Genomic DNA, 72,089 nt, shown 5'->3' on the forward strand with positions numbered 1-72,089 from the left:
GGAGAGGAAACCCTCTGACTTTGGTGAGGGTAAAAACTTATTACCTATTGCTTGCTTCATGGCAATTTGTAAGAAGCCCACAAGTAAGAGACAAATTCTGTTGCTTTCCTGGTGATTAGGATTAGGCCATTGCCAGATACATGAAAACAGTCTGGGAAACAACCCTACCTATACTATAACTAAGCATGGGAGTACTGGTAAGACTTCCCAGTACAAGAAGCCTGGATCCTGTGGATTCTGAAAGTCATCCCATCCAGTGGCAGTTGTATGTTTTTCTGAGCTAAACTTCCCTTTGATTACCTCCAAACTTACCACAAAATCTAGTTTAAAGGTTGCAGCCTGATGGATGACTTCCAGAATGGTAGAGTAAGAACCTCTGAAAATCTGCTAGTTTCTAAAAGCAAAGAGAACACTGGGGAAAATTGTCAAAATCAAACCTGTTCAGAACCCTAGATATTAACTAAAGACTTGCAACAATGCAAAGAGTTTTATTCAAGAAAAAATAGGTGAATGTCAGTACGAACAGCGAGTGTGTGGCATTTTAACTTGTCCTAATCATGTTCTCCTCTCCCCAGCTCCATGGTATCCTTGAAAAACAACAGCCTTGTAGCTATGGTAGCTGTAAATACCAGCAGCCTAGCAGCCACCAGAGGGAACAAAATGGGTGTGGAATGCCTCAAAAGCCCCACTCCCAGAGAACTATCACTATTTGACGTGTCTGTCAGCTTCCTGAAAAGCTCCAATCTCAGGGCTGGTCTTTATGTGACCTGACTCAGAGCTCACTCTGGAGAACAACTCTATCCCCAAGGTATTTGATGAAAGCCATCAGCAGCAATTATATAATATCACAGCTCCTGCTGAGGATAACAAGAGGCTGACCACAGAACATGAAAGGAAAAACTGGGGAAGGAGAAGTCCACAGAGCTTTGAAAAACTTTTATATGTTCCTGGGAATATAGGCCATACCCATATTCAGGAGCTGATGTGTATGCCCAGGAAAGACTTGAGACAACTCTAATTTCTCACATCTGACAGACCTTGAGGCTATGCACAAGCAGGAAGAAAAGGCTAATGCAGAGTTGTAAACTGACTACTGAAGTATTGAAGTCATGCCCCAACACACAGGCAGAGCTCCTCAGCAAAGGCTGAGACTTACTGGTTCAAGGCAATAAAGGAAATCTCTGTCCAGTCCTTAGCTTACCACAAAGAAAACCAACCAGAGACTTCAGTGGCTACAGTGACAAGGAAGAGAGACTGTACAAAATTAGCCCAAGAAAGTCACTGAGCAAGCAAACAGCAAGAACAAACATTGGGGAAGGTGAGAATCTGATTTCCAGAGTTGTGACATTACATTATTTAAAATGCCCCATTTTGGACAAAAAATTATAATGCACACACACAAAACAAATCAACAAATAAAACCCAGAAAATTACACCCCATACACAGGGGAAATAAAGAAGTCAACAGAAAGTTTTCCTGATAAGACCTAGACATCAGACTTACCTTTTAAACATTTGGACAAACACTTTAAATCAACTATTATAGATATGTTCAAAGAACTAAAGGAAACCATGTCAAAAGTACTAAAGAAATTATAAGACCAACATTTCACCAAATTGAGAATAAAGGGAAAAGAAATCAAATATAAACTGTGGATTTGAAAGGTACAATAGCTGAAATGAAAAAATCACTAGCATGGATCAACAGCACATTTAAACTGGCAAGAGAAAGAATCAGCAAACTTCAAGACAGGTTAATTAAGATTATCCAATCTGAGTAACAAAAAAGAAAAAGGAGAAAGGAGAATGAATAGAGCTTCAAATATCTATGGAACACCAAGAACATATCAATGTATGCATAATAGGATGCCCAGAATGAGAAGAGAGAAAGAGGCAGATATAATATTTGGAGAAACAATAATAATAATAGTCAAAAACTTCCCAAATTTGATGAAAACATCCAAGACGCTCAACAACACCCAAGTAGAATAAAGTGAAAGAGATCCACACCTAGACACATCATACTCAAACTGTCAAAAGACAAAATCTTGAAAGTGAAAAGTGACATTATATACAAGGGATTCTCAGTAAGATTAACAGCTAAGTTCTGATCAAAAACCTCTGAGACAAGAAGATGGTAGAATGATATATTCAGACTGCTGAGAGGAAAAAAAACATGTCCACCAAGAATTTATACTGTACAAAACTATTCTTCAAAAACGAAGGAAAAAGTATGGCATTCTCAGATAAACAAAAACTGAGAGAAAAATTGACAGTTAACTCACGGCCAACACCAACCCATCTTAGATTATACATACCTCATGCTGAGTCCCTCCCATCAGGAAACTTGCACAGTCCTCTTAGATAGCCTCATCCACCAGAGGGCAGAGAGCAGAAGCAAGAAGTACTACAATCCTGCAGCCTGTGGAACAAAAACCACATTCACAGAAAGACAGACAAGATGAAAAGGCAAAGGTCTATGTACCAGATGAAGGAACAAGATAAAAACTCAGAAGAACAGCTAAATGAAGTGGAGATAGGCAACCTTCCAGAAAAAGAATTCAGAATAATGATAGTGAAGATGATCCAGGACCTCGGAAAAAGTATAGAGGCAAAGATCAAAAAAAATGCAAGAAATGTTTAACAAAGACCTAGAAGAATTAAAGAACAAACAGAGATGAATAATACAATAACTGAAATGAAAAATACACTAGCAGGAATCAACAGCAGAATAACTGAGGCAGAAGAACAGATAAGTGACCTGGAAGACAGAATGGTGGAATTCACTGCTGCAGAACAGAATAAAGAAAAAAGAATGAAAAGAAATGAAGACAGCCTAAGAAACCTCTGGGACAACATTAAACGCAACAACATTCATATTATAGGGGTCCCAGAAGGAGAAGAGAGAGAGAAAGGACCAGAGAAAATATGTGAAGAGATTATAGATGAAAACTTCCCTAACATGGGAAAGGAAATAGCCACCAAAGTCCAGGAAGCGCAGAAAGTTCCATACAGGACAAACCCAAGGAGAAACACACCAAGACACATAGTAATCAAATTGGCAAAAATCAAAGACAAAGAAAACTTACTGAAAGCAGCAAGGGAAAAACAACAAATAACATACAAGGGAACTCCCATAAGGTTAACAGCTGATTTCTCAGCAGAAACTCTACAAGCCAGATGGGAGTGGCATGATATATGTAAAGTGATGAAAGGGAAGAACCTAAAACCAAGATTACTCTACCCAGCAAGGATCTCATTCAGATTTGATGGAGAAATCAAAAGTTTGACAGACAAGCAAAAGCTAAGAGAATTCAGCACCACCAAACCATCTCTACAGCAAATGCTAAAGGAACTTCTCTGAGTGGGAAACACAAGAGAAGAAAAGGACCTATAAAAACAAACCCAAAACAATTAAGAAAATGGTCATAGGAACATACATATCGATAATTACCTTAAATGTGAATGGATTAAATGCTCCAACCAAAAGACACAGGCTCACTGAATGGATACAAAAACAAGACCCATATATATGCTGTCTACAAGAGACCCACTTCAGACCCAGAGACACATACAGACTGAAAGTTAGGGGATGGAAAAAGATATTACATGCAAATGAAAACCAAAAGAAAGCTGGAGTAGCAATACCCATATCAGACAAAATAGACTTTGAAATAAAGAATGTTACAAGACACAAGGAAGGACACTACATAATGATCAAGGGATCAATCCAAGAAGAAGATATAACAATTATAAATATATATGCACCCAACATAGGAGCAACTCAATACATAAGGCAAATGCTAACAGCTATAAAAGAGGAAATCGACAGTAACACAGTACTAGTGTGGGACTTTAATACCTCACTTAGACCAATGGACAGATCATCCAGACAGAAAATTAATAAGGAAACACAAGCTTTAAATGACACAACAGACCAGATAGATTTAATTGATATTTATAGGACATTCCATCCAAAAACAGCAGATTACACTTTCTTCTCAAGTGCACATGGAACATTCTCCAGGATAGATCATATCTTGGGTCACAAATCAAGCCTCAGTAAATTTAAGAAAATTGAAATCATGTCAAGCAGCTTTTCTGACCACAATGCCATGACATTAGAAATCGATTACAGGGAAAGAAACGTAAAAAACAGAAACATATGGAGGCTAAACAATACGTTACTAAATAACCAAGAGATCACTGAAGAAATCAAAGAGGAAATCAAAAAATACCTAGAGACAAATGACAATGAAAACACGACGACCCAAAACCTATGGGATGCAGCAAAAGCAGTTCTAAGAGGGAAGTTTATAGCAATACAAACATACCTCAAGAAACAAGAAACATCTCAAATAAACAATCTAAACTTACACCTAAAGGAACTAGAGAAAGAAGAACAAACAAAACTCAAAGTTAGCAGAAGGAAAGAAATCATAAAGACCAGAGCAGAAATAAATAAAATAGAAACAAAGAAAACAAGAGCAAAGATCAATAAAACTAAAAGCTGGTTCTTTGAGAAGATAAACAAAATTGATAAACCATTATCCAGACTCATCAAGAAAAAGGAGAGGACTCAAATCAATAAAATTATAAACAAAAAAGGAGAAGTTACAACAGACACCTCAGAAATACAAAGCATCCTGAGAGATTACTACAAGCAACTCTATGCCAATAAAATGGACAACCTGGAAGAAATGGACAAATTCCTAGAAACGTATAACCTTCCAAGACTGAACCAGGAAGAAATAGAAAATATGAACAGACCAATCACAAGTAATGAAATTGAAACTGTGCTTAAAAATGTTCCAACAAAGAAAAGTCCAGCACCAGACAGCTTCACAAGTGAATTCTATCAAACATTTAGAGAGGAGCTAACAGGAATCCTTCTGAAACTCTTGCAAAAAACTGCAGAAGAAGGAACACTCCCAAACTCATTCTATGAGGCCATCATCACCCTGATACCAAAGCCAGACGAAGATACTGCAGAAAAAGAAAATTACAGACCAATATCACTGATGAATATAGTTGCAAAAATCCTCAACAAGATACTAGCAAACAGAATCCAACAACACAATAAAAGCATCATACACCATGATCAAGTGGGATTTATCCCAGGGATGCAGGGATTCTTCAATATACACAAATCAATCAATGTGATACACCATATTAACAAACTGAAGAATAAAAACCATATGATCATCTCAATAGATGCAGAAAAAGCTTTCGACAAAATTCAACACACATTTATGATAAACACTCTCCAGAAAGTGGGCATAGAGGGAACCTACCTCAACATAATAAAGGCCATATAAGACAAACCCACAGCAAACATCATTCTCAATGGTGAAAAACAAAGCATTTCCACTAAGATCAGGAACAAGACAAGGATGTCCACTCTCACCACTATTATTCAACATAGTTTTGGAAGTCTTAACCATGGCAATCAGAGAAGAAAACGAAATAAAAGGAATACAAATTAGAAAAGAAGTAAAACTGTCACTGTTTGCAGATGACATGGTACTATACATAGAGAATCCTAACGATGGCACCAGAAAACTACTAGAGCTAATCAATGAATTTGGTAAAGTTGCAGGATACAAAATTAATGCACAAAAATCTCTTGCATTCCTATACACTAATGATGAATATCCTGAAAGAGAAATTAAGGAAACACTCCCATTTACCATTGCAACAAAAAGAATAAAATACCTAGGAATAAACCTACCTAGGGAGACAAAAGACCTGTATGCAGAAAACTATAAGACACTGATGAAAGAAATTAAAGATGATACAAACACATGGAGAGTATACCATGTTCTTAGATTGGAAGAATCAATGTTGTGAAAATGACTATACTACCCAAAACAATTTACAGATTCAATGCAATCCCTATCAAATTACCAATGGCATTTTTCACAGAACTAGAACAAAAAATCTTAAAATTTGTATGGAGACACAAAAGACCCTGAATAGCCAAAGCGGTCATGAGGGAAAAAAACGGAGCTGGAGGAATCAGACTCCCTGACTTCAGACTACACTACAAAACTACAGTAATCAAGACAATATGGTACTGGCACAAAAACAAAAATACAGATCAGTGGAACAGGATAGAAAGCCCAGAGATAAACCCATGCACGTATGGTCAACTAATCTATGACAAAGGGGCAAGGATATACAATGGAGGAAAGACAGTCTCTTCATTAAGTGATGCTGGGAAAACTGGACCGCTACATGTAAAAGAAAGAAATTAGAACACTCCCTGACACCATACACAAAAATAAACTCAAAATGGATTAGAGACCTAAATGTAAGACCAGACACTATAAAACTCTTAGAGGAAAACATAGGAAGAACAGTGTTTGACATAAATCATAGAAAGATCTCTTTTGATCCACCTCCTAGAGTAATGGAAATAAAAACAAAAATAAACAAATAGGACCTAATGAAACTTAAAAGTTTTGCAAAGCAAAGGAAACTACAAACAAGACTGAAAGCAACGTTCAGAATGGGAGAAAATATTTGCAAATGAATCAACGGACAAAGGATTAACCTCCAAAATTTATAAACAGCTCATGCAGCTCAATATTAAAAAAACAACCCAATCCAGAAGTGGGCAGAAGACTAAATAGACATTTCTCCAAAGAAGACACACAGATGGCCAAGAAGCACATGAAAAGCTGCTCGACATCACTAATCATTAGAGAAATGCAAATCAAAACTACAATGAGGTATCACCTCACACCAGTCAGAATGGCCATCATCAGAAAATCTACAAACAACAAATGCTGGAGAGGGTGTGGAGAAAAGGGAATCCTCTTGCACTGTTGGTGGGAATGTAAACTGATACAGCCACTATGGAGAACAGTATGGAGGTTCCTTAAAAGACTAAAAGTAGAATTACCATATGACTCAGCAATCCCACCACTGGGCAAATACCCAGAAAAAACCATAATTCAAAAGACACACGCACTCCAATGTTCATTGCAGCACTATCTACAATAGCCAGGACATGGAAGCAACCTAAATGCCCATCGACAGACGAATGGATAAAGAAGATGTGGTACGTATATACAATGGAATATTGCTCAACCATAAAAAGGAACGAAATTGAGTTATTTGTAGAGACGTGGATGGATCTAGAGACTGTCATACAGAGTGAAGTAAGTCAGAAAGAGCAAAAGAAATATGGTATATTAACACACATATGTAGAACCTAGAAAAATGGTACAGATGAACCAGTTTGCAGGGTAGAAATTGAGACACAGTTGTAGAGAACAAACGTATAGACACCAAAGGAGGAAAGTGAGGTGGTGGTGGTGGTGGGATCAACTGGGATTGACATGTATACACTAATATGTATAAAATGGATAACTGATAAGAACCTGCTGTATAAACAAATAAATAAGATTCAAAATAAAAAGGAAAAGATTACTTATACCTCATGGCCTAATAATTGCCTTTGTGTTCCCACTGTTGCTCTTTGAAACTTGGCCCTGACTTTTTATTCCAAACTAAAAATGCGTATTTCTGAATTTTCTTAGAATATATTTACACATCAATGGGAATTAATAAACACTTATTAAATTTTAATGTAACCCAGCAGCAGACTTATAAGTGCACCTTCTACTATTTTCAGTTGAATTGTGGATGTAATTCTGCCTCTCTAAGGCTAGGAGCATACCCATAATGTAATTCGCATTCTTTCCAAAAATGTATTTATGTATTCAGCAGGTAAGAATCAAGGGAGCTCACTAGAAAGGTGGAAGGAGAAGTTAATTATAACCATTTTCCAAAATTCACATCAAACTTTTAGCTCCTAATAGTTAATTAGGCTAATGCACTTCAAAAATATTCATTATTTGAAAGTTCTGAATATTGACTTTGCTCATCTTTAGCAAAGATGCAAAAAAAAAAAGTCTACCTGCCTATCTGGATATGCTCAGCCTCAGTCCCATTATCTAGGACAAGTGTTTTCAGACTAGCCTCATCCCCTACCCCAACACCTACTCCATGCCACAGGACTCTTTGGATATGCCATGCTCTTTCTAACTCAGTGACTCCATTAACCTAGTCAGACTACTCATCTTTTAAGACCAAAACACCCCCTCCTCTGTAAATCCTTTTCTGATATCCTGGACAATTGGTCACTCCCCCCTCTGCAGTTCCACTTCTGCTTTTATTTCTTGGAAGTACTTATCACATTTGACAGTAATTAATCCGCCCACATGGCTGCTGCCACTATTAGACTCTGATTTCCTCCGGAAATGGCAAGGTTCGTGGGTCTCTGTATTCTTGACCCCCAATACAGTAACCAGAAAGGGCTCAGTGAGGTTTGATCTAATGAACTATCTGAAATAGATAACTAAATTTCACTAGTGAAGTATAGGTACAAGAGCCTTTAATGGAAGATGGGGTTCCTTAACATAACATTTTCTAACACTAACTATGTGCTAATAACATACCCTCTGCTAATCCACTACTGTAAAGAAAATTCCCTGCTTCTTCAGGACTGCTGCGCTCACATCTAGGGTACTTTATGTATGTTTTATTTATTTGAATAAACACATGAAGCAGTACTCTTGCGAAGCAATCGATGCTAACATCAGCAACTTGATCACTCATGCAAATCTATGCCTGATCAGATCTCCTCACAAGTATTACAAATATACCTGTAGGCATGTCTGACTCTGAGGATGAATGCAAGTTCTGCCAGGGAATGCAATATACATACTCAAGTAACTGTGAGTGCCTTAATTAATCGTCTAATAATTCTAAATACATATATCCTAGTACCTAATATAATGCTTGGCATATGGCAGATGCTCAGTGTGTGTTGTCAGTTAATAAAATATAATGGTCTTGATTTAAATAGTGTAACTATCTCCTGAATCTTTTCCTATCTTTACCCCTACTTCTATCCTTGGTCAAAGGCAGAATCCTCTCTTTCAAGCACACCTTTTCAGAGGAAATAAATACTTTTTCAGAATGATTTTCTATAGTTACTCCTCTTGAGACCAGTTCAGCTTCCACTGCCAGGACTTGATGTCTCTAATATAAATGCTTTTCTAGTTTCCCATTTCAGAATTTGCACTGAAATAGTAACAAATTTAATTTGATCACACAGAAATAGTCTCTTTTCATTGGGCTCATAGCTCTTGTGAGCTTTCTTGAATTCACTTTCAAGACTTGTCTAAATGATTTTTCCGTAAGACAATCATAAAATTCTTGCCTCCCAATTTTTCTCCATCTTTCTTTTCTAAAACCTTTAGTATTTATTTTTCTGCATCTAACTCTCTTTACCTTTCTTTCCCTGAGATCAACTCCTTGGTCTAAAGATCAGTCTCAGGAATGTAACCTTCTTTTGGCCTACTTCTAAATACTATGGAGTCACCTTTTTGTCTGTAACCAAATAGACTTCTGTGTAGTCAAGAAATTGGAAAGTAAAGTGTTTCTTCACACTCCTCTTAATGATGGAATTATAATGTTGTTTTACACTGGTCATTATGGTAAAGAGTTCAAGTTACTGATTGGTTTTTGGTTACATCCAATTATTTTTAGTAATGTCTTTGCTTGGAAAGGGATACTATTACACAAAACCACCAGTTGTAGTAAATGTGTAGCTGTAATTTTATAAGAATAAAACACACTTTTTAAAAATTAAAGAATGGTTCTTTAGATAGCTATACAAAGAAGCTTTAGTTTACATACTACAGATATATAATGTTATATCACAAGCAGATACTCAGCTAACATTCAAATGTAGGATGTTGATTTTTCTCTTCCACTTCTTCACTTCCATTCCCTTCTCTTGTAAACAGTGGCACAGCCAGGGGCCAAGGATGTGGCAGGATCAATGAGGTGGCAATGGGGTTGAGAGATTGATTACATATAGGTAGCTGAGCAAGTAAGTACATATATCGATTATAATGGGAGCCAGGTTCTTAACGAAATGTGAGGCAATGTTAGCTGCTAGGGTGGGAAGAGCTGTGAGAGGAGATTTGAGAAGAAGGTAGCCTTGAAATACTCATTTTGGAAAGCAGAAAAGCAAGTAAACTAGGAGGTATAATACAATTGTCAGATGGTGTTCAGTGGGCATTTGATATTTGTTCTATGTATTGGTTTCTTATTGGTGCTGTAATGAATTACAGATGACTTGGTTACTTAAGACAGCACAGATTTATTATCTTAGTGCTGGAGCTCAGAACATGAAATGAGTTTCACTGGGCTAAAATCAAGGTGTCAGCCGTCCCTCTGGAGACTCTAGGGTAAAACCTGTTTCCTTGCATTTTCCAGCTCTAAAGGACACCTGCATTTAAAAAAAAATTTTAATTCTGATTTCTTCCCACATCCTCAAAGGAAGCAGTGGAGCATCTTTAAAATCTCTCTCTCTCTCTCTGTGTGTGTGTGTGTGTGTGTCCCTCCCTCTCTCTCTGACTGATGTTTCCATTGCCACAACTACTACTCTGACTCTGCTTCTGTCATCACATCACCCTCTCTGAACCTCCATCTTATAAGGACCTTTGTTATTCCATTGGGCCCACAATGTAATCCAGAATAATCCTCATTTCATATATATATATATATATATATACATATATATATGTATTCCTTTTCATATTTTTTCATGTAGCTTACTGTAAGATATTTAATACAGTTCCCTGTACTATATGGTAGGACCTTGTTATCTGTTTTAGACAAAATAGTGTGGATCTGTTAATCCCAAATACCTAATTTATCCCTCCCCCACTTCCCCTTTGGTAACCATAAGTTTGCTTTCTGTGCTCATTTCAAGATTCTTAATCACATATGCAAAGTCCCATATTCAGTTTCTAAGGTTTAGAATATGTACATCTTTGGTGGGGAGCATTATTCTCTCTACCACATACCATGACTCTGAAGTGAGAACAGTCAAGAAAGTTTTCCTTTTCTACAGTTGCTAGGCGGAAAAAGAATGGAGGAAGTAGAAAGCTTGGTTTTACCAAGATTGTAACCCTGAAGGGAGAAAGGGAGAAAAGGTAATTCTAGCGATGGATCTTAGACTCTAAGTTGGATAAGAAAGGAAGCGAAGACACAGTGGAGTGGGAGGGCTGATTGATAATTAGACTGTGGTAAGACCAGTGGGCTAAAGGTCTCAATGAGGTCAAAGAATTGCTGAGTGGGATACCTAAAATAGGCTAGTGGATGCAAGGAATCGAGATTTCAGAAGTGTGCATTCATGCTTTGGATGAGGTCAGAGGTGTGACCATGGGAAAGGACATCTGAGGTGGGATGAAAGAACAAGTATTGGATGCAAGGGAATTACTTGCAATTGTTCTGTTTAAGAAATTGGAAAAAGGGAAGTCACTGAATAAAGGGAGTAAGGTTGAAGTCTGTCAACAGATGCAACCCATGGAGCCAGAGTAAGGTAGATGTTAGATAGATAGATAGAAAGATAGAGAGATAGATAGATAGGGTTAAACAACTAGCTATTCATTTTTTTAACCCTGTAGCATTTGCTTATTAGCAAAACCAAAATATATATACAATTCAGGGGTATTATTGGATAGAAAATTAAAATCATTCCTGTGCTCCATCTCTTCATGGAATGCTAATAATCTGGGTTACTTAGTGTTATGGGCTGATTGTGTCCCAAAAGTCATACGTTGCATGGACATATATACACTACCAAATGTAAAATAGATAGCTAGTGGGAAGCAGCCACATAGCACAGGGAGATCAGCTCAGTGCTTTGTGACCACCTAGAGGGGTGGGATAGGGAGGGTGAGAGGGAGAGGCAAGAGGGAGAGGATATGGGAACATATGTGTATGTATAGCTGATTCACTTTGTTATACAGCAGAAACTAACACACCATTGTAAAGCAATTATACTCCAATAAAGATGTTAAAAAAAAAAAAGAAAAAACAAAATTCATATGTTGAAGCCCTAAACCCCAATACCTCAAAAGGTGACTATATTTGGAGATTGGACCTTTGAAGTGGTGATTAGGTTAAAATGAGGCAGAGTAGGCTGTAATTCAATCTGACTGTTGTCCTTATAAGAGGAGGAAATTGGACACCCAAAAAGAGAGACACCATGGATGTGTGTGCACAGAGGAAAGACCATGTGAGGACATAGTGAATAGGCAGCCATATATCTGCAAGCCAAGGAAAGAGGGAGGCCTTAGAGAAACCAAACCTGACACCTTGATCTTGCACTTTCTGGCCTCCAGACCTATGAGAGAATTCCTGTTGTTTAAGCCACCCAGTCTGTGGTATTTTGCTATGGCAACACTAGCAAACTAATGTACCTAGTTTGTTTTAGAGATTATTATTTAGAAATTGTTCCTAATTTTATTTATTTATTTATTTATTTGCGGTACATAGGCCTCTCACTGCTGTGGCCTCTCCCGTTGCAGAGCACAGGCTCCGGACATGCAGACTCAGCAGCCATGGCTCACGGGCCCAGCTGCTCCGCAGCATGTGGGATCTTCCCGGACTGGGGCACGAACCCATGTCCCCCGCATCAGCAGGCGGATTCTCAACCAATGCGCCACCAGGGAAGCCCTATTTAGAAATTGTTCCTAATTTTAACACTACTGTAGAAAGTTCTTTCTAGCTGGAAGTTCTTTTTAGTAAGGATCTCAGAATTCACTCAATCTTACTTCCTCTTAAATTCTCTGAATCTTAGTGAAGACGACAATGGGAAGTATTCATGTAAGTGAAAGGTGATGGCCTATTTCCCATTGGTTCCCAGACTTTGCTTTGATCTGCAGAAATTCAGCCTTGATACGAGGAGATTATGTTGTGAAATCTTCATTGGCCAGGACACACATCAAGTCTTTTCCACAGCCTCTGTCTGGAAAAGTTTGAGTGCAAGCTGGCAGTACTATAAGAGCAACCTAGGAGTCCAAGTCCTTTCCTGCCTGCCTCCACCATCTGTCTTCCCTGTGGCAACTGATTTTCCACTTGCAGCAGGCAAAGAGGTTTTGCTATTTATAAATTAAGGTGTTTGTGCTAAAACACCCAGGAAGCAAGCAGAAGTAGAAGGAAAGGTTGTACAGTCTTACACAAGTAAGAAGTGAAACATGAAAATTAAATACCTCATGAAGGATGGCTTGGCAAGATGACCCACATCCTATTACAAAAGACATTAAAGAAGTAATTTCATCTATTTGGAAATATCACAACAGGAACATAATGTTGTGTCCTTGTGTACTCCAATTCTTACTTCTGAGCTACGACATTAATTTGTGGGTACCTTTCTACTCTCTCTGATCTTGAAATGTTTACAGAAATTACCAAACTTTTGGCCACCAAGCAATTTGTGAAGTTCCTGTAAGAAAAAAAAAAAAAGAATGCAAATGTGTCGGTAAACACAAGCTGGGTGAGAGTCTTGGTGTAGATTATGTCCCATGTCGTCAATTGGGCACATCATTGGCAGAAGAAGCCTGTGGTAAGAGTCTACACCTGGTGCACTCAGTTGAAGCAGGCTACCTGCCCGGTCCACTGTGACTATCTTGAGAACCACTGCTACAGCACCCATCAAGTAGTTCACTCCATCTTTAACTTGCCCAGTGAGGCCTCCCCACTGTTCCACCAGCTAACGCAGCAGGTGCAATGTGTACGCTGTCATCCAGAACATGTCTGGATTTCATGATGCTCCATTTGATGCCAAAGAGGCTTTGTATAAACAGTCGTCCTGCCATGAATGCCTGTCACTGCCAAAAACACATGGCAAGAGAAGAGCATGTTTTACAATGCTTACGGTGCAAAGGGGTGCATGCATGTATTTTAAAACAAACAACAGAGTTAAAGGCATAATTATTGCTATTGCCTCCTTCATATTAGAGTCTCCCGTACTGTGAGAAAACAACCAAACTTAATGTGTTACATAAAATCACAGAACTCAAGCCCCTCATTTTACAAATGAGGCCTAAAGACTTTGTTCAATGTCACATGGAAGGTCACACTGATTCCTTAATATCTGATCAAACGTACTTGCTAAAAGTTCCCAGGCCCTATGCCTACAATTTCAGATTCAGTGAGCATGGCTCAGGCCCAGGAATCTGCATTTTAACAAGCGCCCCTGGTGACTGCATGCAGGAGAGAGATACTGGGATAATTAAGGGCAAGTCTCGAGCATCCTTTCATTTCATCTGGAAGAACTCATTTCAGCATTTTTTGTATGGCAGCTCAAGTGGTAAGGAAACTCCCCTAGCTTTTGTTTGTCTGAAAAGTCTCTCTCTCTCCTTCATTTCTGGAAGACAAAATTTGCCAGATATTCTTTTTTGGCAGTTTTTTTTTCTTTCAGCAGTCTGAATATCTTATTCCACTTTCTCCTGGCCTATAAGGTTTCTGCAAAGAAATCCACTGATACCCTATGAGGGTCCCCTTTTAAGCTTTTCTCTTGTTGTTTTTAAAATTCTCTCTGTCTTTGATTTTTGATAGTTTTGCTTTAATGTATCCTGGAGAAGACCTCTTTGAGTTTTGAGGGGGACCTATGAGCTTCATGAACTTGGATATCCAAATCTCTCCCCAGATTTGGGAAGTTCTCAGCTGTTATTTCCTTAAATAAGCTTTCTTCCCTCTTTACCCTCTCTTCCCCTTCTGGAACTCCAGATTGTTTCTTTTGCTCCACAAATTCACAGCTTGTTTTTGTTTGTTTTGTTTGGCTTTGATGATATCCCATAGATCACATGCCTCCTTCACTCTTTTTCTTTTTCCTTTGTTCTCTTCTGATTAGATAATTACAAAGGTCCTGTCTTCTAATTCATAGATTCTTCATTTTGCTTGACCGTTCTGATGCTGATGCCCTCTACTGCATTTTTCATTTTCTTCATTTTATACTTTAGCTCCAGAATTTCTGGTTTCTTTTTTATGATTTTCTCTTTGTTAAACTTATCATTTTATTCATGTATTGTTTTCCTGATTTTGTTGAATTGTCTGTGTTTTCTTGTAGCTCATTGAGCTTCCTTAAGATAGCTATTTTGAATTCTTTATCAGGTAAATCACAGATCTCCATGTCTTTGGAATCAGTTCCTGAAAGATTACTGTCATCTTTTCGTGGTATCTCGTGTTCCTGATTTTTCATGTTCCTTGAAGTCTTGTGTTTCTGTCTTTGCATTTAAAGTAGCAGTCCCTACTCCAGTTTTTACTAACTGCCTTCAAGAGAAAAATATCTCCTATCAAGTCCTGCTAGGGTTTCTGAGGCCTTCGAACGAAATTAAAAATTAAATAAACTTACAATTAAATAAATTATATTACAAATAATGGGTATATATAATCAAAACTCATCAATTCTTAATGATTCTACTACATTTTACTATTACCTATATTCTTGAGGTTAGGTCTAGGATATCTGCATGGTGAAAATACTATAAAATAGTATTCCAGCTTCTAATCCAGTAACATCACGTTGGTAGCTTGAAATCAGCCATGATGGTAGTATTTACACCACAGAAATGAGAAAATGCTACAAATCAGGGCTTGATTTATTGTTTTGTTGATCATCCAGACTGAGATCCGGGAAACACTTTCTATAAAAGGTCAGGAAGTATTTTAGGCTTTGCAGGCCGTACAGTCTCTGCCACAACTACTCAATGCTACTGTGATAGAGAGAAAGTGGCCACAGACAAAATGTAAGTGAATAACACAGCTATGTTTCAATATAACTATTTACAAAAACAGGAGCAGCCAGACTGGGCCCATAGGCTGTAGCTTGTCAACCCATGGTCTACACTTAACAAAGTGATAGATAAAATGTTAATGTACATCAAATTTAAAAGAATGCCATAACATAAGGTAGTCATTAAATTGTACAGGGCACACACAAAAAAAGAGAAAATATTCTTCCAGTATTCTAAAACTATCATCCAATTCAGCAAAAAGTCTGTCATCTCTTTGATAAGCCAATGAACCTCTAACGTACATCATAGCTATTTCACTTTCATCTTACTTGCTGACATAAATAAAAATATCAACAGACATTTATGTTGGAATCACGCTTTTAAAAAAATATGGGTATTTATTCTGAAATAATAAATGTGCCTCCATTTTTTGGTCAGATGTAAAAATAAGGTTTTTAAATTGGCTGACATATAATCAGATTTTTTTCTCATCTTCTTTTCCTTTTCTTCCTTTCTTCCTTTTAAATATTAGGACTTAGAACACTTACCTCAAGTACTTATTTTACTAATTTGCTGTACAAACCAGGATGCTTTGAGCAAGAGGTAACAGAAAACTTAATTCAACCTGTCTTCAAATATAAGTTTCTTGGCTTATATAAGACATACATCTACGGGATTGGGCAGGTTTCAGGGTTAGTATCATCTATGGCTCTGGTTCCCTGCTGTTCTGCCCTCTGGTGTGTGTGGCTTCCTACTTAGGCTGGATTTGAAATGACTGTAGCACTTCTGGTCCATACAACAGCATCCAGAGGAAGATAAGAAAACTCCCAGAAGAGGGAGGAGGAACTTTTCCCATAATCCATAGCAAGTCTCTGCTTCATGTTTATTGGCACAGATTGCGTCATATGACAGTTTTTCAACCTACCCCAGGCAAGGTGAATAGGCTTAACCATAGGCCCACCCTGGAACTTGGGTGGGATGAGCTTCCCATAAAACATGTGGACTGAACTTGGCAGGGCTAGACACCTGAACAAAATGGAGGAGGGGGAAAATGAATAAGGAAAAGGTCACTGAAGATAACCCACTACTGTTTATTTTTTATTTAGCTTTTCTGTTAGCTCTTTCTCTGCAGCTTGCATCTCAACTGAAACCTTCAGTAGAGAGTTGCTCAAAAAGTTTACAACTTAAAGAAAATGACTGAAAATAGTTTCAGAGAGTTAACTGTTAGGATGTTAATCACAGCAAGCAAAAAACTTGAAAACAAACTAAATGTTTAACAGTGATTGAGGAAATTATGTCGTTGAAATGTTATAAATACATTTGACATGGTAACATTTTCATGAAATAGTATATAGAGGAAAAAGCATGTTGTAAAATAGTATTTTAGAATCAAAAAATAAAACAAAGACCACCAGTGTTTTAAAAGGAAAAAAAAAAAAAAGAAGCAAACATATTCATTATCTTGGCACAAAGGGAAACCTAAGCCAGTGAGGAAATCACTGAGTAGTTTGCTCAGGGGGGAAAGTAGGTGTTAGTGGTACTTATACCTATTAAGCATTGAAAATTATCCTCTGGGAAATAATGGAACAACTCCATCTGTCTGTAAACAGTTGATAACAATAAGCCCCACTGCTCATTAATAAGCATCTTCAATTAGTTCCAGTAAGGGTCAAAGTTCACAGTCTTTAATCAACTTAATTACTTAGGACCACTTGTGATGAAATGCAGCATCCAATTTTGGTATCTCCTAGATGAGAGTAAAATTATTTTTATTTCACTATCAACCTGTATCATCAGCATTCAGCCACTAACATTTAAAATAGAGGGAATTGAAATCAGAGAATTGGATACACAGGAGATGAAAGAGTTGAGAAATCGGGAGATGAGATGACAGATTAGCAAGAGCAGGAAGCTACTACCCAGACCCTAGACTAGTGGGACAAAGGGAAATGTGGTGACAGTATAGCCCAAAAGCTAAGGTCGACTGATGGAAACTAAGACCTCCATCATCCTGTCTCACAGAAGCTGGAGGAGATGCTCCTCAAGGCAGAGAAAGGGAGATGGAAATACCCTGGCTTCTCCCTTCCTCCTGCCCTCCAGTCTCTCACCAAGGCCACCCATTGGCCAAACCTCAATGAAACCTGGATGATGAGATAATGGGGGAAAACAGGAAGTGCTATTTGCCATGGTCAAACCATTCTTTATATGTAGAGCATAGGAAGTGATGTATTGCTATCTGACTGCAAACAGTTCTAAGCCTGCTACAGAGAACCTGCCAATGAACGTGTGAATGTAGGTAAATGTACATTTACAGGGATGCTTCCAGAAGTCCATCTACATGGAAGAATGTTAGTCTTTTTTTTCTAGGTTATGATAGTTTTTTTTCTATTCAATTGTTCATATTTTCTGATTTTCTTCAATGACTATATATTACTAAAGTTATTTTTTTAAGATTACAAATTATTTTTAGGAATTAAATATTAAAACAGGAAGTTGTATTGCAAACATTTGGTCAATAAATCACTGCTGCTTTCAAAAAATCTATATTGTTACTCATGCCCACATTGTCCAGAGGGCATGTAGGTACAATCCATCATGAGGAACAGTCACACTCCTTAGAGTGGAATACTTAAAAAACAAACAAAGCTTTTTGCTGCTATTAGCTGCCTCTTAGAATAAAACATGAATATATTATTGTCCTCACAGATGGACTCCTTACTCTTAGCAAAGCTCCCATCTCCTCCAGGCGTGAGGAGCGGAAGTAAAGAAGTAGTTACAGGGAAGATAATCTCATTCTGCCACAGTTTTAATGGTTCAAATATTTTCTTTCTCTGTAAGAGTAAAGTATTAATTGCAGGATTATCACAAGGCTGGCAGTAAGCAATTGCAAGATGCTGATGGATGAAGTTTTAAGTTTAATGTACTTAAAGGTGACATCTCAGTACACAGGAAGACACAGACAGGGAGTTACACAGCAGCATGTCCAAGCTTCCAAATCCCCAGGAACACCCCAAGATACTGAGGGCGTGAGGGGAGATGGGGTGGAATCCAGAGTGCTCTCCTCTGCCATTCTCACAGAGTTTTCATAATCTCTTGACGCTGGCTACTGTCTGCAGATTCTGGCCATCTGCTTGTCTGTCCAGTAGATACTAGTAACTACTAACACCCCCAATACATTCCCAAATGCCTCCAGATAGGTTGAGAAACTGAGTGAACTAAAAGTCAATTTTTGCCTGGCATACTACCCCCCTGGTACAATACACATCAATCCGGGCTGCCTGTTAAAATCAACAGGGAATCTTTAAAAATGCCAATACCAGGGCCCAAGTCTAGAAACTGTGAGCGGAGGAGTCTTGTGTGGACCTGGGGCATCCACAGTTCTAAATACTAGTCAGGTACAACCAGGGTTGAGGATCACAACTCAAAACCAGGCACAGATCTACGAAAAGTTATTTCAGAAAGTGCTTCTTAATAAGCGTACGTGCATCTCCCACTGGGAATGACACCACAGGTTCTCTGCCTCTCTTCCCCAAGGAAAAAACTAAATAGAATTTTCCAGTTGTTAACTTTAGACACTTTTAGAAAGCCATTTGCCTCACTATCACCCTCACTTCCAAAGGAGGATGGAAGGAACCCAGGTCCACTTAGCCTGCTGCCTGGGCCAAAGATCCCAGAGTGGAGTGAAGAGTTCAAGAAGGGTAAACCATTTACTCACTTCTCCACAGGTGTTTTGGCATATTGTAGCTTTATCAATTTTTAGCTCTCAGATAAGACTTGTCCATATTAAAATTTACAGGCACAGACACAGACACACACACACAGATAAATCTTCTGGGCTTAGCCCAAGTCCTGTTTTGAATAATGGGCCCTTAACTACATCACTTCTCTCATTTTACTAATGGAGAAATTGAGAGAGGTCAATTTGGTTTTCAACGTAAATGTCTCTTCTCCCAAGGAAGAGTCCCAGTTCCCCCATAAGTTACATTAAAGCCCTTGTTTGGTAGTCCCATCACCCCCTCTATTTCCCCTATCAGACCCCATTCCACACATCTTACAGTAGCCTGGGATTGCCCATCAGACTCAAGTCCCTGAGAACAGAGACTGTGCTCTCTTGTTCATCAGTGTATTCCCAGTGCCAGGTACTATATCACATTTTAGGGGAGATAATAGCTCTTCTTTCATTTTCATCAAGTGAATGCCATTTTTGGTATGCATGGAGTCAAATATCCTAATTTCTCTTTTACAAAAACACATTCCACCTTAAGGAACACGATAGGAACATGCATTCCTTCAAAGCCATGTCACTGTCATCACATATAACAACACCTTCAGAATTGACTTGGAGGTTTGGGCCAAGTCTAATAATTAAAAAAAAAATCCTGACAGATAACTGAGTAAGATTTAAGAATGTAGCTTAAATTGTGTCAGAAAGAATTACCAAGGTTTTTATTTCTAGAAAGAAATATGACATGTGAGGGGAAGTGAGTTGAAAAGTGAGCACAGGCATCAGAGGCAAATTGAAGAGGAGCCCGCTGGCCAGGACACAGGAGAATTTTTAGATGATTACATGCAGTTTGGGCTGTTTGAGAGTGCTTGGAAGAAAATCAGCAGTCTGATTTTCTAAAAAAAGTAAAACTGCAAGATATGAGCCAAGAGTACAAGGCACTAATCTCGAATACCTAGAAATCTACCTAATTTTTCAGTTGAGAATACTGTGGAAGAAGATGTCTAATAAGTCGTATATGTTCAGAATCTCATACTTTTTCAAATGCTCTCACCTTTCCTTTCACTTTGAAGAAAAGCATTTTCTTATTAAAATATTCTTTCCCAGCTTCCACATCAACTTTCTGTAGCCTTGAATGCATGAATATTTGGCTTTTGTTTTCTCATCATTCTTTTAGAAAGACTACTATGTTGGTTTGCTTTAAACACAGGGTCCCTGCTAGGTGAGCCGTGACTCTTAAAAAACTTCTTCTTTCACATGAAAATATAAAAGAAAAAGACCCTACTAAGTCTCTTTTCAAACAATTCTGTAGAATTTTTTTTCCTCCTTGTCTTCTTTATCTTGTGAACCCATGTGTTACTACCAATACCTCCATCTGCCTCTCAAAAATAAAGATCAGGTACATTCACTCCTCTCCTAGGTATTTGGCAAAACTCAGAGATGATCATCTTTTTCACAAGCTATCTTGTGTTCTCCCACAGGCAGGAATAGAAACGCACTTTGTATTTCCCGCTCCCCATCTCACCAGCTGATCTTCCTGTTTGGCCTTTCTGGTGGTGGGAGAGGGTAAGAAGACTAGTTTCTACAAGTGCAACATGTAGTCAGAAAGAAAAGCAGTGTCCACAGAGCAGCATCCCCTTGGTGATACGAAAGACAGGCAACAAAGAGATGCAACAAAGAGAGTTGCACGAGAACAAAAAATAAATTTGAGCACTTGGGCCACCGGGAGACAAGTTGATGGGTTGTGAGCCAAGCTGAATTAGGAACTAAAGAATTAGGAGATAGTAGTGAACATGATACTGTTGGGCTTAGTCTCAATAGTCAACATCAGCACGGTGAGCCAGGTCAGGACGGGCTATTACCAGCTCTGACAACAGAAGTCCTTGTGTAAAGCGGAAGATGGAGATTTCCTGCCTGACCTGGGAATTATGCCCTCATGAGCCTCAGAGTAGTTCTTAGCTGCCTGATACCCAGTGTAGTGGGATCATATTTTAGGATGTAACTGAAGTTTATACCTCATTTAAAAAAACAAAAATTGTTAAACACACTAGTGATGAGAATATATAAAAATTTTAACACATCTTGCTTCAAGGGAAAAAGCCTATAGCAGACCAATTCAAAGATTCAATAGAGAATTTACAGGAAAAGAGAATGGCTAGATCAGTGTTTGCTCAGTACTATGGACACTTCGGACCTGATAATTCTTTACTTGGGGGGTAGGGGACTGCCCAGTGCATTACAAGATGTTTAGCAGCATTCCTAGCCTCTACACACTAGATGCCAGTAGAAAACCCCGCTCCCTCCACCAGGCTGTGACAACCAAAAACATTGTCAAATGTTCCCTAGGGGGAAAAAATACCTCTGATTGAGATGCATGGGATTAGATTACCATTGGTTAGACTCAAATCAAAAAGAAAAGAGTGGTTGGTTAAAGGTTACTAAATTCTTGACAGATATCAACTGGGTATGTAGCTGACTGGGCTTCCAGATTTTTAATCTCATTAAAGTTCCTCAGGAAATGGTTTAAACATTTTATCAGGATTGCTCTTTTCTCCCTGAAAGGAGATTGTGAATTACATCACACAAAAGTTCTGTCCCAGATCAGATCCGATTTGGGACAATTTTCTTTTACAACCTCTAGGACACATTTATATTCATGACCCTCTTCCCAAGCATTTAGGCAATAACAATGACAGTTTTTCATATGCTCTGCTCTTGAGGAAAGCAAGATACAGAAAGAAAAAATCAGGTAGACACATTTCTAAATATTATTATTAAATGCCTAGCAGGAGCAATTACAGGAAACTTAAAGAACAAAAGCCAGACCTTCCATTGCAAGAACCAGGCCTTCGGAAAAACCAAACATGTGTGCAACTCAAGGTTTGAGAATCTGGAGCAACCAGAATACAAAACAAACACACACGCACACACACACACACACACACACACACAAATACAGTATTCACACACAGAGGGAAAAAATGCTCAGAATACAGAGATAACACAGGGAGTTATCTAAAAGAACTCTATTCCTGACCCCAACCAGGGTGAAAACAGATATCGGAGAATGAGTGGTGCATCAAGAGAAACACTGCTAAGTGTTTCTCCTGCCCAGAGCAATGAGGGCAGGTATAAACAGACAGAGGGCCTAAGGAAACTGCCCACACCACTCCCACCCCAACCTGTCTTTTTCAATTCCCCATAGCATGGGGCAGGCAGGCACTAAAGAGAGCGGAGAGTGCCAGTGGCCAACTTGTGGAGTGGGAACGTGTCACTGAACAGGGACAAAGTGACCTGCTAGCAGAGGGCTAGAGAAGTGACCACCCAAAGTGAGGTTTAAATGAGAGTCACAGCTAAATCTTGGAGGAAGCTGCAGCTCCACCAGGAGTCTGGGTTGTCCGAGTTGGCAGGATGAGACCTCATCTATGGGCCATGCTAAAAGAATGAGTGAATTACATTAGAGGTGGACACTCCAACAGTGAATGCAGCAAGAGCAGAGCGGTGAAAGGGAAGAAAAGGGGCAGGAGAGAGGACAGATCTCTGAAAGTACAAGCCTGTAATGTTTTCAACACTTCATGATAAGAACAAAAGAGAGCCCCAGAGTGACAAAGCTAGGCAAACTATACTGATTCCTCAGCCTCCTCTCCTGAGAAATTCAGGAAAACACACCCCCTTAAACACTAGCAACAAAAGACAATTGCAAGTGAATTTCCTATAAAGTTATGATAAGCGGAAAATGAGTAAAGAGCAGAACAATATTGCTGCAAATAATAAAGGCATTCGGAAATTTGTGGATGTCTATTTATTTATTTAGGCTGCGTTGGGTCTTCATTGCGGCGCACAGGCTTTCTCTAGTTGTGGCTTGCAGGGGCTACTCTTCATTGCAGTGCACGGGCTTCTCATTGTGGTGACTTCTCTTGTTACAGAGCATGGGCTCTAGACGCGCGGGCTTTAGTAGCTGTGGCAAACGGGCTTAGTTGCTCCACAGCATGTGGGATCTTCCCGGACCAGGGCTCAAACCCGCATCCCCTGCACTGCAGGCGGATTCTTAACCACTGTGCCACCAGGAAGGTCCATATTTAAAGCAAGCTAAAAGAATATAAGAAAATTATAGAAGCAATAAAAGAATAGCATAAATCAAAACTTTAAAAATCTCAGAAATGAGGTGATTGAGCAAAAGAGAGCTGACAAAGGAGAAAAATTAGAACTCATAATAAGGCATGTCAGGAATTAAGACAAACTAGAAAGAACACAAGAGCAAATCATAATGCCATAAAAGAAATAAGAGATTAAAAGGGGGCTTCCCTGGTGGCGCAGTGGTTGACAGTCTGCCTGCCGATGCAGGGGACGCGCGTTCGTGCTCCGATCTGGGAAGATCCCACATGCCGCGGAGCGGCTGGGCCCGCGAGCCATGGCCGCTGAGCCTGCGCGTCCAGAGCCTGTGCTCCGCAAAGGGAGAGGCCACAATAGTGAGAGAGGCCCGCGTACCGCAAAAAAAAAAAAAAAAAAAAAAGAGAGATTAAAAGGAAGAAAAACTTTAAAAGTGAAAGGAAAAGAAGAAAAAAATTATAAAGATTTGAGAGAAGCAATCAATATAGTAGATAGGCAAAGAAGCTTCAGCATACATAGGAGTCACCAAACAATGTGTAATTCAATGATGCTTTCTGAAATATAAGAAAACTTGAATCTACATATTTAAAGAGCATTTTGCATACTTGGAAAAAAAATCAAATCAGGCAGTCAACATCAAAACATTGCCTAGTAAAACTACTGAACATTTTAAAAAGGAAAGGGAGGGGATCCAGGCAAACAGACCAAGTCACTTATAAGGGGAAAAAAAGCAGATTGATATTACACTTTACAACAGCAATGTTTTACACCAGAAGACAACTGAGTAATATATCTAGGTTGCTCAAGAGAAGAAAATGTGAGCCAAGTATTTTATGTCCATTCAAACTGACCTTTAAGTATAAACACCACACACACACAAAAACTGTTGTGAACATGTAAGAAGAATATATTATTCCCATCAGCACTTCCTGTGAACTCTTTTAGAAAATAAGCTTTTCTAGAATCTGGAGAGGCACTGGCAAGAAGAATGTTCCTGATCATTGAATATATATTTACCTGTAGAACTGAATTTTGTTTAATTTTTGTATGACAGTTTCATAAACTGCTACTTTACTAAATTCTCTTTTTGTTCAGAGTAGTTTTTCACTATTTCTTTTGGGAATCAAGCTATATAATAATATTGTCCACAAATAAAGATAGTTTTCTTTTTTTTTTTTTTTTTGCAGTACGCGGGCCTCTCACTGTTGTGGCCTCTCCCATTGCGGAGCACAGGCTCCGGACGCGCAGGCTCAGCGGCCGTGGCTCATGGGCCCAGCCGCTCCGTGGCATGTGGGATCTTCCCGGACCAGGTCACGAACGCGCGTCCCCTGCATCGGCAGGCGGACTCTCAACCACTGCGCCACCAGGGAAGCCCTTACTTCTTCATTTCAATTCTTATACCTCTAATTACTTTATCTTGTCTAAATCCATTGCCTATTGTTACAAATATGTTGTGGAAATGTTTGCCTTCCTGGCCATTTTAGCAAGAAATTCTCTAATGCTTGCTCATTTGGTAAAACTGGCTTTTTAGGTGGAGATATATATATACATTCTTTTAGATATATATAAAAGACATTCTTTTAACTATATATATATTCTTGTTTAGAAAGTATCCACCATTTTTTATTTTAATGAACTAGTGTTGAATCTTGCCAAATTATTTTTCTGCATATATGGAGTTGATCGTATGATTTTTATCTTTATTTCTATTAAAATGATAGATTACATTAGCTGATTTTCTAATGTCAAGACTTTACTTTGCAAGAAAACTTTATATGGTCATAATGTAATATTTTATTAATGAGCTGTTAGATTCTTTTTCCTAACATTTTATTTAGAACATTTTAATTGATGGTCATAATGAGATTGACTGGTAGTTTTATTTTTTTGGTGCAAATTTTGTCAGATTTAGAGATCAATTTACTTCATAAAAAGAATTCCGAAGTTTTTTTCTTTTCTCAAACCATGCTCTGGAATAGTTTAAATACTACTAGGATTAGGATTAACTGATCTTTAAAGTTTTAGTACATTTGTGTGAAACCATCTGGCCTTTAGAGTGGAGTGCTGTTTGATTCTTCTATTTCTTCTATGTTAATTGATCTATTTATAGATTCTATACCTATTGGTGAATTGTATTATACCAGAAAATTACTTATTTCAAATTTATTTGCAGAGTTGTGAAAAGTAGTCTTTTATAATTTTTAAAGGTTTCTCTCTTCTGAACATCCATCTCATGATTTCTAATTTTGCATATCTAAGTTTCCTCTTTTGTTAGTTTGACCAGTGTTTTTTTCTATTTTGTTGATTTTTTCCCCAAAGAAGTAGTTTTTTTTTACTTATTCATTAGTTCACTCTTTTTGCTTTATTTTGTGTTCTAACTCATTATTTTCTATTTTTATCTTTATTAATTTATTCCTTCTGTTTCTCTATTTCCTTTGTAACTCTCTAGATTTTTGTGTAAGGTATATGATTCTTTTGCTTTTATTTCATTGCCATAGCTATTTAATGCCTTTTGTACTCCTGTTCTGATATATTAATGGCTATAGAACCACATTCTGAAGATCTAACCTAATATGAATATTACAAACACACATGGGGGACTGGCTGAATTGAGTTACATTCAGACCACTATGCAGCCACAAAAATAAATGAGTTAAATTTATAAAGGTTGCCTGGCAGAAATTTCTATAAATATTTGTTTAGTGAGAAAAGCAAAATGTAAAGAAGACTCCATCATTTTCTTTAAAACAAGGACAAGTCTTTAAATACACATTAGAATATGATTACATATCCATGGAAAGAAATGGAAGAATAAATACATCAGTTATTTGGGGGGAGGAGGGAGATCACGTGAAGATAAGAATACACACAGAAAAATGTTTTTAAAACATGACCAATAAAAATAACATGCTCACATTTAAGATAATTATAAATATATGAAAATAAATATAAAGAGAAACAAAAAGAGGATCACTAAAATGTTAAATCCTGATACCTCAAAATGGTGTGATTTTAGGTGTTTTTAACTTTTTTCTTTATACATATTTTTTGAGAATGACAAAATATTTTTGTGATATGGGCAAAATCTCAGAGTTATTTTCATCTGAACTGATCCTCATTTCTACCAATATATATTTATATATTTTCCATTATCTCTATCTTATTTTTTATATAGATTAAAAATCTCTCAGAAGCTAATTTTCTATCCGACTTGACAAGGGCTTATAGCTTTGCAGAAAGTGGTGAGAGTGAATTTTTTTCCTTTTTTGTCAGAAACACCATGAAGATTTAGGAGGTGATTTAATAATGATATTTATTTTTAAATGAATATTATACAGGAATGAGTAATCCTTCCATTCATTTAAAAAATGTTTAGAAATGTATTAGAGTTCCATGAAAACTGGAATCCCACAATTTTAGAGCAGTATGGTAAAATTACAAAGGATTCAGAGAAGCATCAAAAAGATCACTAAAGGAGCAGGCTTCCCTGGTGGCACAGTGGTTAAGAACCTGCCTGCCAACGCAGGGGACACGGGTTTGAGCCCTGGTCCAGAAAGATCCCACATGCTGCAGAGCAGCTAAGCCCGTGCGCCACAACTACCGATTCTGCGCTCTAGAGCCCACAAGCCACAACTACTGAGCCCATGCACCACAACTACTGAAGCCCACGTGCCTAGAGCCCATACTCCACAACAAGAGAAGCCACTGCAGTGAGAAGCCCGTGCACTGCAATGAAGACTAGCCCCTGCTTGCCACAACTAGAGAAACCCCACGTGCAGCAATGAAGACCCAACACAGCCAAAAATAAATAAATAAAATAAATTTATTTAAAAAACAAAGGATCTGTTTTCGATCCTGTTTTGATCCTGTTTTGATCCTGTCATTGAAGGATCTGAAAAATAAAATGTATGGGGCAAAGTTAAAGGAAAGTATTGTTCAGCAAAGTAGTTGAAGAGAAACTGAATAGTCCTTTTCACATCTATAAGAGCCTCTTCTACAGAAGAAGGGGGCCAGCTGGTTCCAATCTCTATTAATGATGTAACCAGAAGGGGGAAGATGGAGGAGGAAATTGTAGCAGATGAGACATGGGCTGACTACAAAGACCCCGGTGTCCACATTTGTCAAACATGAGGATGAGTTACTAAGGGAGGCTGTGGGATCACTTCTCCCTTCTCCTCAGGGGCACTTCCCTCATCTGTCTGGAGTGGTTTAAATGCAATCCGGCCTCAGGAGAGGTGAACACCCTCATGACTTACAGGCTCATCTTGCGCTGTATGTCTAGGACATATTTGGAAGGGTAAATTTGAGGCTAAAACTATTACATTCCCTTCCATCACTCTCCACCCCAGTGTCCAATAATGGAATAATTACTGTAAAAGTTTATGAGCAGCATGGCAGAGGTTGGCTCCAGCAGGGAATTTAACAGAGAGTGGCCCATGGAACAGTATAAACCTGGCTCCACTACACACGATTTCAACAAAGAAATTTCATTGTGTCCTGTAAACCTAATTAAAATGTTTTTGCTGGTTTCCTAAACAATTTGTTTTAGTTTGGACCATTCTATTAATATAAGATCTTAAAAGTTGTTGTGAAGCAGAGCCTTTTTGCAAGATGGCTGTGTCTTATTTTGCAACCATATTTCATAAATAGTTGCTTTTATCATTTGTATTATGATTATTATTAAAGTAACAATGAAGAAGAGATCAAAAATCATCCCAAAGCACTATGGGAAGAGGATCAAGGATTCTCCAGGAAGAAATGTGAAGAAACCTATGGAAATCAGGCTGAGAAATTAGTAAAGAGACCTAAAATGGCTTAAAAATAGCCAATACTTAGGAGTCCTAATGTTTTTATAATATTTAAAATTTATTATTTGTGGGAAAAAAACGGTAACAGGAAATCAACCATCTAAACCATGTTTAAGTGTTCAGTAGTGTTAAGGGTATTCACATTGTGCGACAGATCTCCATAACCTTTCATCTTTGTAAAAACTGAAACTCTATACCCATTAAACAGCAGCTCCCAATTTCCCCCTCCCCCGATCCCTGGCAACCACTATTCTTTCTGTTTCTCTGTTTGACTACTTTAGATACTTCTTATAAGTGGAATCACACAGTACTTGTCCTCTTGTGACTGGCTCATTTCATTTAGCATAATGTCCTCAAGCTTCATTCACGTTGTCGCATGTGGCAGGATTTCCTTTTTTTTTTTTTTTTTAACTTTATTTTTGGCTGCATTGGGTCTTTGTTGCTGCCCGCGGGCTTTCTCTAGTTGTGGTGAGCAGGGGCTACTCTTCCTTGCGGTGCGCAGGCTTCTCATTGCGGCAGCTTCTCTTGGGGCAGAGCACGGGTTCTAGGTGCGCAGGCTTCAGCAGGTGCAGCACGTGGGCTCAGGAGTTGAGGTGCACAGGCTTAGTTGCTCTGTGGCATGTGGGATCTTCCCAGACCAGGGCTCAACCCGTGTCCCCTGCACTGGCAGGCAGATTCTTATCCACTGCGCCACCAGGGAAGTCCTTCTTTTTTTTTTTTTGAAGGCTGAATAATGTTCTCCTGAATGTATGTATATACCACATTTTGTTTATCCATTCATCTGTGGATGGACACTTAGATGTGTCCTAATTTTTTTTTTTTTTTTTTTTGCGGTACACGGGCCTCTCACTGTTGTGGCCTCTCCCGTTGTGGAGCACAGGCTCCAGACGCGCAGGCCCAGTGGCCATGGCTCACGGGCCTAGCCGCTCCGCGGCATGTGGGATCTTCCCGGACCGGGGCACGAACCCATGTCCCCTGCATCCGCAGGCGGACTCTCAACCACTGCACCACCAGGGAAGCCCCTAATTTTTTAAATGTAACAAAGTATTTTAAGAAACGTGTCAGTTATTGTGCTATTGTGTCTCAGCTCCAAACTCACCCTCTTATATTCTGTTTGAGGCTAATGGGACTGAGTCTCTGTAAATCCAGTCTATTCTTTGCAGGCCGACTCCACTGGACTCTGTTGATAGGAGGCGCTAGAGGGAGTGCGCTGGCTGGAGGAGAGGGTAGAGCTTGCTCTGCCTTGGCCTCTATTGCCTTCTGTGTACTTGGAGTTCCAGGGTCACTCCGGCCTACCAGTTCCTCCCAGCATGATAGCAGCAGCTGAATGCAGCCTGCAGGTTTTCTAACAACTGCAGGGCCAGCCTCACTGCACCGACGCCAGCAGCACCAGAGCAGCCCCCTTCCAGGGACCTGAGAGGCACCTCTTTAGGCCCCTCCTCTGAGCTTCTGCCTTTTAGTAACTTCCACCTTGGCCTTTTACCTCCAGCTTTAGTTAAGGGTGAGAGCTGCCTCCTGCAGTTGTTACCTCTGAGATACATCAGCATCCTCTTCCTGCCTTTTCACTACCTAGTTAACAACTATACACTATACCTAGTTAATGATTCTCTATATTCAATTTACTCTGTTTAAATAGCTGATCTGGTTTCTACCTGCTGACTGCACCTGAACTGATACAGAAATCATGCAAAAAAAAGTCACCTGAAGTTCTCAGGACTTTCCAGAAAGGAAGAACGAGCATGGGCACGGCCAAATAATTGAACAAATATATCGTCATTCATAAGCGAAAGACAAGTACAGTACAGAATGCTAAGCTATGTTCCAAGGAGAAGGAATGTAGGTTGTTATGGAAGATAGAGGTTGGCCCCTAACCCAGAGGGGAGTTATCTTATCAGGAACAGACCTGTGCATGAAACAGTGTTGGAGAAGGGCTGGAGCAACCATGGACCTGGAACCTCCACTCTGAGAGCTGAAGCCTGCACTCAAGGGCTGCTGCCACCCTCCGCTCTCCACAGTCACGGGTCACCGGTAAAGGTGAAAAAGCAAAACATGTGGGTGGGTGTGTTCTACCTCCTTTACATTCCCAGTCCCCCAAGAGAGCAGCAAGGAACACTTTAGCTTTAGCTCTGTAACTCTTCCAGCCCCGAGGAGGGCCCAGCCAGAGGAAACAGGTACTGTAGTCAACAATCTAGGTCTCCATTTACCACAAAATTCATTCGTCTGGGAGATGTACACAAGCTATTGTAAGGATAAGCCCGTGGGTGCTCATCAGAATAACTGACACTTCCCGCACCACAGCTGTGTGCCAGCCATTGTCTTGATTACTTCTTATCCATGAACTCCAATTCTTCAACAACATCCTTAGTATCATTACCACCATTTTACTGATATTCAAGGAAATTAGTCTTGAAGAGAGTTAGTGAGCTTGCCTAATGTCTCACAAGCAGGGTTTGATCTAAGATTCTCTGAACACAAGAGCCTGCAGTGCTCTCTCTACTGCCCATTTTTATGAAAGAACATAAAATTGCAAGAAACTATCCTGTTAGTCCACTGATTTATCTTCTATTTATACTGCTTCAGACAAAATACTTAATAAAAATCTGCTGCCTGGCTTTTAAATATAAACAGGCTCTTCCTTGGAAGTAGAAAGAAACTATCCACATGATGATCGTATGTATAAATGTAAAGTTATTTATATGTAGTACCATTCTAGAGAGTGATATTCTGGTAATACTTAGCCAAAAAATAGTGTGCATATATACCCTTTAACCACGCTATCCTAACCCCTGGGTGTGTATATATATATATATATATATATATATATATATATATATATATATCTCCCAGAAAAAATATCACACAGTCCAGAAGAATCTTCATTGTAGTTTTGTGGTTGCAGAAAGCAAGCAATCTCAGTGCCCACACGAGGGAAGCAGACAGGTAAAATGTGATGGATGCACACTATTGAGTTCAATGCTGGAAAGCTTAAGAACAAACATCACATTTCCTGGGCTCCCTTGCATCTAGGGCTCTGGATCTGGTCAAGGCTACTCTGTCAGATGGACTTTCATGACATTTGGAGGGCAGCAAGGAGGCAGAGGCTGGCATCCTGCTGCTTCAGCTGGTTCTGTTAGCAAGCGGGTCCCGAAGAGGCCTGCTCTGCTGCTGGGCTTCCTGACCGCAGCGGCCTCCTGACTGTGGCAGGGCCACTTGATTTGGGCACCAGCAGCTTCCTAGTTCTGTGGTTTCTTGTCAGCCTTTACGCTCTTAAAGCAATTCCCTGAGGCTCAATTTTTAACCTTCCTAACAATTCTGTAAACCGTGTATAGCCCTGTAGTAAGTCCATTTCTGCTTAAACTAAGTAGAAGAAGTTCTGTTCCCTGCCCTGACCAAAAACACCGCATCACTATCTACCTTGAAAGGGATGCCTTAGACAGAGCTTGTCAGGACCTGTGAAGAGTAATCTGCATTTCTGCGGCAGAATAAACAGTTTTTTGCTTTTCTTTTTTTTTCTAGAAACAAAACTAATGTCTAGCATGCTTCTCGATCAGTAAATATGATGTTAAAAATAAAATTTCTTAAAAATAAACATGCAATGACATCTCCTACTAGCTATATATACAAAATGTTTAGAAATATAACCTATCTACATCACCAGGCACAAATATAACTTTATTTATACCAATATACTTTGTGCAAGACTTGCAGGCACCTCAAGGGAAACCTTGAATCATGTTCTGCTTATTTTTGTTTTACTTTATAGTCTGAGCTAAAATTGAATACACTTTCTTTGCTTGTCTAGCTTTACTTTAGCTTATAAGAAACTAACTATGGAATCTGAGGAATCTTAAGGAAGCTTTTCGGATTCCCCCGTGACAAAACCAACAGCCGTACCACTGGATAGGATGTATACCGTGCCCCTATTCTTACAAGGCATTTTATGCAGTCTCTTTCCAGCTAGAAACAGCAATTTTCAACATGTACAGAAGGAGGAGAAGCATTTAAAGCTAGTTTTACGAAAGCACACATTGTTTTATAGAAATAGCACATTCCGGGCTTCCCTGGTGGCGCAGTGGTTGAGAGTCCGCCTGCCGATGCAGGGGACAGGGGTTCGTGCCCCGGTCCGGGAAGATCCCACATGCCGCGGAGCGGCTGGGCCCGTGAGCCATGGCCGCTGAGCCTGCGCTCCGCAATGGGAGAGGCCACAACAGTGAGAGGCCCGCGTACCGGAAAAAAAAAAAAAAAAAAAAAGCACATTCCTGGTAGGTTGCCTGGGCCTGGGTCTGAGCAGCTGAGGCTAGAAAAGAGGACAGAGTGGCCAATAGGAGGAAACCTCCATTGAATGGCTACAATTCCCTAACCATTGCACCTACCACCAGGGGCCCCAATGCCTGGAAGGTACCTGAACTTTGGGCACCAAGGTTAGACTCCTCTCACCTCTGTCCTTAATTCTGCAGCCAGTTGTATCTTGCGAAAGGAATTGGTTTAAAAAGAAAATCTGTTCTCATTTGCCAAATGAAGAAGTGAAAAGCTTAACTCGATTGTCTGGAAAGGGAAAGTGAACCCTAACAGCACTGCTTTTATTATCTGTTTTAACTTAATTACTGAATTTGAGAATGAAAAACCTATGTATGAGTGCCCACCCCACTGCTTAGCCCTGAGACCTGGGTCAAGTCACTCAGCATAGGCTTCTGTTGCTTCACTGCGGGGAACATTGCTTTCTGGTCCAATCTCAAGCTTGGGGCTAGGGTGACATAAAATATTATGCAAGAAATCTCCTTAAGAACTTGAGAAAAATCATACAACTGTCAGGCGTTAGCACAGAAATGTGTCATACTCTTATCATCCGTGTGATGACTACCAAGTTCCAAAAACGGCATCTGCTCCTGAAACTGTTGCTAACAGACATTGATCATTCTTTCTTTAGTAAATATTTATCAGGCACAAGTGTCTGTTGAATGACCATATGTATGAATGAACACAGTGTGCTCTGAGGGAGCAGGGCCGATGGAAGTCACAAGGCAAATGCACGACACAGTACTGCACAGAGCCAGACGACAGGAGAACAGATGCTTCTTTGCTTCATCCTCTGTATTTTTCACTCGCGATACAGCAACTAAACTGCAATCACTTTTGAAATCCCTTGCAGGTGTTTTCACTTGGCTCCTTTGCTCCAGCTCCAATGACTTTCCACATTCTGGAATCTGTGGTAATGGCTGATAATAATGTGCAGTGACAGTAATTAAATCATGAAAGGGAGGAAAATGTGTATCATGGCGGTTCTCCATGACTACAAAACAGAACTCTTTTATCTACTATGATATTAGAGCAGTTGAGTAATGGATGCTGTGGTGATACCCAATGTCCCAAAAGACCCACTGTTCTTCCAAAGTCATTTCACTGGCTTGGTGCATCTGTGTTGGTAAAAGCACAGCCCTCTAATGCATATAGATAGCAATTGCTGGGCTGAGGAACAGTATCATAGCATTAAATTTTGTAAGATGTGTATAGACCATTCTTTAATTTCCTCTTTTTCTAGGATACTGGCAGAACATTCTCAAATGACACTGAAATGTGAACTTGGTTGCTTATTTTATACTCATTAGAAATCAATTTTCAAATTCAGTTAATTATAATAGTGACTATTTACACGTGTAACATACAGGGTCTTATCTGATTTTTCTTCTAAATTTGAAACAAACTCTGTGAGCTCTTGAAGTTTTTCCGTGTTAATGTTTCATAAAAGATTTCTGAAGACTTCACAATCCCAAAGCAAATAACATTAGAAATGGGGAATCTTGCCAAATTTAGAATCTTTGTATTTTGATGTAGACAATCCAACTGTCTAGAAAGTATCCTCGTAGGGACTATATGAAACATGTGCTGTTTCACTAGTCCAAAAAACTTTCCCTAATACATTTACCAATCTTTGGGTGGAAACGCTTTTTTAAGAAAACTTTCTCTCCAATAATAGCATATTACCAAGCCCCACTCCAGACCTGCTAAATCAGCAACTCTGGGGCAGAGGAGATGCAGGGGGCTGGGGGGATGGGGAGAAGCTGTGTTTTAACAAGTCCATCAAGTGATTCTGATGCAGTGGTTCTCAAACTTTTGCCAGCCTGAGAATTTGCATGTCTGAGTTCCCAGGTGATGCTGATGCTACTGATCCGGGGGACCAAAAGACAGAGATGACTGCTCTACAGTATTTTTTAAAATTCTATTATCACTATAAGACTTTGACAAGCTGAAACAACCTTCCCAAGTAATTTTACTAAAATTATCAGTCATTGAAAAATCTTTGTGAATTTTCTTCCTTTTATAGAGACAGTATATAGTGAGTAGACAGGAATGTAACAGTATTTCATCATACCATAGGAAAGCTCCCAATTGATTTTTTTTATTACTTTTTATTGGAGTATAGTTGCTTTACAATGTTGTGTTAGTTTCTGCTGTACAGTAAAGTGAATCAGTTATACTTATGCATCTAACTACTCTCTTTTAGATTTCCTTCCCATTTAGGTCACCACAGATTACTGAGCAGAGTTTCTCTGTGCTATATATTAGGTTCTCATTAGTTATCTATTTTGTACATAGTAGTGTATATACGGCAATCCCAATCGGTATTTTAAAAGTACTGTGCTTTTCCCAAATGGCTGGGTCTTGAATCCTCTTGTTTATGTTCTATTGCCTTTTGGTGTTTCTTATAGACATTATCCCTGTTAAGCTATGTAAGGCTCTATTTGGCTTCATCACTTTTCATGGGTGGTAGACATGGGAAGAGGTAAAACTTGGTTCCAGGATCCCCCTAGCCTTGTGGTACAAAGTTTATGAATGCCACACAAGTGATTTCATGGTAGAAAAAGTCCTTAAGCCAAGGTGAGAACAAGATTGCTACTTTGCAAAATTCCAGCAGAGTGCCATCCACATTGTTACAGAATGGTGTGCCTGGAGTTGCATCATGCACAGCCTGCTTACCCTTAACAATAATCCTGGTTGTGAAGCAGACACAATATTTCTACCATCTCTGTACACATATTCTGTACTTTTGTTCCCGACCCTTAGTTACGGTGCCTAAAATTAATCACCTTACCTCTGTCCTAAGGACAGAGCTCTGATAGTATGCTAATGACTTCATGCAATGTAGGATAACTACTCTTATATCTGAGTAGCTGATATCTTTTGGCGTGCCTTCCCATTTATGGTCCTCTCTCTAAAATGCTTTCTTACCCAAGGGAGTGAACACCTTCAGCCATCTCTATACCACATGACATAAGCCACTGGACATAGCTAATTGGATCATTGGTGGCACCTGACAAGGGAAAGAGACTAGCCTGGCTGTCTGATGGCCAATAAAAATTTGTCAAGAATTTGAACTAAGAGATATAAAGACTAAGTATTGGGAGCTGAATCATATCGATGCAAAATATTAACAATAGATTTCAATGAATCGTTAAATTTCCTGAAACTGACCAGGTTCCCACCCTTTCTGAAGTCTAGTAGCTTTCACTGATTCTACAAGATACTCTATTCTTTTTCGGTACTGATTATACTTCACTTACCAGCTCTTCCCCCAGGTCTTCCCTCCCTTCTCTTATGTGCTCTGGGCTCCAGCAGCTCACCAAAGTACACTGCATCACTCTGGGTCTCCTGCTGCCTGGCTTCCGTTGGAGTTGGCCAATGGAAGTACCTGCAGGTCATCAGAGTATTTCTTCCCCTCTCCCTTCCTCCATGCTTCAGTGCCTTCTCTGCTAGTAGTTGCAATCGCCCCAACTACAACTCCTCCCAGACAATCCCTCCCTCATGGTTTCAACTATCACCGGGCTCTAGAAACACAAAGGTGTTTAGCACTAGAAGTGGTACCTGCTTTCCACTGTTGCCGATCTCTAGGTACCTCACCACCCCCTTGTTTCTTTCTTTAACCATGCCCTGTAAGCATCCCTTTCATTAATGTTCATTTGAACCATTTGGGTGAATTCTACTTCCTGTTGTAACCTTAACTGACACCTTCCAATAAATTTTCCTATTACTGGTTAGATAGTAGTATTCACTTAAATGGGTTGTAATTGGACCGTGGCAGATGCAAGCAAACATGACTTAACTAAAATATGCTACCTTTAAGAGGGGCATTCAAAATTTGAAAAGATGATATCACTTTCAGGTAAACATGGTAGATTTATCTCTGTTCCTTCAAAAATTCCATGGAATAGCAGAACAAAAATATTCAAAAAGTACCAATGCACAAAAGAATGGAATAGGAGAGAAGGCCACAGTGAACTAGAGATGGCAGTGAGATTTAGGAGATACTATGTGGGTGGAGGAGTAAATGACCAAATGATGACACAGCCCAGGAAACCAGCCTAGCAGAGGGGATGCCAAGAGGCAGTGAGCTGATTTCCCCATCCACAGCCTCAAAAGCAAGGACTAAAGTACCAGGGAAGGGGTGGGTGTGGAGAATTGCCCTAACCAGGAGGATTGGTTAAGAGCCTGTATGTGAAGTTATTGAAACTCCACGTCTCCTCATGGACTCCCCAGATTTTGCTCGCAAGAAATGTAACCAGAACTAGTGAAGGATGGGTATGTAAATTGTGGAACTCAGGGGGATTATGTGGCAGTCTGAGTAAGAGTCCCCCATCCTTCCCTGACCCCCACCCCGCCGAGCCCCACTCCCACCCTTTCACCTACTCTACCTGCAAATTCTAGCAGCCACAGGGGATTGGAGAATTCTCCTCTGGAGAAAATGACATACCCAAAGAGAAAATGTCTAAGTACTGACAACTGGGAATCCAACAAAGGGCCAGATTTATGTCTGTTCACCATAGAGAGAAACATACAGGTTGACAAGCCCCACTGCAAAACAAAGAAAAATGTCTTTTTAGTGCCCTGCTCAAGTATGAACGGAAAACCCAAGCAGAACCTGTCTTTGGCCTTTTGCCTGGCTCTCCATTTAAGATCCCCACATATCACAGGCACAAAAACTAAATATATTAGAGAACACATGATACCTCTCACTCCAGACTTATCACAGAGCCAGTACAGTGAATTACAACCACAAGCATGCATTCTAAATATCTTGAATAAAAACAAATTCTTGACAATACTCTTGAGAAATGTTTACATTCACTTTAACTTACATTTTCTGATGAAAATGTGTTCAAATTGTATACACTCTGAATACAATTATGGCTATTTTTAATTCTGTAGATCATTACTATCAATAACATAAATCATGTAAAAATCTTGCTTATAACATAATTAGTTTGCTGAAATAAAGGCAAGAAAAATAACTTAGAGAATGTGTTATTAAACATTCATAAATTATATCTATTTTATTGCTTGTCCAGACATCTATAGCTCTACAGAAGACTCAGACATGAGCTGTAATAATTAAATTCAATTGTCTTTGATGTTGTAATGATTTCCAGGCGTAAGAAAATCAGCCTTGCATACTTTTTAAAAATTATTATAGTCATTGTTTTGAAAGTATGCTTGTAAATGTAGGAAAATTGAACAGTGTGTTAGCTTGAATTTTAATTTCTAGACGTTTGGATACATGGTATATGGGCTTCCATTTGTAGTCTTGGGCTGGGTCCCACAATATTAGGAGCAGACCTGAAGCACTCACCATTTGAGGAAAGCCTCAATAGGGAAATGAAGAAAGAGTATAAGGCAAGTGAAAGAAAGGAATTTCACAGATAAAAATGCAAAAAGAAAAGAAAAACCAATGCAGATGTCAAAATTCTCTTTAAAATTTTTAAATGATTAGTAATCTCAGAAAGATAAAAGAAGCCACGTATTCCTAAAAAATGGATCGGCATCTTTTTTATTATTGGAATTCAGTAAGAAGGCTCTCTTGGAAATAGAGAAAGCAAAAATTAAAAGTACAAATACACACTGGTAAACACTCAACAGTAAAAAACAATTCAACTAGAGCATGGGCAAAAAATATGAACAAACGTTTCACCAAAGAGGATATACAGATGTCAAATAAGCACATGAGAAGATATTCAACATCATGTGACATCAGGTAAATACAAATTAAAGCCACAATGAGGTACCACTATATACCGATCAGAATGCATTAAATAAAAAATAGTGACAATATCAAATGCCAATGAAGATGCAGAAAAACTAGATCACTCATACAGTGCTGGTGAGAAAGTAAAATGACACATCATTATGGAAAACAGTTTAATAGTTTCTTATGAAACTAAATATACAACTACCATACGTGTAATCCAACAACTGCACTCTTGTGCATTTACCCCAGAAATATGAAAAAGTTATGTTCAAACAAAAATCTGTACATGAATTTCCATAGCTGCTTTATTCTTAATGGCCCAAAACTGGAAAAAACCCAGATGTCCTTCAACAGTTGAATGATTAGACAAATATGTTGTGGAATACTACTCAGCTATAATACGGAACAGCAATTGATAAACTAAACAAATTACATGAACCTGGAGGGAATTATGCGAAGTGAAAAAAGCCAATTCTAAAAGGTTACATAATGTATGATTCCATTTATAGCACTCTTAAAATGACAAAGTTATACAAACGAGGAACAGATTACTGGTTGTGAGGAATTAGGGATGGGGTGGGGAAGGCAAGTGGGTGTGGCTATATATATCTAAAAGGCCTAGATGAGGGATGCTTGTAGGGATGGAAAAGACCTCTACTTGACTGTTTTAGTATCCTGGTTATGATACAGTAGTACAGTTTTGCAAAATATTATCATTGAGGGAAACTGGATAAAGAGTATTCAGGATCTCCCTGTATTATTTCTTACAACTGGATATGAGTCTATAATTATCTCAAAAGAAAAAGTTTAATTTAGAAAATAAAGAAGTACTGGAAGATCAATTCAAGGAACCCTAGAAAATAGGACATAAAGACAAAGACATTTGAATACGATACAATAGATTAAAAGAAAAATTGGAGGACCCATCAGGTCCAAGCAGGCCCTGAAGCCACAAGTTACATAAAGAAATAGTCCAAGTACCCACGGTCCACACTCCTGCTCCAGTGCCTTTTCTCTCCCAGCCTGCACCTATGGCCTCATGGGCAGTTCCCTATGATCAGCTGACAGAAGAAGAGAAGACTGGCACCTGGTTGACAGGTATGCAGGTATGCACAGTATGCAGGTACCACTCAAAAGCAAATAGCTGCAGCACTACAGCCCCTTTCTAGGACATCCCTGAAAAAGAGTAGTAAGGGGAAATCACCTCAGTGGGCAGAACTTGGGGCAGTGCACCTCACTGTTCACTTTGCTTGGAAGGGGAACCGGCCAGATGTGTAATTACTGATATATACCAATTTGTGGGTTTCGGCCAATGGTTTGGCTGGATGGTCAGGGATTTGAAAGGAATATGATTGGGAAAAAAATGGTGACAAGGAAATCTGGGGAAGAGATGTGTGGCTAGACCTCTCAGAACGGACAGAAGACATGAAGATATGTGTGTCCCATAAAGCATTTGGTAAATGTTCACCAAAGGGTGACATCAGCAGAGGATGATTTTAATAATCAAGAAATTAGGATGGCCCATTTTTTTGGATACCAGTCAGCCTCTTTCCCCAGCCACCCGGTCATCACCCAGTGGGCTCATGAACAAAGTGACCACGGTAGCAAGGGTGGAGGTTATGCATGGGTTCACCAACATGGACTTCTATTCACCAAGTCCTACCTGGCTATGGCCACCACTAAGTGACCAGTCTTCCAGCAGCAGAGACCAACACTGAGTCCTCAACATGACACTATTGCTTGGAGTGATCAGTCAGCTACGTGCTGGCAGGTTGATTATACCGGACCACTTCCATCCTGGAAGAGGCAGCATTTTGCTCTTACTGGGACATACATCTACTGTGAATATGAATTTGCCTTCCCTACACACAACCCCAAACTATCATCCAGGGACTTACAGAATGTCTATTTACTGTTATGGTATTCCACACAGCATTTCTTCTAATCAAGGAACTCACTTCACAGCAAAAGAAGTATAGCAATGAGCCCACACTCATGGAATTCACTGGTCTTACCATATTCCCCACCATCTTGAAGTAGCTGGCCTGATGGAACCATGGAATAGCCTTTTGAAGAACTGGTTACAGCACCAGCTAGGTAATATCTTGCAGGGCTGGTGCAAGGTTCTCTAGAAGGTTGTATATGCTCTAAATCAGTATCCAGAAATGATTCTGTTTCTCTCATAGTTAAGAATCAAGGGGTAGAAATGGGAGTGGTACCACTCACTATTACCCCTAGTGACCCACAAAATTTTTGCTTCCTGTCTCCATGACTCTATGCTCTGCTGGCTTAGAGGTCTCAGTTCCAAAACAAGGGATGCTTCCTTCAGGAGACACAATTATTACTGCTACCTGGCCACTTCGGGCTCTTCATGTCTCTGAATCAACAGGCAAAGAAGGGAGTTATTATCCTGGCTGGGGTGATTGATCCAGACTACCACAGAGGACCCGAGACTACTACTCCCTAATGGAGGTAATGTTGCGTACGTCCGGAATACAGGAGACCACTAAAGACATCTCTTAGTATCACTATGCCCTATGATTAATGTCAATGGAAAACTTAATGTCAATGGAGTTAATTAGTGTCAGTGGAAAACTACAATAAACTCAATCTAGGCAGGACTATTAGTCCCCTAATAGTGTGTCCCACTATTAGGCCCACACCCTTCAGGAATGAAGGTTTGTGTTACCCCACCAGGTAAAGAATGACAACCAACTGAGATGCTTGCTGAAGGGTAAAGGAATATAGAATGGATAATAGAAGAAGATAGTTATAAATACCAGCTACGACCACAGGACCAGTTACAGAAATGAGGACTGTAATTGTCATAAGTATTTCCTCCTTATTTTGTTATAGATATGTGTGTGTATATATTAAGCAAAATCTTTGTTTTCTTCCTTCTCTTATTCCCTTATCATGTAATATATTGTACCATAAAAGTACAGTATAATAAAATGTACTTACTTTATACCATAGTACTCAAGTTACAGGACATCAAAGAGTAAACTTCATTCATGGACTTTTCCTCCTCTTCTGGGAAAGGGGTACGTGCATTTTGGTTGTATGCAGGATAGTTGTATCATGTTAGGTGGAATTATGACCTTGTTATTATCTTTACTTGGGGATTAATATGGTTTAAGAAGATGCATTGGGTGCCAAGTTGACAAGGGCTGGATTTGTGGCAGTTAATTTTATGTAGAATATACACCATCGACCATCTTGGTTCTCAGGCCTTCTGAAGTGGACTAGAATTATACATCAGCCCTCCTGGGTCTTCAGCTTGCCAAATGCAGATCTTGGGACTTTTTAGCCCCCATAATAGTGTGAGCCAATTCTGTATTAAACACACACACACACACACACACACACACGTGTATATGTATGTTTATCTTATTGGTTCTGTATTTCTGGAGAACACAAAGTACCTCACCAAGGGCCCCTAAAATAAATGAAAAAGGCTCATAGCCAATCACCACTGTCAATAACTATGAAGGGTCTGAAATTTTATCCAATTTGTAAGCAAACAAATAAGCCTGCCAGAGTTTCATAAGTTCTGGCAGAAGAAGAGATCCTCATGGATTAGAGACAAAAGACTTTATTACAATATAACAAGCAGGATGCATTTCATATTCACATGGTTCTCCTCACTCCATAAGTCCCATGGGGGAAATACAGAGCAACCCAGGTAGATGTTGCACATGCTGTGGGTTTATGTCACAGCTGAGAAACCCTGAGCTTGGGAAACCCAATTCTTTTATAGTAGGCCACAAGCAAAGCTGCCCAAACTTTGCACAGAGGGAAACACCACCTTAATATGTTGGATGACAACCAAATACACCCTCTGTTAAAGAGAGAGACACTATATCTTCCAAGGCTGTTTTCTATACAAATGTCTTTGAAAAGATAATTCAAAACAAAAGGCTATCAGTGCCTCAGTTCACAAGACATGTAGAAATACAAGAGACACAGGGAGAATTGTCTCCCAAAACCCAGAAATAAAGAGAGGATTTTAAATGTTTACACAAGGAAAGAACAGGTCTATTCAGGATTTTAATTACCAACCTTAGAAGCTAGAAGACAATGAAGCAATGCCAGAAGACTGAGGGAAATTATTTTCAACTTAAAATTCTATACTCAGCCAAGTTATCAACTGAGTAACAGATAGAATAAAACATTGTCAAACATGTACAGATTTTAAATTAATTTCTGTGAACCTCCTACAGAAAACTACCAAGAAGCTATGTGCAAATCAAATGAATTTAGAAAAGAAACAATATGAGATCCAGTATACAGGAGATTCAACACACAGGCAATCAACAGAGAGAAATTCTAAGAGAATGGTGAAAGAAGTCCCCAGATAACTGTGCAGTAGGTCATAAGAGCATCCACTATAGACCGGAAAAAGAGAAGAGATGGCTCTGCAGGGAGAGATCGGGTGGTAGCAGAGTAGGAAGGAGGGAGAAATGACCAGTTAGTTGACCATTTGGAAAATTATATTGACAGGAGTTGACAGAGCTATTTGAATTTGGGGCCTAATTAATAACAGGCATAATTTATTTTGAAAACTAAGCAAATGGAAAAAAACTGAAACTGTTATTAAGTGCAGGGAAAGCAAGCAGTTATGAAAAATATAATAAGAGTACAGTATCTGACTAGCAGAGAATTAAATAGCCAAAATAATTCAAACAAATACTAGCTGTTGAGTTACAGTGTTGTAACTATATTGGGAAGATGGGTGGAAAAGGATTAGAAGTGATGGTTATATAGAAGCTAAATTCTTGTCCACTTGTAGAATTCAACAAATGATGTCTATATAATTAAGAACTAAAGGAAGTGGCGATTTAAGCATTTCATTTTAAAATGTGGAATTAATATCAGTAGCAATAGCTAAAAATGTTGAAAGTGGTTTCTTCATCAAGGAGTGGGACCAGGCGCATGTATGAGTAAGGTAAGGAATGTCTTCTGGGGAAGGTAATAAGAGTAAGTCATTTTCTCACTGACTTCAAACTTACTTTTTTTTTTTTGCCCTCTCCCGTTGCGGAGCACAGGCTCCGGACGCGCAGGCTCAGCGGCCATGGCTCACGGGCCCAGCCGCTCCGCGGCATGTGGGATCCTCCCGGACCAGGGCACGAACCCGTGTCCCCTGCATCGGCAGGCAGACTTCTCAACCACTGTGCCACCAGGGAAGTCCCAAACTTACTTTTATTATGTATATTTAAATTCTATAAGACAAAAATTTATGCTTAACTGATAAGAAAAAAACAGACCTAAGAGACTTCTGAGCCTTAATCCAGTGGTTTTCAAACTATATGTTATGGGCTCCAGGTCTAGATGGAGGTGTTTTAGGCCTCATCATTCTCTTGGTTACCAAAGTATCACAGTTTGAAAAAGTATCACATATATTTTTCAATATATACACTGGGACTCTATGCAGGTTAATTTCAAGACACTTCTTCTGTTAAAACATAAGTAGTGAATAAAATGAAAACCCAAAGTAATAATATAACCTAACAAAATAAAATAGTGAAATGAAATAAAAATATAAAGGAATAAAATACACTTGGAAAGGACTATCTTAAAATAATAAATTCCTAATCACAGGATGGCATATATCCAAAATGGGCTGGCATAGAGATAGGTGAAGATGAAAGGCAATTTTTGTTGTTCTTTTAAATCAACCTACACTGTCAATACACAAAGCTGTCTGCCAGTCAAGTTGTAATTCTCTTCAGGAAGGAACATATTCCCTTCCATCTTTGTCCCCTGTTTATATCAGCCAAATCTTATTGATGCATTTATAAGTGAAGATCTTTTTAATGCAAGGAGCATAAGTTCAATTCAAACTAGCTTAAGGGGAAATAAAATGGAACATATTGACTTGTGTAACTGAACAGCTCGAGAGTAGATTTTTAAACTGGATGGACCCAGGAGCTCAAATGTCAGGTCTCTGCCCATCTCTCAGCTTCCTCTGTTTTGACTTTATTGCAAGACAAGTCCTCCACTCATGGCATGAAGCTCCAAGCATACAGCCAACAGTCTCTGCTATCCCCTAAGAAAGAACTGCTCTTTTCCAAAAACTCCACCAAAGTTCCATATTGGTTCTGATTGAACCAACTTAATTTGCATGCCCTTCTATAAATCAAAACCCTCTAGACCCATATGGGACACTGCAGATGGAGAATAGAAAGAGAGGGCTGAGCAAATTCTTTGTTAGATTTGTTACTAAATATTTAATACGACGGTAAATGGTACTACAATCCTGAGCGCCAGTTACAACACGTGGGTTTGTTTTCCTCACACCAAGCAGTTCTCCAACAATTCAAGTCAATTCTATCTGGAGAGAGCAGCAGCCTGCAGGTTAAGGGCTAGTGCTACAAAACCGCTCTTCACCCCCAGCACTTCAGATGCCAATCACAAGTCCAGGTTGCCACCTGTGCTTCTCACTAAGCACCTATCAAAGATTCCAATGACCCCCTCCTTGAGTTCCATTTATTCACTAGAACAGCTCACAGAACTCAGAAGCACGTTTTATTTACTAGATTGCCAGTGTATTATAGAAGGATAAAACTCAGGAACAGCTAAATGGAAGAAGTGCAGAGCAAGGTGTGGGGAATGTTGGGGAGTTTCCATGGTCTCTCCAGACACACCATTCTCCCCAGCTCTCCACATGCTCTCCAACCTGGAAGTTCTCCAAATCCCCTCCTTTGGGGTTTTTTTGAAGGCTTCATTACATAGGCATGATTTCAACCTCCAGCTGCTGTCTCTTCCCCAGAGGTCAGGGGGCTGGAACTGAAAGTTCTCATCTTCTAACCACATGGCTGGTTCTCCTGGCAACCAGCCCCCATCCTTAGGTGGGGGGTGGGTGTCCCAAAGTCATCTCCCTTAGCATAACAAAAGACATCTTCTGGCTCTCACCACTTAGAAAATTCCAAGGGTTTTAGGAGCTCTGTGCCAGGAACAAAGACCAAATAAATATTTCTTATTATAAATCACAATATGACAGGTATCTTTTTAAAAAGTATTTTCTATGTGTTTGCTGCTTCTATTGTCTAGAAAGAGTTCACTAATCTGCTGCCTTCACTGCTTCTGCCTTATAAACTCCCAAATGTTCTACTACTTTCTAAAGTATAGTTTCCACCCCTAATACCTCCGGCCAAGGGCAGGAATATCCTCCCTAATCCGTACCTTACAGACAATCCTTTGACATTGATGATCATTTCCTCCTAGAAATATTCTCTTCACTTAGATTCTGTGACACTATACTCTGACATCTCTGGCTCTGCTTTTCAATGTCCTTTTTGAGTTCTTTCTTTGTCCATTCCTTAGGTTAATATTCTTCAACATTTTTATCCTAAGTCCTCTGCCCATTCCTATATATTTTACATTGGCAATTTCTTCTGCATTCATTATTTTAAATACTATTTTTAACCAAATAACTGTTAACTGTATATTTCTGCCCCATTCTTTCTCAGGTTCAGAAACCTTGCCAGAGACTGTTGATGTTCACCAATATCTGAATTCTCCTGTTCTTTATGGGCACAGAGCTAAAATGTATTTTTCAGCCGCCTTTGCAGTTCAGAGTGATTATATGATGGGTTCTAGACAGCAGAAATGAGAGGAAGTGATATTTTCCACTCCTAGGGCTAACCCATAACCCCCAGCCCCACCATGTGCAGTACTTATTCTGCCAGGTAAATGAAAGAATGCCAGGTATCTGGAAGAAAGACCTAGATAGAAAGAGTCTGAATTATTTTATGGAGATTAGATCCCGCCACTCCAACCCACATTGTACTTTTGAGTGAGAAATAAACTTGTATTGTGTTAAACTACTAAGGGGTTATCTGTTTCAGCAGCTAACAGTATTTACCTGAACTAATATAGACCCATTTACCTAACTGCTTCCATAGCTTTGTCAAACTCAAGCAGACACAAAGCAAGCTCATCTTCTTCTTCCCCTCCCCCTCCCCCCCCACCTCCTCCTCCAGCTCTGATCCCTTAGTGATTACCTCATCGGCTTAATTACCTCAAAGGGAAATCTGCCAATCTTGAGTCCTTCCTCTCCTCTGTCAGGCAGGGCCAATCATCAAGTGATCTCTGGAATCAAACCACTTTTCTCTATGCCCTGGCTGGATTACTGCCATGGCCTCCTAACTGCTTTCCCTGCTTACACTCTTGCTTTTTTCTAATCCATTCTCCACAGTGCCGCCAGATCAATCTTGGAAAACTGCAAATAGAATCACGTTACTCCTCCACTATGCTGAAGATAAAGCCCAAATACCTTCCCATGGCTTAAAAGGCCCTATATGATCTGTTTCTTGCATATCTCTCTAGGCCCATCCTGTATGGTACTCAGTCCTCTACCATGCTGAACATCTTCCTGTTCCTTGAACAGGTTATGGACTCTGAGCTTCCATCTGCTACTGCTTTGGACTCAGTGATGGCAGTGACGTCATCTAATTTTTATGCTGGGGTATTTCCAGACTGTTTGGTATAAGTTAGCACTCAAGCATTGCTGAGTGTCTGACAGACTAAGTTTGGTTTGACCACAGACAAAACCTATGTAAATACCCCATGTAAAGACTGATATCAGAGTCTCAGCCATGTTAATATCCATAAATAGGAACGCAAAAAGCAACAGTACTTTTGAAACGGTAATCGTATTAGTTGGGGGAAAGGTAGGGAGCTGTAACAAAGAGACTCAGAAGGAGAATGGCTTAAAGAACAAAAACATTCATTTTCCACTCATATAACAGTTCTGATGTCGGTTGTCCAGGTTGGCAGAGCAATTCTTTTCCATGTGGACATTCAGGGACCCAAGTACCTCCCTTCATAGTGCTCCTTCACTCTTGGGGATAGTGTCATTATCTACAGGGACAAAACTGGATCACCATAGGCTCAAGCCAGTGAAAAAGGAGAAGAGAACATGGGAGAGGAGGTGCATAGAGGAGAAAAGAACATATAGGATGTATCAGGCAGGATCCCACCAGAAAAACAGCACCAGTAGGACAATATATATATCTGGTGATTTACTGCAAGGAATTAGTTTATGTGACTATGCGTGCTGGCTAGGCAAGTCTAAAATCCATAGCACAGTCTCTCCCAAAGGGTGGGCTGGAAATTCTCAGACAGAAACTGAAGCGTTAGTTCCCAGGTAGAATTTCTTCTTCCTCAAGGAAATATCAATTCTGCTCTTAAAGCCTTTGAACTGATTGGATCAGCCCCATCCTGAGCATAAGCTCTTTCAAAGTTAACTCATATTAATCACATCAACAAAATACCTTTACAGCAACACCTAAATTAGTGTTCTATTGAGTAACCGGGGACTATAGCCTAGCCAAGTTGACACATAGAACTGACCATTACAGAGAAGAGGGGAACAGAGAGGAGAAGGGAACAGAGAAGAGAAGAGCACATAGAGGAGTATCATCAGCTGCCTTGGGTCCCAGGTGAAGTGGGCAGATTCACTTCGACTCACTTTCCATGATGATCACATGGGTGTACCTAACTGCAAGGAAGCATGGGAAATGTAGTCCAGCCACATGTTCAGTAGAAAAACAAAAACAGTTTTAGTGGATAATTAGTAATCTTCACCACAGCAATGATCAGTTTTGAGAAAGAAGGTCTCAGTTCTTCGGCTATCCATGTTTGTTCCTTGTACTACAGAACTGACAGTACACTTTACTCCTTCTGAATAAAAGTCTTATCTGATACCTAAAGACCTGAAAGCACTGCTGGATACAGATCAGCTTATGTATACAACAGATCACACAAGGTTATCTCCTTGGCACTGCTTGCCCAGCTGCTCTTTTTACAGTAATGATATGGGCTTTGTGATCAAACTTTCGTACTTGCTTCTGCAAATTTCTATCATTTATAACCCTGCTAAATATACTGAGTCTGTATAATATCACTGACACTCTACCACCGACATTAGATTAAAACTATTAAGAAATTGTGATTCTAGCAATTAGCTAACTAAGAGGGAATAACACACTAAAATATTTTGGCTATTTTAACCAAAGAGATTTCACCATGTAAGAGCAAGCTTCCTGCCTTTGGTATGTATTCAAGTGTGTGAGATAAAGCCAGGACTGGAGATGGAAGAAAGACATGTTTCTGTCCTCTTAGCAGCTTTATTTCATTTCACTCATTTACTCTTTTTTGAATCTATAGAAATGCCTAGAATAACTTCTCTGCTGGCACCTATCGGTTTGTCTCCTCCTCATTCTCACTCTTCCTAAAATCTACCGGTAAGCAAGGAAGGAAGGGAACAGGAGACAGCCGGCAATGGCACTGCTTTACCCTCCTTCCAGTCCTGACTCCTCCACTTTTCACAACACTGCTGAAGCTAAGAGGCTTAAGTGACTCTCATGCGAGTGAGATACCCTATCAGTGCACTCCCATCATGACAGGGTCCTTAAAACATTATGTGTAGGGGCTTCCCTGGTGGCACAGTGGTTGAGAGTCTGCCTGCTGATGCAGGGGACACGGGTTCGTGCCCCGGTCCAGGAGGAGCCCACATGCCGCGGAGCAGCTGGGCCCGTGAGCCATGGCCGCTGAGCCTGCGTGTCCGGAGCCTGTGCTCCGCAACAGGAGAGGACGCAACGGGAGAGGACGCAACAGTGAGAGGCCCGCGTACTGCAAAAAAAAAAACCACACACACAAAAAAACATTGTGTAGATGCAGATTGTAGTTACTATTCTAATATATGTCCTGCTGCAAAATGAGGTGAAGGTAATAAGGAATCCAAATAAGATATGGTGCCTATTCTCCAAAAATTTACAAACAAGCAACATCATAGATGAGGGCAGAACAAAATTAGGGCCCATCACTTATGCAAAGAACTTTTGGGCTTTTTATGAACATGCTCTCCCTCCTCCCCTCGAGGTCTGTCTCTAGTTTTTTCTGACAATGTTACTGAAGCCAGCTGGAAAGAAGGAGGGTTGGAATGAGGCTAGATAAGAAAGTTAATAAAACTAAGTCATCTATGAAGGATAAACAGTTGATACCACCATTCTGAGCCATAACACTGTTTCCCACAGTCAATGAGGATTCAAGCTTTCTTGAACTGTTTGCATTTCAAGTCAGGAACTGTGTTAAGCACTTTATGTTTATGAGTAGATTTACTTCTCCAAAAAGCTAATTCTGTGAGGTAAGTATGATTAGCCCCAATTTTCAAATAAGGAAATCAGTGTTTAGAGAGGTTGATGAATTTGTCGAAGATCAAGTTGCTAGTATGTAGCAGAGACATTACCACGTCTTTTATTTTTTTTTTTTACCACACACACACACAAGAGATGCTGAGATATAAGGAAGAGTCTACAGTAGATTTAAAAATTATTCCCACTCATTAAAGATGTGAGAAATAAAGACCAAATCATTAAAGATTTTAATAAATAAGGAGACATTGCAGAACACATTTTCTAAAGGTCGTAAAACTACTTGGATAGATTAAGTTGAAAGCTAGGTGGGCGCAAGTACAAAGAAAGGGAACCAGAAGTTCCATGTTATCCAATGGCTGCTGAAATGTTGTCTGAAATTAGCCTTAACTAGAATCAAAAATAAATTCCAACACATACTCAGAGTCAGTAGGTCTTAAATTACAATCATGTGAGATTTCTTCAGAGACCCAAGATATTAAAAATGAAATTGTTTATAATATTTTTGTCACTTCATGTTAAATATGTCCTTTAAACTATTACTACAAAATAATAGTTTTCACTTTCTAAATGACTTCAATCTCCATTCTAGTTTTCTTTCAAAACTTATCTATGTGGTATCTCATCCACAAAGACAATTTTCAAAATACCAAACTTTGTTTCTGCCTCTATTAACATACTTTTTGCCTGTAATGGAACTCTTTTTTTATGAATATGCAAATAGTACCTAACATGATTCCTGAACCAGGGTAGATAATAATAGTTTGTGTTAGAAAAGAGAGACAGGGAGGAAGAAGGAGAGAGAGAGAATAAAAGAAAGAAAGAGTATTGATTAGTTTCCTTGAGGACAGAAATTTTGGTAGACACGAAGAAAGAAAATAATGTTTGCCCAAGATGCCCTCACAGTCATAGAGGAGAATAACAGCATCATTATCACTGATAACATTAATTGAGCACTTACTATGTGCCATACTTTCCTCGCTATATAGTTACCATTATTCTTCTCATTTTAATCATTGAGCACACTGAAAAACAGATTACACAACAAGCCCAAAGTCACAGGAAATGGTGAAGCCATCACTTAAACCTTAGCAATCCAAGTCTAGATCCCACACGTAACCAACACTCCCTGCTGCCTTCCAAACAACCAGATAACGGCAGTGTTCCACAGGAAAGGAAAACTCTATTCCAGGTGCCAAAGGAACAGAAAGGAAGTAATATTCTGCCCAGGTGGGAGAAGTGAGGGTGTCTGGGTGAGACTGAGGCGTAGGCGGTAAGAGGTGTTTAGAGAAGAGGTGATGTCAGGCTTCACCTTCGATGGTGGGAATCCACATAAGTGTTGGATTGGGGATGTTGAGGAAGGAAAGACAAGCCCAGGCAAAGGTAAAAATGTGGTATATTCTGTGTGTGCAGAAGGCAGTAAGGGGGTGGGGGGAGCATGCAGCAGAGCTAGAGACTCTCAGTGTGGGAGGTAAACTGACTGTGAGAACTATTTTTAATTTTCATTCAACAACTATGTATTGAACACCTAGTACATGCCAGCACACAGCAGTGAATAAAAGAGGCAGACACTGTTTATGGCGCTTACATCCTAGTGGAGGGTGACAGGCAATAAACATATAATGTAGCACGTGGTGATAAGTACTAAAAAGTAGAATAAACCAGTGTAAGGAGACACACAGTCACGAGTGGAAGTTACTTGAGATAGGCTGGTAAGGGGAGGCCTCTCTCATAAGGCATTTATTTACACAGAAACTTAAAGGAGGGAAGACTTCATTTTGCAAGCCAGGAAAGTTCATGAAAGATTTTAAGCAGGGATCTGACTTGATCAGATTTCCTTTTCTGAAAGCCACTTTTTGCTGATGGCTTCATACAGGGAGAGGGAGTTGAGGCTAATGAGAACAGAGGACCACTTAGAAAACTATTGCAATAATCCAGATGACAAAATATGATAAACGACTACAACAGCAGCAGTGGGTGTGTAATTTTACAATAAGAATAAGCTCTGTGGGGGACCTAGAATGCTGAGAAAAAGTCTCCTTTTAGTAACTTAGACCAGCGGCAATTGTAGACATGCTAAAAGCCAGAGGATATTGAGAAAGCAGACAAAGAGAAAGGCAGAGTTATTTATTACTTGGCCTGCAGCATCAATGGAAATGGGCATGAACGGCTGAAGAGAGAACGTGGACCATTTTCTCGCTTCCCAAAGCAAGTGCTACAAGAAAGGAGGACGAAAACCTTGAAGTAGTCTTAGCTTGAAACAGTGGTAGTGTCCAATGTCTCTATCATCATGGAAGAAAATAGGAGATAATGGATTCCAACAGCTCCTAATTCCTTCCCACCTACACAGACATTAGCCTCCCCATGTTGTATCCCCCACCAGCATGTGTGTGTTCACCCCATGATGGTTATTGGTCCTGCGAGATAGGCAAGGATGGATACCCTGCAACAGGGCAGGGGACAGAGATTAAGGTGGTATGCAGACAGGAGAAATGGCCTGGGGTGTGTCTACTCTTAAAGGATTAAAAGAACAGGAAGTAAATAACCTATAATGAAAACATACGCCAAAGACCATCAGAGAGATGGGCAACACGGGGCTTCAGGACAAGGCCCAGCCTGGAGACTGAGGCTGGCATGAATCTTCTTTCTTTCTCCTTCCCTAAAATTCACAGGGCTGGTCCTGGTGAGGTTGGGAGGATAGCAGTCTAGAGAAAGCTACCATATAGCACTGCAGGTGTGTGATACAAATATGGTTTTTCTATGTGCGTCTTAGGGTGCAAAGACTGCTGGCATGAGGGGAGATCGGCCAACACGGTGGAGCAGAAAGACCCTGGGTTCACCTCCTCTTGTGACTACACCAAAGTCACCACGACCTGCAGAACAACCATCGATGAAGAAAACCGGAAGCTACCAGGAAAGATCTTCTACAACTAAAGACAAAGAAGAAACCACCAGGCGACTGGAGTAGGAGAAGCAGGCTCGTGATATAATCAAATCCCATACTCCCCCAGGGTGGGCAACCCACAGACTGGAGAATCATTAGAGTGCAGATATTCTGCCACGGGAATGAGAGCTCTGAGCCTCACATCAGGCTTGCCAACCCAGGGGTTCTGCACCAGGAAGATGAGTCTCCAGAGCATTTGGCTTTGAAGGCCAGCGGGGCCTAATTTTGGCAGCCCTGGGGAAATAAAAACTTGGCTCTTAAAGGGTGCACACAAAACCTCATGCAAACCTGGACGCAGGGCAAAAGCAGTAATTTGACAGGAGCCTGGGCCAGACCTACTTGCTGGTCACGGAGGGTCTCCAGGAGAGACGGGGTTGGCTACGGCTCACACCGAGGACGTAGACACTGGCGGCGGCCACCTTTGGGAGCTTTCTGGTGAGGGTGACGCCATCGCGGGTTCCTCCCTATCACTACAGGCCAAGACTCAGCCTGTAGGGGCTGGTGCTAGCACACCTCAGGCCAAACAACTCACTGGGCTGGGACAGGCCCACCCCTCGGCAAAGAGGCTGCCTAAAGACTTCCGGAGTCCAGCAGCTGCCTCTAGACTTTCTTCTAGACGCGCCCCTAGACACGGCCCTGCCCACCAGAGGCCCAAGATCCAGCTCCGCCCACCAGTGGGCAGGCACAGGCCTTTCCGGACAGGAAACCTGCACGAGCCTCTAGACACAACCTCACTCACCAAGGGGCAGGCACCAGACACAAGAAAACCACAATCCCCAGAGCAGGCCAGACCCTACCCTGGGACCAGCTGGTCCCCAACCCTGCCCACTAGCATGCCAATGCAAGCTTCAGGACACCCCAGATCGCATACCCAACTGTATCACAAACCACCACTCCCCACTATACCCCCCAGCGATCTGACACCAGCTCTGCCTGCCAGTAGTCCAGCACTAATCTTAGGACCTGGCTTCACCCAGGTCTTCTGGATCCCACCCACCAGGGAGCCAGCACTGGCCCCGGGGCCCCCTAAGGGTCTGCAGCCAGCCACCTCATGACCAGGCCCTGCTAACCAGCAACATCTGCACAAGGCAGGGCCTGGCAACCAACCGGACTAGGGGCAAACAAAGCCTACCAGACCACCCATATAGTCAGCCCACCACAACAGAAGGACCCACGCAGCTCTCTTAGGGGGAACCCATAGAGCATATAGCTTGAGAGATGAGAGGGGAGTGCACTGCTGGGATGCATAGCACGTCTCCTACAGAAGGCCACTTCTCCAAGTCGAGATACCTAACCAACTTAACACATACATAAAAATACAAAGGGCAACTTTAGATAAAATAAGGCAGCAGAGGAATATGCCGCAAACAAAGCAACAAGATAAAACCCCAGAAGAAGAACTAAGTGAAGTGGAGACAGGCAGTACCTGAGAAAAAGTACAGAGTAATGATTGTCGAGGTGATCAAAGAACTCAGGAGCAGAATGAACGCACAGAGAGAGAAGCTAGAAGTTTTTTTTAAACAGAGAGTTAGAAAATATAAAGAACCAAACAGAGGAAGAATCCAATAACTGAAAGAAAAAGAAAAAACCACAACTAGAAACAAGAAAATTACAAAACGAAAAGCTCACTGATAAAGGCAACATACAGTAAAGGTGGGAAATCATCCACACACGAAACTAGTAGGGAGGTTAAGAGACAAAAGTAGTCAAATCATCTATATCCACAATAAGCATTTAAGGGATACACAGAACAATTAGATGTACAATAGGATATTAAAGCTGGTGGCATGGGATTAAACTCTTACTTTTCAGAGGAGTCGTGGTCTGTGACTAACCCTTGTTTACAAGAGTGTCCTTGCCACATTATTAGAGCTTAGCACCATGAAGAGTTCAATAAATGCTTGGCAAGTGGGGAAGCCAATTTAAGAACCCTGGGAAGCTGTTTTAGGGTCTCTAGTGGCCATTTTTGCAGCTGGAGCCCCATTTGGGGGCTAGAGATACCTTTGGTCTGTGAGTTGTTTGTGGTTCTGGAGAGCTAAGAGGAAGTGGAGCAGGACAGAGAGGGAGAGGCTGGCCGCTTGTCAGACTCAAGAGGTGGAGACATAAGGAGGCTTCCAAGATTTCTCTCGAGCATACTCAGCCCAGGCTCTAGAGGGAAGGAGGATGTCTGGGAACCCTGGCAGGATCCTACAATCACAAGATGAATATCATATACATGCTTAACTTCCACACATTCACCTATTTCTGCTCCACAACAGGGAGCAAGAGGGAGCAGGGATTGAGGAGTAGGGAGGGGTGGTTAGAAGAGATGAGAGAGGGGGAGGGGGAGGGGGAGGGGGAGGGGGAGGGGGAGGGGGAGGGGAGGGGAGGGGAGGGGAGGGGAGGGGGAGGGGGAGGGGAGGAGGGGGAGAGAACAAGAATCCGTGAAGAAGAAATAGCCACACAGATTTCCTTGAACTAAGAGTCTCCAAGTGAGAGATGTGAATCCACTGTTCCCTTAGCCTCTTGGTACCCACATTCAAACATTTAACTTTTTGTAGAGTAAGGCATCTAAACACAGGTTTTTTATCTGGTACTCAATTACAGAAACAGAAATCTGTTCCAAAGCTTTGCGGGACCTGTAAGAGATGGTATGTTGATCGCCAGTGTGACAGCTTCCTAAGGGATTTTCAAAGGTTGTTTAACGCTTCATGATCTTCACCTTCTGTGCTGGGCTTAGTACCCAGCCCAGGTCATGAATAATGTGTGACACTGTTATAGTGCTCAGGGACCTGTTCCTGATGAACTGAGCAAAAGGAACCTTTTCCAGTCAGGGTGTAGGTGCTGCTATTTTGAATAAGAAGTAAACTTGCCAACTTAGTAATGTGATAAAAGGCACGTGTATGAAGACATGGCTTGTAGTCAGATCTGTGTCTCTGAACATGTCAGATTTAGCCAGAACTTTGTAACTGTGAAGAAATTTCTCCAGTTTACTTTTCTCTTCAATCAGTAAGTCTCAAAGTTTCACTTCATAAACTATCTCCCTCATCCCTTACTCTAACTCCTAGATCATTTTCCCCTTACCAGACACTTCAATGTTCTAGATTCTTGCCATGCTGCTCCCTCAGGGTGGAGATTCCTACCTCCCACCTTTTTACATTTATGGAAATCATATTCTTCCTTCAAGACTGTGCTCTAATAATCCCTCCTGTAAGTGTCTTTCTTAAACTAGCCACCTTCTATATTTGTCTACTTGTCTAATTATAACTCACAATATAGTTAACATATTACATATGAAACAACAGAAGTGGAAAAGACTTTGAACTACATGTAAAGTTTGAGCTACATGTTAAATACATTACACCAATTTTTCTACTTTGTGTTATAACTAGTTATAATTATTTGTCTTCTTTCTTGTGTCAGTTTCCTATTCCTGTAGTCGTCATGCATTCAGATGACTCCCGCCAAAGCTGTCATCTCACTGCAACCATATGAAATAGCCTAAGAACCACCCAGGTGAGCTCCATCAACTAATAGAACCATGAGAGATAACGATAAATTGTTTTAAAACAGTTTTCTGGTTTTCTGTTAGGCAGCAATAGAAAACCAAAACACAGCCAAGAACATTCCAGACGATACAAAGATCTAGAAGCTGTGAACAAATGTCTTTGCACGCAAGTGTTTTCTGAAGAATTCATGTGTTGAGGTGGCATAGTGGAGAGAGGGCCAGGACCACTCAAAGGGTCTGTACTGACGCAACAGGAGAGAGGGTGCTGCTGAGGCTTGAGACACAAACAGGAACATTACAGTGGCAATAAATTGGAACTAAACATGCTTTGGAGCCCTCCCTGGTATCACCTAAGGATCTGGGAGCTTTAATGGCTCCCAGAAAAACTCATTGAATCATTTATACATTAAACAAATACTCAAGGAGACGTTTACCAGGAGAGAGAAACAGACAACAAATGAGTGAATGAATATGATATAAATGGACAGAGACTTGATCATCCATGGGGGATGTCATTACTGCTCTCATTCCCTCTGCTACCCAGCACTGCTGTGTTGTGCCTGGTGCTGTCTGAGTACATGTATAGGCACCACGTCCCATGGCCGTAGAGTCCCTCATTGCTGAGCCTCAGCACTCAGCGTCCAGTGCCACAGCCAGTGCCTGGCCATCATGCAAGTTGGGCAAGAGCAGAGGGACAGGACAGAGTTCAGCCTCCAGGGACCAAGGATGGTCTCTTCTTGCTGGGATGGGGAGTGAGAGGAGATAGTGAGTCCACAGAAAGGAGAAATACAGTTTTCATCTTCCTTTGTCTAATAGTTCATTCTACTGCACACATTTATGTGAGATAGGAGAATTGGTATTTTAGTCTATGGGGGGAAAACAACATTCTGAATTTTTGCAGTACATATAAAATTGTTTCTTGAACTAAAATGATGAAAGAATTTATCAGAGGGAAGATTTGAAGGTAAAAAGTTCATGAAAGAGATTTTCCTTATTTATAGCCCAGCCCTCCCTTGAAATGAACAGTATTTCAGTTCATATCAGGATAATTAATAGACCTGAGAAAGCGGTATTCTAACAAAGGTGATACTTAAAAGGCGATAATGCCTATTGCATTAAAAAGCAAAATATACTACAAAACATAAAACTGTCCTGTGTGTCCATTCCATAAATTCAATCTTTCCAAAAAGATAAAAACATCATTAAGGCTCAGCACATCAGAAGTTAAACGAAATCAGCTAAACATGAAAGTAGGTTTTGGTATTGATGGATTAAAGTGCCAATTTGTGGGCTTCCCTGGTGGCGCAGTGGTTGAGAGTCCGCCTGCCGATGCAAGGGACACGGGTTCGTGCCCCGGTCCAGGAAGATCCCACATGCCGCGGAGCGGATAGGCCCGTAAGCCATGGTCACCGAGCCTGCGCGTCCGGAGCCTGTGCTCCACAGCAGGAGAGGCCGCAACAGTAAGAGGCCCGCATACCGCAAAAAAAAAAAAAAAAGTGCCAATTTGAAGCAGTAACATTTGAGAAAAACTGGCAGCAAATGAAAAAGTGTCATCTCCAGAGCTATCATTATTCAATCAGAATTTCCTGCAATATAGAGAGGGCAAAATAATGGGGGAGCTATAACTCTTTGTTTCATCACAAAGGAAGCACATCCATGGGGAAGATGCTGAGGCTGGAATCAGACTTGATCTAGTACTGCAAACTCCACCTTGAGTGACCTGGTGAGTCACTGACTCAAAGCTCCTCTCCTCACTCCTACCTTGGGACAGTATCACTCCTACTGCCTGCCTCTCGGGGGACTCAAGAAATATATGAAAAATACGCACAATGCCTTTTCAAAACCCTATACAAGTGCTAATTCCCACTGTTACTTATTATTGTCAAAGTTGTTTTGCAACAGTTGAGATATGGCTCTAGACAGGAGGATGGTGCCCTAAGAATTTACAGTGCTTAAGGTTACAGTGTGTGTGTGTGTTGATTTCTCAAGAGGACAATAAATAGAAAGCAATATTTTCAAAGAGTATTATACAAAGAAATATTTGTTTGGGCAGAATTTTTCCCCAGGTTAGCTCAAGTCCCTTTATCTTCATTAGTAATTTAACTTTTATTAATTGGGAAAATTTTCAAACATAACACAAAAATAGAGAAAAATACAATATAAAATGAAATCCCATGTACTGATCATACAGAACCACAATCAATATTCTGCTTGTAAGGAACTGAATTGTCTCCCCAAAATTCATATGTTGAAGCCCTAACCCCCAGTACCTCAGAATGTGAATATATTTGGAGACAGGCCCTTTAAAGAGATGATTAAGTTAAAATAAGTTCACTAGGGTGGATACCAGTCTAATCTGACTGGGGTCCTTATAAGAAGAAGAGCTTACGACACAGGAAATACACCAGGGTTTCCCTCACACAGAGAAAGACCTTGTGAGAACACAGAGAGAAGACAGCCACCTGCAAATCAAGGAGAGAGGCCTCAGGGGAAATTGACCCTGCCAACACCTTGATCTTGGACTACCAGCCTCCAGAATTGTGAGAAAATATGTTTCTGTTGTTCAAGTCACTCAGTCTGTGGTACTCTATTATGGCAACACTAGCAGAATAATACACTGCTGTCTTTGTTTCTTCTATTATTCTACTTTTATTTCGTTAGAGTTCTTTAGTAAACTTGGCACTCATTAAAATATTGCTGTTTAGCTCATGGGCACCCTGTGCTCTCCTGAAGCAGTAGTTAAAGACACGTTCCAGGAGAACAGTTGTCATCCTGGGCCCCAGAGCCACAGGAACAGCCAGTGTCTATTACAGGAGGTTGGTACCCAGCGAAGGCCATAGTCACTTATGTTCATATAAGGGGACAGGGTCTAGAGTCCTTCTCTTAGATCAGGGGCAGCACCACCATATTTTCTACTTCAAATTCTCTTTATGTTATAGACCAATTTTTAAAAAATTTACTCTTGCAAAATTTGGAGACATACTGTAGTAAAGTCAAGTCATCCTTGAGGTACTCTGACTAGGAAACATTATTAAAATATTTACACAAAAATAGAAAGTAGAGCTTTACATTCCAATAAAAAATAAAATATGCTCGAAATAGGAACCTGCTAACATACAGGGTTGTCAGCAACAGAAACACAGCCCTGGATGGGAATAGAGCCCGGTAGCCATTCCACAGAGCTAATGTCAGAGCCCACAGTGTCAGGCCAAATTAGAAAGGTATGAACTGCAGCAGGACTGGCACCTGCCAAATTCAGCCAGACACACGTTCTCAGGGGGTGTGGGCCAGAGGCTGTTTCCACAAAGTCCTTTGAATTCCACATCTAAGAATATGGAAGGATTCAAGACCTGCGAGTTGAAGAAGATAAGGAAATAGGAGAGGAATGGAGTCCAGACCTTCAACTTGTACCTCTGACCAATATGAAATAGCAGAGACCAGATTTATCCTCCAGCACATAACAACTAAAAAACCAAACAAAATATATGAAACAAAGGCTCCCATGACATTGCATATTAGGCAAAAAAAGAACAGTGATATCTGAGAGATGGGAAATAAATGAGATAAGCCTTATGAATACCTGAGTTTACTGCCTAGAGAAAGTTTATAGGCCATGCTGCAGGGTTGGAGAACCCAAGCAAAGTCCAGTGGTCTCCCTGCGTTGAGGATATAGAGTTGGGAATCTAGGGCGCAAAAGGTGGTTTGAGCTCAGAGGACAGAATACTGGAAAAGTGATAGGTACACAGAGGGAAAAACCCCAAGGATCTGCAGAGAGGCTCCCTCAAGTATTCTGTTGAGTACTGATCAGCACATGCATTTGAGGAAACCACCTGAAGTCTGGCAGGGGTGAGACTAGGAGGGATGGCAGAGATATGGAAATGATCGGAGGGAACGGTGCCCAGAGATCACACAGAATCAAGAATAGCACCTGCTCTCAATAGCCAGAGTGGAAAAACCTCATAATTCATGGAACATTGCTTAGAGAACTAAGTCTCTTGCCTAAAGTAGTGGGGAAGATGTAACCCTTGACTAAACACTCTAATGAATAAAGGCAAGGCACAAAAAGATCAAACCATTTTAAAGTAACTTACCTGCATTGCAGAATATTGTAGAATAAATACTGCAGAATATTTAAAAGGATACAAAGTATCTAGCATCCACAAAGGTATAATATACAATGTCTGGCATCCAATCGAAAGTTGCCAGGCAGGTAAAAGAGTAAAAAAGTACAACCCATAACAATAAGAAAAACCAGGGACCAGTGATTAAGACTCTGTGCTTCCACTGCGGGGGGTGTGGGTTCGATCCCTGGTTGGGAATTAAGATCTCACATGCCTCACAGTGTGGCCAAAAAAAAAGAAAAAAAAAAAAAAAAGAATTAGAAAAATCAATCAACCAAAACTGATCCACAGTAAAACAGTATTATATTGTTTTATCATTGTAACTGTTGCTATAACTGTATTCCATATGTTCAGTAAATTAGAGGAAAGATTAAACATGTTAACTAGAGACATGGAAGATAGAAAGATGACCCAATTTGAACTATTTAATGATACCTGAGATGAAAAACACACTGGATGATATTAGTAGCAGGCTAGATACTGCAGGACAAAGATTATTTGAAGACATAGCAATATAAACTATCCAAAATGAAACACCAAGAGAAAAAAGACTAAAAAAAAAAGCATCCATGAACTGTGGGATACCTTCAAGGAGCTAAATATACGGATAATTCACATCCTAAAGTGGTAGAGGGGACAGAAAATATTTTAAGAAATAATGGTCAATTTTTTTCCAAATTTGATGAAAACTATAACGGCACAGATCAAGGGACTCACCAAATTCTGAGCAAAGAAACATGAGGAAAACAAGGCACATCACAATCAAATTCTCAAAACCAGTGATAAAGAGAAATCCTGAAAGTACACAGATTTTAAAAGACAGGTCATTTAAAGAGGAACAAAGGTAAAAGTGACAGAATATTTCTTGTGCAAGCTAGAGAACAGTACAGAAACATCTTGAAGTACTAAAGAAAAAAGGGCAACCTGGAATTCTTTACCCAGTGAAAATCTTTCAAAAATGTAGGCGAATGACACCAATTCTATATAATCTCTTCCAGAAAATAATTCATATTATGAAGCAGCATTACCAAAAGATGTACAAAAAAAGACTATAGGCCATTCTGCCTTAACATAGATGCAAGAATCCTTAACAAAATATTAGCAAATTAAATCCAGCAAAATGTAAAAAGAACACTGTATCACAACTAAATGGGGTTTATCTCAGAAATTCAAGGCTGATTCAATATTACAAAAAAAATCAGTGTAAATTAAATTTAAAAAAAGGAAAAACCACTCGATAGTACCAATTTATTCAGAGAAAGCATTTGAAAAAATTTAACATGCATTCATGATTAAAACAACAATGAACACTCTCACAAACTAGGAATGGATACCTGAAAAGGGGTACCCACAAAAAAAATTCTAAAGCCAACATCACTCTTAATGCTCAAGGCCTCAATGCTTTCTATGACCAGGAACAAGGCACAATGTCCACACTACTCACTCTTATTCAGCATCAAAAAATGGCACGTCCTTGGCCGTGTGATAAGGCATGAAAAAGAAGCCTCTGTTTACATATGACAATTGTTTATGATACAGCAAATCCCAAGGAATCTATAACTAAACTCCCAGAACTAAGTGTAGCAAGGTCACAAATACAAAATCAGCATACAAACACCAATCATATTTCTATATACACTATCAATGAACAACTTGATATTTAAAAATATAGACATATTACTTACATTTGCTCCAAAACAATGAAACACTTAAGTGTAAATCCAATAAGTCATGTGCAGTATCTGTATGTGGAAAACTATGAAATGCTGACGAAAGAAATCAAATATGACCTAAATAAATAAGAAACATAACTTCTTCATGAATCGGGAGACTCAACATAGTTAAGCTGCTGATCCATGTATTTAATGCAATGCCAATCAAAATCCCAGTTTTTTTTTTTCAGATACAGACAAGCCAACTCTAAAATATATATTGAGAGGCAAAGCAACAGCCGAAACCATTTTGATAAAGAACAAAGTTGAAGGACTCACACTACCCGATTTTAAGACTTAGTATACAGTTCCAGTAATCAAGACAGTAATAGATTGATGAAAAAATAGATACATAGATCAATGAATAGATCCAGAAATAGGCCTGCACAAATATGGTAAGCTGACTTTAGACAAAGACGCAAAGGCAATTCAATGGAGAAAGGATAGTCTTTTCAACAAATGGTGCTGGATCCTCCGTCTGTACCTCACAATTTATACAAAAATTAATTCAAAGTTGATCATAAATCTAAGTGTGAAATGTAAACCTATAAAAAAAATTTAATATAGAAAATCTTCATGAGCTTTGAGCAAAAAAAATTCTTAGATATAACAAAAGCAGTCTGTAATAGAAAAAAATTGGTAAATTAGACTTCACATGAAAATTAAGAATTTTTGCTCTACAAAAATTTGGTAAGAAGTTAAAAGTCAAGCTAGTGAGTGCAATATTTGTAAATCATATATCTGACAAACTTGTATCCAGAATAAAGGACTCTCAAACCTCAAAGAGAAAACAGCCCATTTTTAAAACATTGACCAAATATTTGAACATGTGACCAAAGAAAATATAATGATATACTGATATGATACATAAAACATTAGCCAATAGAAAACGTAAATTAAAACCCCGATGAAAGACCACTGAACATATTATTAGAGTGGCTAAAATTTTTTAAATATAACAAAAAAGCTGTCCATATGAAGTGTCAAAAAGGATTTGGAGCAACTGGAACTTTGATACGTTCCTGGTGAGACTGCAAAACAGTGAAGCCGCTCTTGAAAACAGTTTGGCAGCTTCTTATAAACATGCACTTTCCATGACTGACCCATCAATTCCACTTTTAAATATTTATCTGAGATCAGGTGTCACAATTTTTTGTAAACAGAGTACTGGAACACAGCCATCCTTATTTATGTAATGAGCATGGCTTTTTCATACGTTAGAGGTAGAATTGAGGAGTTATGCCAGAGACTATATGGCCAGCAAAACCTAAAATATTTATTAGTTGTCCTTTTACAGAAAAAAGTTTGCTGATCTCTCCCTAGAAAAATGAGTGCAAATGCTCACACAAAAACCAGCCCACGAATGTCCATGGCAGCTTTGTTCATCCTTGCCAAAAAAACCACACAAAAAACTGGAAACAACTCAAATGTCCTTTGATATGAATGGATAAACTCTGGTAAATCCATACAATGGGATTTTACTCAACAATACAAAGAAATGAATAATTGAAACATACAGCATAATGAATCTCAAACTAGTTATGATGAGTGAAAGAAGCCAGAGGGGGGGAAAAAAAGAGTACATACCAAATGATTCCAATTATATAAAGTTCTAGAAAATAGAAAACAATCTATAACGACAAAGTGTAAATCAGTTGTTGCCTGGAAACAGGGGATGGGGCATGGAAGGGCAGGAAGGAGGAATCAGAAATGGACAAGATGAAATTTTAGGGATGATGGTATGTTCATTATCTTGATTGCTGTGGTGGTTTCATGGGTGTATATCTAGTTAAACACTTTAAGTGTGTAGTTTGCTGTATGTAAATATATCTCAATAAAGCTATTAAAAACCCAGACCAGCTCCAGTTTAGTGCCTGCACTTTTCACCACAATGTGCTACCTTCATTCTCATGACAGAAAGGAAGTCATGAAAAGCCCGAAACTCCAACACCAGGCTGTAATAGCAGCCTGCGGTCCTTTAATCCCCACTGCTCTAATCCTGGGGGCGGTAGGAAGACACAGATTGCCTCTTCACAGGATCCCTCTGCCGTCATCAGAGCCAGAGCCACACGCCTCCCCATGAATGAGCCTGCAGGACTTGCCCCCCCACCATCTGTCTTCAGTCTGCCCCATCTGGCCGTGACTGCTTCACCCGGCTCAGGTGGATCCCCTTAGACATCCTGAGAGAGGCCCGAGCATCTCTATTTTTGAGACTCCAAGAAGCCAGAGGAGTGTGCATTTATTTAAAATAAACAGTGTCTATCACAGGCTGGGGTTTCTGGAGGCAGATACTAAGTTGGAATGCAAGAAGTTTATTAGGGATCAATACCTGTGAAAGCAGAGGGAAAGAAGCAGGATGGAGCAGAGGGATAATCAAACAGAAGTCCTGGCAAAGCTTTGGCCAACTTGGACGGGAGCTATGGAGTACGTCCCATGCCCAACAGAGATGTCCTGAGTCAGGCCCAGATGCTTGGGAATTTATACCCCTGCCTGCCTCAGTCACGAGATGCAGGCTGACCAGGAAAGCATGACATTGGCTCCACAGATGAGGCTGACCCTGACGGAGGTCATGGCTGGATGCTGTCCTACCACCTGGCCCTTGTAGAGTCAGGGTGACAAAATAGTTATATATGCTCATTTAAGAAAAAAACTATTATGAAAAATACCGGTATACAAAATACAAATATGGTCTCTTCCACCATTTTGTTAAGCAGGAAACACAAGGAATGGGAAAAGAAATTGGGTCCTCTAATTAGTAACAAAGAGATCTAGTTCACTAGTTTATCTTTTGTGCCTTTCATGTGTTGCCCAAGTTTTCTGAGGCTTGTCACACTGTGAGATGTTGGGTGGCAGATTTAAGAGACAGCTAAGAATTAAAGAGTAAAACCACATACCTACCTGCCCTACCAGGAAGAAACTGCTTGTTATATTCAGAAAGAGAAACTATACATTTATTATGGGTATGTTTGACGGGTTGTAAGAAGCCAGAGAGGTGTGATGCAGTAAGAAACTAGAAGAAGATAATGAGGCAGCCAGCAGGGGCTGAGAATCCTATTTATGGTGCTCTGAGCTTAAAACGAGTGTGGGCAGAAGCAGCACGAGGAACGTGGGCTGCCAGCTCTGTGATTAACAACAGGAGAATTTCAGGGAACAGTTGCTGCAGTAGTAAGATTTTGCCAAATACCAATACAAAAAGTTAGTATGCTACGACATCAAGAATAGAAACAAGGGACTGTGAGGTGGTATTTCTCAAAAATGAACTGTCTGAAGTGAGCTTTTATTAATCAAGTAATAGTGTTTTGCTGTTGGATGATACCGTTTGCAGAGTGTGGAAAAATAATGAATCAGAATTCACAGAACATTTAAAATGCCAGTCTATGAAAATAAAATGTGTTGCTTTTAATGATGAAGGAAAACTAGAATTTCCATGGAAATTAAATCGGGGGACAAGTGTAAACAGTACTGGCAGTGGAATAAGTGGTAAAATAGGCAAGAATGGGCCTCTGGGATCTCCTCTCCTCCGTTTGTCTCTTCCAGTCTAGAGGGGGCTTTGGGGCTCTGGCAGCTACGGCTCCTCTTCCACCATGCAGCCCCCTCTACCTGCTCTGCCTGATCACCCCCAGTCACCAGCCCTTTTCCAACACACCAGCTGTGTGTCCTTTATCCCTAAGGACCTCCACGGAGGTCCAGCAGACAGCCATGGGGTGCCTCAACTAATCTCTGGTTAAACAAATTAACCTGAATGTGTATTATCCTTCCAGAAGCATATGGCTTTTTAAAAGGGCTCTAAGGGCTTCCCTGGTGGTGCAGTGGTTTAGAATCCGCCTGCCAATGCAGGGGACATGGGTTCGAGCCCTCTTCCGGGAAGATCCCACATGCCACAGAGCAACTAAGCCCGTGCCACAACTACTGAGCCTGCGCTCTAAAGCCCGCAAGCCACAACTGCTGAGCCCGCGAGCCACAACTACTGAAGCCCGCACACCTAGAGCCCGTGTTCCACAAGAGAAGCCACCGCAATGAGAAGCCCGCGCAGCACAACAAAAAGCAGTCCCCGCTCGACACAACCAGAGAAAACCCGTGCGCAGCAACAAAGACCCAACACAGCCAAAAATAATTTATTTAAAAAAATAAAAATGAAAGGACTCCAAAACACAGTTTTCAGCATGTTTGTGGGGGAAACGTTTTTAAGGTTGTTTAGGTGTCTTCAGGGATTCTCAAGTCACACAGTATAGGTAGTGACCTCTCTGCCTTGGAGTCAGGCTAGCCCGGGGTCTAACCTTTGCTGAGGTTCATATATAACGAGAAGACCCTCCCATCTCCTCTCATCTTGAAGACAGTATTTTCTTTCCATGACTTGTTTTCTGCCTCCTTTTATTGGTAAATTTCCTCAAAACACATGGAAGAGGCAACTGTGACGTCATGGAAAGAACGAGGATTCCTGGATCTCAATCCTGACTTTTCTATTCCCGAGGCGAGACCTTGGAAAAGTTACTTAAAGCTCTTTGAATCTGTAATTCATCTGTAAAGATCGGTGAGAATATCTACTTTACAGGGCAGCTGTGAGAACTGCCTGAAGCTTGGCACATGGTAGGCTCTCAGTTATTTTTCTTTTTCCAAATCAGAGCACCAGGAACAGATATCTGAGACTGTCATGTGCTCTCATTTGTATGCCAGCCTGCCGAGAGCAACCAAATCTCACCATCCCCCTAGAAAGAATGCCCAGATACTGACTACAAAGGGAAAGGGACACTTGTTCTCACACCACGAAAGGCCACCTAGGGAGAAGTGCCAGATCTGAAGCCAGGAGATCTGGCTACAAAGCCTGGCTTTGCCACATGCAAATTACATGATCTTGGACACCCAAGCGCCTTCCTGAGCCTCAACATCTTCAAATGTAAAAGGAAACAACACCCACACCCATGGCTCTATTCCAGAGGAACATAATAAGGATCAAATGTAAATAAAATGCTTCATAGCAATAAATTATATACTAACATCACCATTCTAGAGATACCTTGAGGAGCATAAAAGAAAATATTATCAGCGGAACTTCAGGAGGAGAGCCGAGAAATACAGGTACATGAATCAACAGTGTGATTTTTAGCTAGCCTACTTTCCTCCTGATACAAAATTCAACCTGGCCTCAGATACAGTCAACATCTAAAATATTGAACTTATTCTTTTTATTTTAAATTTAAAGAAGGCAAATAAGTTTTTGTTTCATATTTTAAAGGTAAAAATATCAAATACTGAGGTCTGGAAATTCATACATGCACCTGGCACCTTAAAACATATCACACTTATTTCTTGAATTAGCCAAAGTACTTTTGGATGAGGAAATCTGCACTTACACTATAGCTTATATCACTCAAACTAAGTTTTGGTTTCCAGAAGGAAGCTCACAACAAACTGATAGAACCACTGCTGTATGCACTATCATGACAGTGCTGTTGTTTGTTCCAATCACGGTGTTACACAGTGCTCTCAAAGCACAAATTCTTGGAGAGGGGTTAGAACGGGAGACCATATGAGATAGAAGTTTGTGAGCATGTGTGAAGTTCCCTGTGGACTCCCAGAAATAACTGGGGCTGCAGATCCTATGTCAGCTGAGAGGGAAAGAGGCAGAAAGTATTCTTGTGCTCACTGTGATACCCATTTGTATCCACAAGCTGAGGAAGCATGGGGAAACATCCCAACATCTATACTATAAGCATTCCAACGGACTACAAGGCAAAGGAACAAAATACTGATCAAAGAACCCCTACCTTGCACATTCAACATTTAGAACGTCTTTTGAGGGTCTTCAACAGAAAACTTCCAAAGTGAATCTGGTCAAATCCTTTCAGTGTCACTTGTCCTGAATGTATTTTAATTAGGAAGAAAACAGAACCACCAACAACTCTGAATGGTAACTAGATACACTAATGGAAAAACCTGTACTCGAGCTAACACCATTATTTTCAGCTGCTTCATTTAGTTTAGTCTCAGTCTCTAACAGGGATCTTAAAACAGGATGCCACTATAGGCACATGAAACCACATACAAATGAGTAGGTGATGCAGGGTGCAGTCCAAGGAGAGAGATATGAGGGGGTGGGAGGGTGAAGAGAAATACCATGGGAACTATGGTAGACATGGATAGGTTGGGTATTTTCTTAACTACAAGTGACTTGAGACTGATGAGAATATCAGAGACACACAGAACCAATCTGCATTTGCATGACTTCTGGACAACCAACTAACAAGCTTTTGCTGAAAGAAATTACATTTTAAATTTATTTTCTCTTTCTAAAAACGTTAGGTTTCGAATTTTAGATCATTGGACCCAAACACAATTGATACGTATCTGAGCTCTGATAAGCTGCTGTAACTCCGAGACTTTGCTTCAGTTAGCTACCTAACGCTTGTTGCCTATGGGTGAAATTATGCCTTGTTGGGTTTGTAAGTCTCAGTGGATTTTTCAGTCCTGTGGCAGACTCAGTGTTTCCAACTAGCCAAGGCAATTCCACCTTCTCTACCTCCGTTACCTCCCAGCAAACACCTCTCCTCCTGGGAATAGTAACAGATTTCTTTCCACGCACAAACACCTGGGAATCTTTCTTACATTTCAAAGAGCAAGGGACTTCACTTCTCCATGTGGTCCAAATCCATCCTTTGTAGAAGGAACCTTCTGCAACTGTGAAGCTCAAATCCTCAACAGGGATCTTTTTGCCTGGTGAAAGTCTTTGCTCATTTCCTTTATGTATTATTGTACCCCAAACCCTTGTCACTAGCTGACAAGTAAACTGATATTCCTATAAGCCTTTTTTTTTTTTTTTTTGCTCCTGTGGCAGAAAACAGATTTACTTCAAACTCCAGATGGTCAACTCCTTTGATCAGGCCCCACAGCTTTTTCTTTATGTCCCCCCAAAGCTTGTTTAATGCCTGCAAAAAACCAAATGACCAGTAAATTCCTATAGAACCAACTTGCACCAGCAGAAAGACAAGTCTTCTTATACTACAATACATAAGTGGTCAATTCCTCTGGGAGCAAAAGATTTCTGTAACCTGTTTCTCACTTGGAATCCTACAAGTTTCCTAGAAACGTTCCTCAGGACCTGCCTGTGCTCTTCCAGGGCTGCCAGAAAAGCCGCCTCTCAGCCACCCAATTTCACCTATCCCTTTCATTCTGTGCAAATTTCTCACAAGAGACAGGAGTACTAGTTTCCTCATCAAGAAATGACTGGTGTCTCCAAATGTCACTTGCCAAGTATAATAGGTTGAACAGGGTCCCTCCAAAATCAATATTCACCTGGGACCTCAGAGTGTGACTCTTTTTGGAAATAGGGTCTTTACATATGTAATTAGTTAAGGATCTTGAAATGAAATCATACCATATTTATAGTGGGTCCTAAATCCAATGACTGGTGTCTTTATCAGAGAAACAAGGAAATTTGGAACAGAGACACAGAAGAGGCACAAAGAAGCAGCCACATAAAGACAGAGGCAAAGATTGGAGAGATGTAGATTCAAGCCAAGGAATGCCAGAGATTACTAGAAGCTTTGACTTTAAACTTCTAGCTCTATAATTGCCAGAGAATAAATTTGTTTTAAGCCACCCAGTTTGTGGTACTGATATCTTGTTACAGCATCCTTGGGAAACTCATATACAGAGACACAGTCAAACTTAATATGCCCAAAACTACCCTTCACATTTTGCCACCTCCCTTTACCTTTTGCTGCCAGGTTTCTAGAATATAATCTGCTTGACTTATGATGAATATGGTACGGAACAGCAAAAAGAACATCCGCTTTAGAATCAGGCTGTGAGTCAAAACTATGACTGGAGTAATTTAGTTGCATGAAGCTTCACTTTCCTTTTCTGTCCAAGGGGAGTAGTACCTTCCCTATTAATAAGATAATTCTAGCATTTAATTCAATTATATATTTATACACCTTGAAATATTTTAAAACATCTGGTATATCTTGATGAAAACTGGGAGGTAGACCCATATGTTAGAGTGATATGACACAAAATGAGACATTTTTTATCAAACAAAATGCTAATAACTTCCAAGGTAATTAACCTAATCAGTCTTGGTCATACACTGACATCACCTGGAGATATATTTTTCTTTAATTTGAGTCCCACCCTAGACTAGCCTCTGAGGCTGGAAGAGGCATTAGGTTTGTTGTTGTTGTCGGTTGGTTGGTTTTTGTTTTCGTAAAACAAGGCTCTCCTCTGTGCAGGCTTTCCCATTTGTTTCCAATTCATAAGGCACGAAATGGAACCAATAGAGTTTATCTAGTAATGTCTCCAATTATTTGCTTCCCTTATGTCACATCATAGGAAATGTAATAAGATAACGAGGGTCCAGACGCAGAAAAACCATCTTACCCCACACGGTGATCCCTGCTAATATTTTAATAGCACATACACTCAGTGGAAAAGACACTGAGACAGGCTGGGACCTGGGACCCTTTACCGGAGGGCTGCACCTGGACAAATGTTTCCTCAAGCAACAGAATACAAAGAAATTTATTATAAGGGACTTAAAATAACTGCATGCAGGCACAGTTGAGGTAATTATGAACAATAAGATACAAAAAAGGCACAAAGCAACTGTCACTTCTGAGATGCCAGGACCAAAAACAGGGTACTTCTGTGTGATCCCTGCACACAGCACCAAAGGGGTGGGCAGCCCACTTAAACCACCCCTCGGGCCTAATTCACCAATCCACCCCCCAAAGGGACCAGCTCGCCCAGAGTGAGCAAGGGCACCTGTTTCTTGTTCTCCCTCCCTCGTGAGTCCCAATAAGCCTTGCCTGAATTTCTCACCTGGCCTCTTATCAATTTCTATTGATTAAAGAGTCCAAGGACCCAGGTCAATAACACCAGCACTGATTATGGCTTTCATCTCCATTACAAATTCCATAGTCAAGGTGGCTGAAAATAAACCTTTCTACTCTAAGTTTACAGAATAGCTATTTATTATCCCAGGGTGTCTACTGTATTCTGTTGTTGATTGTGTGTGTGTGAGCACACGTGTAGGTTTGTGTATATGTGTGTATATTCCAGTTAGTAGTGCATAGTTTGTTGTTTTCTGTCTATCCCCATTCCTTTTGCTTCTCCTCAGCCTAACCATACAAAAACTTCCAATCACACAGCATTGCAAAGCCCCTTCACATAATCCATATTTTGCTCCCCTGGAAAAGAGGCATTGATTGCCCTCCCATCTCAAGTGTATGTACCACATAAGTTGTTTGTGTAGGCACAGTGCCTCAAAATGCATCCAAAAATAAATATTAATAAAGATAGCTTTGAATCTCAAATATAGAGCAAACCTTCTCAAAGAGAAAAGCTAGCAGTGTCCTTGGTAATAGAGTTGCCTGTTGCCATGGGAATGACTCTAGATTCTATGACATTTCCTAGGACCACATGAGCTAAGTGTAAAGGATGCCTTTCAGATACAAATCCCATGTTTATATATTTACCTGGAAAACTCTGGGGAAGGGAAAATTCAATATGAAGGTATGTATAAGTACTTTGTATGTGGTTCAAGCATTACAAGATTGCTATCTGGAATTTGTTATTTTTCACAGGTACACAAGCTACAAAAAAACAAAATGAGGAAAAATAACAACAGATCACCTAAATTTTAACACCATTAAATCCTGAGGTATGCGTGGGATAACAATAGAGTTCTCATTTTCATGCCTCTGACTCTACCCCAAGACAAGGAACACTAAGCTTTGCTGTTCACACCATCAAGGGACCTGTGGGTAAGAGTGTAGCAACACCATTGTCTCATGCACATTTTGTCACCATCTGACTTTCCAATAAGACTCCCAAGGACTAAGCTGACTGGTTCTGCTACAACAGAAACAGGACCAGGAAGCCCTTCTGACTTGTTATGACTCTGTTCTTTATCATGGAACCCATGTTCGGAAGTCCAGACAAAAGTTGGCCTGCTCAGCAGCCCATGGACACTGTGTGAGAGATCATCACCAAGGTACAGCTTTGTTCCTCATAGGAGTGGGGCACCACTGGCCAACTCCCCTTGGCCAGCCTGCACCTAACAAAGGTTCATCCTTTTCTAAAATGTTGCTCTTTTCCAGATATTATGTAGAAACAAACAAAATTGCCAATCTCCAACCATTTTTGGACCTATAAAAATGGCAGGTTCTTCTAGTCAACCTAATATTGTTATTCTACAAGGCTCTACTTAGAATGCAGATATTAAATATTTTAATATAAAGAATCCTGCACGGTTTTAAAATTTATTTAAATATGTATAGCTGTAACTACATCACGTATTCCATGCTGTGTCTAATCTAGCTAAAGGAATTTGTTTCTTAGACATTCCTATATTTCTAGAATAAATTTTGAATGTTTACTATGTGCTAGATGCTGTGC

Source organism: Phocoena sinus, chromosome 7 (assembly GCF_008692025.1).
Source record: "Phocoena sinus isolate mPhoSin1 chromosome 7, mPhoSin1.pri, whole genome shotgun sequence".
Classification (NCBI taxonomy): domain Eukaryota; kingdom Metazoa; phylum Chordata; class Mammalia; order Artiodactyla; family Phocoenidae; genus Phocoena; species Phocoena sinus.